The sequence below is a fragment of the Atractosteus spatula genome, chromosome 14, assembly GCF_055471065.1.
Source record: "Atractosteus spatula isolate fAtrSpa1 chromosome 14, fAtrSpa1.hap1, whole genome shotgun sequence".
NCBI classification, from domain to species: Eukaryota; Metazoa; Chordata; class Actinopteri; order Semionotiformes; family Lepisosteidae; genus Atractosteus; species Atractosteus spatula.
In genome coordinates this window covers 29,337,675-29,409,763 of record NC_142719.1, presented here as the reverse complement: position 1 = coordinate 29,409,763, position 72,089 = coordinate 29,337,675, and the positions used below count along the sequence as shown (strand labels likewise).

The following is a 72,089-nucleotide window of genomic DNA, read 5'->3' as shown; positions in this document are numbered from 1 at the left end:
ATTCATGCAAAAATAAGCATGTTCCAAATCATGGCCAAGGAAAAGCAGGGTTTACGCATACAGAGATAGTGCATATAGTCATGGCTGAGTCCAGAAGGGATATTGTAGATTGTTTGGAGTGTATGGTTTGGCTGTCTGCTGTCAAAAAAGCATTTCTAATGTTGAATTGATCTTTTCTAAAGACATCGATGGGATACTCCTGAAACTCAAAAGAAAATGCGGAGCCCCAGTTCAACTGACCTATGGCTATAAAGTGTTTTTTTCTGCAAGACAAATAAATGGATACAGCTAATGGACGATGTGCTTTCATGCAATGAAAGGCTAAAGCTGTAGCGTGCTGTACAGTATGTGTTGGAGATGAAGAGAGAAACATCTTTACTGTGGTTTATAATGAAAAGTGTGTAATCTAAATTCAATAATGTTATGCTCAAACTTTACAATGTACTATTAAGACTTCACTTCAAATATTGTGTTATGTTTTGACCACCATACTGTACCTCCAAGAGGACATTATAGGACTCAAAAGAGTTTTAAGAAGAGTAACAGGAGTGATCCCTGATCCTGATCCTGGAACAGACTAATAGCGCTAAATTTCTTCAAATTGGAACAAAGGAGACAAAGAAAAGATCAGATTCAAGTATCACGTAGTGTCTTCCTAAGGGGTACAGAAAGAGATAACCCTGTCAGGAGACTATTGCACAGTCAGTAGTGAATCAAGGGCACAGGGTCACAGCAGAAAATCAAAAGAGAGTCCATTTAAGACAGAAATTAGGGAAGGCTTCTTTACACAAAGAGTGGTGAGTATCTGTAAAGGGTTCTCGACCAGGTGATTGAGTCCCAAAGTCAGGGCACCTTTGAGAAATGGCGGGTTGTAATTTTAGTTTCACTTGACTCTTAAGCTACCTAACGTACACTATGAACTTCACCCGTTTGCATCCTTTCATATGCTGTTATGCTTTTCTAAGGATGCTTTTCATTGAAAGAGATTTTTCTCAAGACTAAAGGGACGGGGGGAGTAAATAAGAAGGGGTCATGCTTCATTTTTTTTTAATGTATCTGCCAAACCAAACAATATAAAAGAACATTTATTCACAATGAGAGGAAGCCAGAGAGAATTGGAGAACACTGAAGGTCCCAAAGAACACTTAACTCTCCGCACTTCCTATCCTGCACAGAGCCTCTTAGCTTAATCTAAAACACACACTGTACTGTACTCCAGAGAATGGCAGTCCAGCACAAAGACACGGCAGATTCTTTGGTTAGTTCCATTTGCAAGGCTAAGGAAGCCTCTCCAGGGGACTTCGCTTTGCTGTTGGTTGTTGTCTTTTTGGCTCTGAAACCCTCATTAAATTTCAGCGAAAGTAGCTAGACTCCAAAACCAAACAGCCGTGTGCACAGCCAGGCTAGCGTGGTGACAAGGTGAGGTTGGTGTCAAACATTGAAGTTCACTCTATGGTCTTAAACTAGCAGGATAGGACAGCAGGATAAATGTTGATAGTATTAACATGCTATGAGAATATCAATACCAACTGAACATAATAGTGCTTCTTATTAATATATGAATTATATTAATAGAATTTTAGTAAATTATGTAAAAACTTGGGAAAACCATACTGCAGAAACTGCTTTTGTCTGTTTACTTTAGTGCCAATCAATCACTTAGGTTACATCCAATCAGAAAAATAACAGCTAGGTCACCTGCTATATTTCTGGTTTCTGTTTCATTCTTTCTTTTCTGCAGTTGTATTGCCTAATTACTTGATGCTAAACGGCACGCACTGAAGGCTGTGTTACTATGTGCTGCCACGCAATCAACATCCTGTCTGAGATGTGCCGTTACTGACACTCTCCCACCCCCCATTCCTGCACATTGCACTGATGTCACCAGAGAGGGGTGGGTATCTCTCCTCCCATGTGGCTTTGAACAATCAGGAAAGGCTGCTCTGCCGGGTCCCAGCTGAATGGTAATGTCTGCTGGAAACTTCAGGCTAAGAAACAAGCCTCAAGTTATTTTTCTTCCTACCTCTGGATCACTGGAGGATGAAGACGCCATTTTGTTTCCTTTTTTGTTGTGCCCTCTATGAATCAAAGTGACCTTTTGGTCAATAATCTTCACTCCACCTTTGCTCATTTTACTCATTCAGTTTTTTTTCCTTATTATTTGTTTTATTTTGCGTGTGCATTTCCAAAAGAATCCCCCAGGGCAATGTGTAAGATGTGACAGTATCTTTGTCTCTGTTCTGCTGGAATCAAATGGTGCCTGGGCTGTGCGTCTGGGGAAGTCCTCTTCCCAGCAGCCTTTCAGTGTTAAACCTGGGAATCCACACCTGTTTGAGCTCGGAAACTGGTTGCTAGTGGCAATGTGGAATGTGCTGCTCTCATCCTTCTGCTTGCTTGTCTCCCTTTGCTCTGTTTATTGCAGGACCTTTGAGGTCAGCGTACTACTGTTATTTAATTGCTGTAGAGGACATATTGAAATACTATAATGAGGTAACAAAGCAGATGCTCTGAAGCATTATGGGATCCCAAACCCCAGGTGCAGGATGTAAATATGCACACAGTACTGCTCTACACAGAGATCTGTCCCAGTTGGTAGGGCTGTAGGTTTGTGCTGAAAGTTACATGCATTCCAATATGTACTTCTGGTTTGTGCCTAATTGCAACTCGTTGCTCCTCATAGGAGAGTGATATTCCTAGTAATGCATGGAAAGGTCTTATAACAATGGGATATTACTGGCTCCACACACCTTCCAAGTTGTTCAAAGCAAAATAACCACTGAATCATGACTGAAATCCATAACTGATACATCAATTCAGTCTCTAACTGCTTCTTCCAATTCAGAGTCACAGGGGAGTCACAGCCTATCCCAGCAAGCAAAGTGGCAAGGCAGGGTGCACGCTGGACAGAACGTCAGCCCATCGCAGGGTGGACACACAGACAAGCACACACTCCACTTTTCCTAGAAGCCAGTTAACCTACCAGTATATCTTTGGTCTGTGGGAGGAAACAAGAGCACCCAGATGAAACCCACATGAACACGGGGAGAACATACAAACTTCACACAGATAAAAGCCCAGGTCCAGAAGTGAACACAGGGCTCCACAGCTGAGAGGCAGCAACTGTGTGGCTAACCACTGTACCACCCTTTAACTGATAAAATTTATCATTAGGTTCTTATTACATAGTGTGTTTGTAATCCAGCAGCTATATCATTTTGCAACTCTCAGCTGGAAGCTCACTGAAGTAGGTGTGAGCCTGGCCAGTACCTGGATAAGAGACCTCCTGGGAAAGCTAAGGCTGTTGCTGGAAGAAGTGTTAGTGGGACCAGTAGGAGTCGCTCACCTTATGGTCTGTGTGGGTCCTAATGCCTCAGTATAGTGATGGGAACACTATACCATAAAAAAGTTGCCTTCCTTCAGATGATATTGAGGTTCTGATTCTCTATAGTCATTAAAGGCGTTACTCGAAAACATAGGGAAGTTACCCCAATGTTCTGGGCAAATTTCTCCCAGGCCTTTACCAATCATGGCCTCCTAATAATCCCCATATATGAACTGACTTCATCACTCTGTTCTCCTCCCCACTAGTAGCTGGTGTGTGGTGAGCGTACTGGAGCACTATGGCTGCCATCATATCATCCAGGTGGAGCTGCACACTAGTGGTGGTGGAGGGGAGTCCCCATTACCTGTAAAGCACTTTGAGTGGAGTGTCCAGAAAAGCGCTATAAGAGTGTGAGGAATATATTGATTTAGGTTGTTGTCATTAGCAAAAACTTTTTTTCCCCAGGTGACAGGGACTGAGACTGAATCTTTGTAGATGTTTTAGACAGGAGTCTTCAGGTGGCCCATTGGGTGAGGTGATACAAGTGCCTCTAAACAAGTGTTAAAAGACACAGAACAGTCATGTAAAGCATGAAGAGGTGTGGGCAAAGGAGTATAAAAGCTCTGGCAAACTGTGCCGAAACATATAGGCGCATGCTTTCTAAGCACGGCAAAACTGAAAGACAAAATAATCTAAGTTGGTTCTCTTATAGCTGATAAACCCTGTGATTGCTCTCTACTGCCTGTGCTTCACTTCAGCCCAGGGCTGCCTTTGCTGATCCAGCAGTGGAAGGATATTAAACAGCTTCTCCTTTCACTTTTCTGACATATTAGTCTGCCAGCTTGAAACATAAATAAATAATATCAGAGAGGCTGCTGCATCTTCGCACGACTTCAGGTGGAAAACTCTTATAGAAAAGACATATAGGATCAGCAGATAAAGAGCACAATAAATGCCAGATGACAAATTTCATATGCTTTAGCACATTAATAAAATATAACCAAGCAAAACAAAATCACATGAATATATACATGTACATAAATATATATCTTACAATGTGAATTGTAGATTAGCCGCATTTTCAAGTGTACAACTCAATATGCAGTATTATCCATGCATATAGAATTATTTATAAGTCTTGAATCTGGATTTGAATGGAATTGAGGTGGTTATATTACTTAGGTTTATACATCACTCTTGGGGTTATAATAAGTTATTTTTGCTGTACTGTGAGCTATTAAGCTAAGAAGAAAACAACAAAACATCCAACATCCCTTTTTCATGCAGTTTTCCAGGCACCTATGGCATCAGATGAAGGGGTAGTTTGAATTTTGTATGGCTCTGTTCAACACTGCAGTGCAATTAGAACCCAGTTTGATTTGTTATTATTTTGGTTGTTTTTAGAAGAGCAACAAAAGCTCTTATGTTCTCATTTTGTGCCCTATAGAAAGCATTATATTTAACAAATTAATTTTCACTAAAAGCAGGCACTGAGAGTTTTTTTCCAATTTCCCTGTATACATCCACTATAGTTCTGGAGTGTGTTAGCCCTGTGCTGTTCCTCAAGACAACTCCACAGCTGTCTTTAAAACTCATAACCAGGCTGTGCGTTGCCTGGCAGCCAAGTATTGGATTCAATGCCCATTAGGCCCCAATTATGCAAATCATGCCAGGGATAAAATTATCTATATTCATCTGCTGAAAACTTACACTCACATCTGCTAATCATGTTTGCAAATGTATGCTGATTCAATTAAACATTATAGTCATCATTCAGTATTAGAAGGAAAATCTGCCTGTTAAAACAGTACAGCACAGGAACACGGCACATAAGTGTGATTTGCCAATCCTTGAAAGAAATGTTGCATTTTTATTTTGAATGATTTTACTCTATGTTCTGCACATATGAGCTAGACTTGCAGTCGGCTTTTTTAAAATGAAAGGAGAGCCCTAACAAATGAGAGGAATGGGTAATGTATTTAAAAAGCACAGCCAAACAGGCTGCTTTTTTTAAAGCAAATCATTACCTCACATTATATGCCTACTTGCAGCCTCTTTCTGTATTTTAAATGCAAAAAGTACCTCTGTGAAATGTTTCCCAGTGGTAAAAAGATCTCTCCACTAGAGGGCTTCATCATCTCCGACCAGCCTACTGTACTTCACAAAGAGGGGAAAACTCAAATGGAAATGTATTGTATTGTGTAAAAATAAAAGTTTCTTTAATAATTTATAGTTCATCCTGGAAATAGAAACGCTCTTTTCCCTGCCTTTTTACACGTGAGTCATGATTTGTGGAACCAGTTTGACAATGGATTCAAATTTGTGCCATAAATGTGTACTCTAGTATATGTCCAACAGTATATCCACTTTCTCAATCAATAAATTATCTTATTTATTAAATAACTTTAGCCATTTAAGCAATGCAGACCTGTTAAAGTCTAGGTTGCACTTGACTTTTTCCCTTTATTAAAGAAGACACCTATTGTCAAAATGAATGTAGAAAGTCATAGCATAGTCCTAATGGCTGTCACATCCATGCTGTTAATGGGTTCTGCTGTCCGGTGGCAGCACCGCAGTCTTGTGCATAATGAGTCTATTTGCCACTATGTTAGATACAGATACAGCCTTCCAATGCAGAACGTTCATAGATGTGTTTTGGTAGACCCTTGAGACATTTTGTATTAATGCCTAAAACAATCAATGTTTTTTTTTTATCTTTGTCCCCCAGCACGTGGGAAACTGTACTTTAGGTAAGAATGTGGAAAGGAATGCCATATTTAAACAGAGAAGCCTTTCTCGGCGTTACTGCATTAATCCCAGGGGCTCCTGATTGTATGTGTTCCAGTCCAAATTGCAAAAACACTGCAGGATCGAGTACCCCCTCTTTGGTTCATAGTGCATGTTGGCTTGCATTTTAAAATGACAGGCAGATTGGAATTACACTCTTCTTTCAGAGGCCTGAAGTCAGACTTAAATAGGGTTTTAAAAGATATAGACATCCTTTCCCTGTTCTGCATTCCGAATCACTGTGGAAGGACACTCCCAGGAATCTATGCACACACTACTCTATCCAGACTGACAAACTTAAGCATTGCTTATGGAAACCTGCTGTTGTATGCCATTGTGCGTAAGGAGAGTATCTCAGCTGTGTCTTTAAAGCTCAGCTGTGTCTAAGCTTTCCTTGGTAGTTGTCATAGCTGGTTCACTGTTGCATGAAACAGAATAGTACTGTAGCTTCAAAATGTGCAAAGTTTAAAAAAAACAAAACACGTAGCTCAGTTCCAAAAGCCGTATTGCTGCAGAAACTGTGACGTTCAGAGCTTTACGGATCTCATGATTCTTTAACGAGGCTGATTATCTTAACAAGCAGGAGAAAGCACTTCAGTGTGACGCGGGTCTTCATTCTTATCCCCTCTCACGCAAAGAAGAGTGGGAGCAAAGCTGCACAACCTCAGCAATTATACTTCCTTTTCAGCTGACAGATTTCTGTCCTGATGAGGTATTCCCCAAATCCAGACGCCTCCCTTCGCTGCTGTGCCTCGGCGTGCTTATTTTTATCGGAATAATTATTCGCTTCCAGGCATCTACGACGGAGGCATCTGCCTCTCCTTCTGTTGACCTACCCCCCCCCCCCAGCCGACTAAGTCTGTCATTCATTCCTGTAGGATTTCGCTGCAGCAGAGCTGCTCAAGAGACGAGCACACTGCTCTACCAGAGCTGCTCTGGATATGCTGAATTACACATCTATTTCATATAATCTAGAAGAAGCATTGTTTTTCACCCTAGTGGCCAAACATGATAGAAGCTCGCCTTTAGATTTACTATTAAAACTGAGCTAAGGAAAATGCTGAAGTGTACAATGGGTCAGTCCCAATATACCAGGAGTTTGTTAGCGTTTTCAAAAGGGTGGAAAGAAAATGGATTGGACCACAGTTGCTGGGGCTCAATCCAGTGGTGCTCAGGCTGTGCTAGGGACAGGCAGTGGCCGAGGAGGATTCACCAAAGAAACAGAAGGAAAGCTGGTTGGGCATGTGCAGCATCTGTGCTGTCCTGTCGGAGAGCGAACCCGACTCATTTCTGGCTTAAACATGTCTCTACGATCCCAGCGTTGGGCTTGTCCATTGCCACATCCTCTGAAATAAGGAGAGGTGTCTGATGATTGCAAGATCCACCCACCCCACATCATAGCAGTTCCTCCACCCCATATATCTCATGAGTGTCTCCCATGCTGCGGGCTTGCTGATAACACTAAGCTGCAACAGTGGTATGATGACATTGTAATCTTCTCCCCACATCACATGCCTCAGCATTCCAGGCCCATGTCAGGCACCATGTGACTTGATAAAACCAGTATGACTCTGAGCCCATTTTTCCTGGGATACTTTGAGAATCTAAATCGAATAGCATTAATGTTTAAATGAAGCTTTATGATTACTGCTACTTTTAATGTTTATTGTTGCTTTACTATTGAATCTACCATTACTAAATTTAGTTTGCTTTATTACCTTGCTGAGACATAGTACCGCTGAAAAGCTGTATTTCATTGTTTATTTACTTCGTCACTGTTTATTTTTACAGTTAAAGAAAAATCACATATAAAACCTCATGTGCAAAGGCTCTCTTGGGCAGATAAATCACATTGATCAGCTGTTCACTCAATTTGATCAATGACAGGAATAGAGCACACCAGATCAGCCCTGCATGTTCACCATGTATTCTCATTAAACACCAATATCCATCTCAGCAAAGGAGCAGTGCTTAATTTGCCCATTAATTTCTTGTCACTTCAAGGTCAGTTTTAAAATCCCTTCCTGTGTCATAGCCACCTGGCAAATGCAAAGTGTTAGGGTCACCCTAGTGTGCCACCTCCAATACTTCAGCGATGTAATTTCAGGTTGAATGATGACCTGCTCCTGAACATGACAGGCATGATTCACAGAGACAGACACACCTGTACCAAGAGGTCTCTCACTATCCACAGAAACCTCTGAGAAACAAAGAAAATTGTCCATTCATGTTTGACACTGAAATAATATTCCCAGAAAAAAATGGTTGGTAAATTAGGACAGCCTGTGTACAGAATGAGATATCTGTAAAATATGTTTGATCTTTGAAAATAAAATCATTACCTTATACTTTTCTTTCTTCCTTATCAACGTACTCTGGTGACACTTTTATACAAAGTGACTTGCAGAGTGTCCAGTTTGCCCATTTACATACCTAGAATATGTATGATAGCTAGATAAATTTGGGTACAGTACCAGGCTCAGGGGTATAGTACTAAATTTGCAGCCCTTCTGCTAGGATAATGGATCCTTCACCACTGATACTCTTTCTTCCCTTTTCTTAAATTAAAAAGCAATGAGGAAATCATGTTTTAAACTGGTAATTGTCCCCCAAAACCTGTTTCAGCACGGATGGAGAAGGCAGGTCTTGATTTTCTCGGTCCCTGGCCCTTTGAGATATTGGCCTCTAGGTTTGTAGAAGCCAAGTACGCCGTGTTTGGAGGCAGGGGTGGCAGGAGCTGGAGGGCGGACATGAAGGTGATGGACATCTATAATTGGATCACATGCAGAGACAAGATTGTGGAGTGTGGAAGATTGTCCCTGTCTAAACTTTCCCTCTGGGTTATGTTGACTGAGTCAGTGGAGGTGTGAATGAATGCTCCCTTTGTATCATGATGCTGGCATGGGGCACAATATTGAGGTATGAGGAAAGCCCTCCCACTGAGTCTGGTTGAGGAAGCAGGGGCAGGTAGGCGCAGGTCGTGGTTCGTCAAGGGCAAAAAGTCCAGGGCCGCAGGTCTTGCACTGCACAAACACTCTGAAGGACAGGACTACCAAAGCAACTTTCCCACTTCTCCCATGATACTATTGACATAAAGGAAAATAATAATAGTTAAAGATGTATGTAAATGTGATTGAAGATACATTGTAAACAATGGGAACATTAGTCCTCCTGAATCTCCGACATGCTAATCTCCTAACGTATTTCTAACTCTTCATACATTTGAAATGTTCTTCTCATCTTTTCATCGATTTGTGATTACTGCATGTTCGGGGATGCAACGTTTATTTCAGGCTGCATACCAGGAAAAAAGCGGAGAAAAACACATAAGGAGGGCATAGGCATAAATTGATAGTCACAATGAAAATAATCCTAATTGCTCATTTCTGAGTGGAACAGAAAAAATAAGTCAATAAACCGGATATGATATTTCAGTCCAAACACATGAGTCAGAGTGTCGGATGAATCAATACTGCCTGTGAATGATTTCCCTAATGGGAGACTTTTCGAAATTGGAGGGAAGCAGTGGCAGAGCGAAGCACTCAAGTGAAGGACAGAGAGATCAAACATTAGAGAGATGGGCCTTCTTCTCTCAGATACTGCAGTATATGATTACAGTAATTCAATAGAGCTGTGCTGGTGCGATCTAGTGCTGGGGATTGGGGGGGTTGGGTGTAGACTAAGCTGGGATGCACTTTCAGGTACAGAAACTTGAGTTTCCCCTGCACTGTATGTATCAATAAATAAATGATCGAGCAGCGCAGATAAATTATTAAGTCAGGAAGGAGAGATAGCATTTCTGTATTTCTCTGAGCCCTAGTATCTCGTCAGCACTACTATTTCCTTTAATGCAATTTTAAAATAAAAAAAATAAGCAATGCCTTGATTATGTGCACACAAAACGAACGATTTCAGCAGTGTATTAGCATTAGGTCTATTTAAAAGCAAACTGACGTTTCTGTATTCACAGCCGTGAATATGTGACATGTTGGTCCAGGTTTGTAGTAAGCCAAGATGAATTAGAACACAAAACCAAATGTCTGGCTCCCAAGAGAAATATATTAAATTCCAGACTGAATAATGTTCATTTAACCGGGAGTGGTGGGCACTGCCAACTGTATGCAGATTGTCAGGCCTTGCATTTATTCTCTTGCCATGTGACACTGTAATCAGAGTGCTCCAACGTGTGGAAGACAGAGCTGAATTCTGGCACACATTTTTTCAGGCGTCCTGTTCCATTTTTGTTGGTGCTGGAAAATGGTGCTGGAATGGTACACCACTAGGACAATTACAAGGATGACGGTTAGAAAAAGTAATTGCTTACCAGTTCAAGCCATTTCAGGCTACATGCTCTTTCCTGCAAGCCAACAGCTTTTATCCTAGTTACCTAATTCTGTGTAATTTGCTCATGCCAAGTACTGTATGTCATTACTTAAAAAGTTGTAAAAAATTACTCTTCTGCCTTTTGAGCGTAACTTAAGAAAGAGTCTGTGCCTTTTGCAAAGCTGAAAACAGATCAAGCAGCCATTCAGTGAGGATCTGACTACTATACACAGGCAGCATGATGATGTCAGATTACCTGTGAGAAACCTGACTGACATCCCTGTAAATGAGGGCCACATACCCCCCTCATAATATTTACCTACATGTATGGAGAGAATAGTGTCAGATTTAAACTCTGTCTGAAAATCAAAAAATGGTTTTGCACTTGCACGACAGCAGTAAAAGGTGCTATTTCATTCCAGGTTTTAATTTGATGGGCTCTGCCAACCCATAAAACATTTGCACATCTTTTCTAGAATGGTAGGCGGCAATTACAGTCTCACTTGAACTAGAACATGGTTAAAAGGATTAATAATACTAACCCGAACAGTAGAAAAGAAGTCCAAGAAAGGTAGTGCACAGCAATTGTGTCAAGAGTGCTTTTCTTTTCTAGAAACATTTTCGCATGAGACACTATCATTTTCAATGGGCTTAGTATGGTTCAGGACAGCTGGTTCGATGCTCTCATGATGGTTCAGGACAGCTAGTTCGATGCTCTCATGATGGTTCAGGACAGCAGGTTCTATGCTCAGAATAGTTCCGGACAGTGGATTTGAAGGACTCTAATGGTTCAGGAAATCAGGATCAAGGCACCCAAATGGTACAGGGCAGCAGGCTGATGCTCTCAGAATGGTTCAGAAGGCAGGTTCCATGTTATCTGAAGAGTTCGGGATAGCAGAAGTGCCACTGACGATTGCTTCTTGTTCTCATTTTAGTTTTGCTCCAGGTAAACCAAAAAGTTCTTCTATGTCACAGATAAAGCAAGAAATGAGCTTCCCTGCTAAGATCTGCGTAAGCAGGAAATTAGTGATATAATTGTCTTTTCATTAAAAGGATGCCATTGTTTGTTCTAATCCTCAGCCCTGCTGACTGTATCTTTCAGGACCTTATTTCCTCTTTTCCTTGTGAGAGAGCCTCCTGTTTTTCTTACTCTCATTAAATATTAAAAGGCAAGAGAGGATATTTCACTGGATTTCCATGTGCCTTTCCAAGAGTGGCACTGCTCTAGGGCGGCAGTCTAGAAGCAGGTCCATACATCATCTACTTGGCCAATCTATTTATATACCTCTTGTCACATTGCTGGTGAGTAACGAGTGACTCTCTGTACGTTATAAAGAGTCCCCATGTCTAAAGGCTAAAAGACTTCTCAGATCTCTCAGCCACATGATATCCTCACATGTCCTCTCTCCTTGTCGTATCTATATTTTTCCTATTTTGGTGTTTTCTGCATGTGTAATACTTTAACTTTTTGACACTAGTAACAAATACGTTTTGAAGCATTTGGATAAGTGCTCCTAGCCTGATACCATGATCCTGGATGGGCAGATGCTCACATAATTGGAGGCATTTGAGACATCAGGCTCTTTTAATTGAGCAAAACAGACAAGAAATAGCCCCTCCTATAACAAGGGTGTTGGTGACATTTAGAGAACAGAGGGTCATATGCAGAAGATAATAGACTCTTCCTTTTCCCTGGCCTGGAGGAGGGAGGGAGTCATCAGGTTGTGAGGATCTAAGCAATTGTCACAGCAATCGGTTACATTTTTTGAATAGTATCATATATTATCTTCTCCAGCTAGTATACTATGTACAGGTCTTTTTGCATTAGAAATACTGTCAATTTGAAGTAGAAGCATTGTTATTTATTTGCAGCTTCACTCCTTGAACTTATTTCTCATTTCTTTTTCATATTGGAAACCATCGTCCTGCCAGTGCTTAAAAGTTGTGTGTCTTTACCTACATCTTGATCTACAGTACTGGATCAGTCTATTTATGATGAAGCTGTTAAAATAAAACATCAAATCTTGGCCAAATATTTTAGGACCTAATTTAGATTACCATGCAAGATACCTTTTTATTTAGAAATACGAGGAGATCTAGTGTTTCTGACACTGCTTTCCAGAGAAACAAACCGCTGCTGTTTACATTGACATTGCCGGGAGAGTGTAATGTGTTTTAGGGAGGAGAGCGGGCTGCGATTGGTTAAAAGTCAGCCTGCACGGCAAGGAGATCGCAATCCTGTCTGCACTTCAGATAGGAGCAGAGCCCCGGTAAAACACCATCTGGATAACTGAGCGATGGAATTTTATTTGTGGATGCGCAGCCATTCCATCTGGCTTCGTGATGTACGAATTATGGCTTCCGACTAAGCAAAAAGACAAGCAAAAAAAGAGAGAAAAAAGCAAGACTAACTTCTCTGAATCCATGTAAGCTTTTCCCAGGGGTATTGCTGGCTCAGTGTCTGAGTGATAGGGCCTAAGGCACTGATGGGGTCAATATTGCAGAGCCAGGCTGCTGGTGTTTCCTACTGCAGAGGAACAGCCAAAGACTGTGAGCCTAATCTGCTCTGACAGCTCTTCACTGGGAGACTCCTCGCAGGTGTAATCTATGGCCCTGTAGAGAAATCTGCAGCTCTTCGGCTTAATTCATGGCATGCACTTCCATCCTGCTGATAAATGAGGAGTAACCCTATCTGTTACGCACTGCAGACTTTCTCGGATGTATTTTTTTCAGCAGTTTGTCATGTATTTTATCTTTTTTTGTTTTTTCCAGATAAGGTATTACAGTCGTACACTGCCCATGGTCATTTTCTACTTCTTTTACCCTTTGAAAAAAAACTGCTGTGTAGAGTTTTCTTTTTTTCCGTACAGAGCAACGAAACACTGAGCTTTGTGCATTCTCTACCTTTTTTTTCCTCCATTTTCTGTGTGTTCCGGATGTCACAATTGCTTAACTAATCTGAGAGAGAAAAGTGCCAACAACAGTTATTCCGATGGCAGGCTTAAGATGTAATGCACTGACGACACCTTAAAAGGAGAAAGAAAGTATATACACACACAGAAGCAGCAGAGGAACAGGATGTGAGGTAGGGATTGTGTTTATGTGCAGTGTGTTTTCCAGCTGCTGGTGCCGTCTTGGTGAGGAATGCAGTCAGCACTTCCAGTGTGTGAAAGCAGATCTGTACACCCCCCCCCGCCCCCCCTCCCCACTGTTTCTTAACCAGGTCCAATCACAGGGCAGCATAGTCCAGACTCGGCCTCCTCTGCCAGGTCATCCATCTACTGCCAGATTGAAGAGTGAAGGGCTTAATCAGCTGAATTACTGGACTGTTTCCAGCAATTAGGCCCTGCAGAAGGAGAATGTGCCCCCCCTCCACCCTCTCTCCCCTGCGGCCCAATGGGAGAGCTTGAAGGGAGGGTGGCGTTTGCGTTTTAATCAGAGGAAACCTGTTTCTGTTGCACTCTGCTGAAAAGGAGCGAGCAACAAACAAGCAAAAAAAGGTTGCGATTGTGCCACTGCCTGAGGTTTCTTCTTTATATGTTTCTCTCTTTGGGTGCTGATGCTCCTTAACTCCACGAAGGAGCTGTGACAGTGCGAATGGAGAATGGAAAAAATGATCCTGCAGAAATGAAGCACAGCCTATAATATTTTTGTGTCTGTTAGAAGAGGGAAAAAAATCAGGCATCAAAAACAAGGGTTTGCCACTGTCTTTTCTCTGAGTGTTTTTATCTTGTGGACTCTGCTGGCTGAGCCCTAGTTGACAGCGTGGGGCTCTCTGACAGAGTAGTGCTGGTGTCACACACACACACAGAAGGAACAGCATGTGCAACGTTAATTATGCAAAGCCATTGCGGGTAATTCAGTAACTGCAGTAACACACTTAACTTGTTTGGGATTAACAATTCACCTCTCAAGTGAGTAAAGGGGAGGCATTCAGCTCTGATCCTGTGTGCTGCTGCATTAAACTTTGACCATAATAATGCTTGTATTGAGTGGTGAGGGGCTGGGGGTTGTGAAGGGTTAGTAATTGCTTAACAGACGAGGTCACAGAGGTTCACAATTCTCACAAACTTGTAAACACATCTATGCACTGGCTCATGCTTAGATGACAATATGCCTGGTGTCAGCCACACCGATTCCAAGTCAAAGTGTGCCTCATGTCAATGTGTTTGGCAGGGCTGGTGTTTTTTAACAACAAACCTCTGTATTTTTATTTATGCCACTTACAACCAGTAAACATACTAATCGGTTTTAAAACTCTTCAGCTGCTCTCAACTCCTCAGCTCCAGAGTGTACGGAGCTAAATGAAACACATGATTCCCCCATGGTTTTTGGCTTTCATCTTCTTCTGAGGACACGGGTGCTTAGCTGTTACTCTTCTGCTTTCAGCACTTGAACTTCTGGCTGAAGCCCTTTCCAACCAGTCTGCGTAGCCTGCATTGGACGGGCAATGTTTTACTGCAGAAGTTTAATCTGTGACAAATTGATTGGTGGAAAGCAAAGAAATCAAAACCCCAACCCCAAAACAGCTATTGCACACAGGAACTTGAGAAAAGACTTTTCTGTTCAGGGACGATTTTGCACACCTCAGTGTTAGATGAGATTCTCTTGACCTTTAAGTACAGGGACATGTGGGCAAAGTAATTAGTACTCCACAGCCTCACAGGCTCTGCCTAATGGCTGAGTCTGCTAGCCTGACAGACAGCTCTCTCTCTCCCCTGCTTTTTAAGTCCTCATTGCCAAGCTTTGTAAGCAGTTTTCTGGTCTCACTGGCAAGTAAGTGGGTAAGAGGCTGCCGGTGGATGTGTGTTACAGATGCCCACAGTACTGTATAGTGTTGTGGCTGTGGGTGACGAAGTGTCCATGTGCTGCGTTGTGTTGCTGTGAGTGGGTGTGTCTCTGCATCTGCATGGTGGAGCCCAGCATAGGCAAACCACTAAGGTGGAGAAGCAGAAAACCACACCCACAAAAAGAATTTGCTCGAGATTAGCGGAAAATCCACAATATAGCACTCCTCTGTCTGCTTAGTCTTTCTCCTAAGCTGCTTCGTTTAAAGTTGGGCCTTAGCTGTAAACAAGTCTGTGAGTACCACCCTGAATGTCCACATCCAACAGTGATACAGTGCATGATAGGCTGATAGGCATATGAACAGTGAGAGGGAAGAGGGGACTTTGAATGAAATATCAATGACCTATGGTAGACTTACCAAGTGAGGGCACTTTGGGAGGAAACAAAAATGTCATTGTGCTCTTCTATTGCTTTGGAATGATACTGATAAAAGAAAATAACTCAGCAGAGCTGTCCTTTCCCCTCTCCCCACCAACACACTCCTTTATCTGTGTGGATTTCCCAGTGCTGGCCCTTGTTGCACTGTAGGTGCACCAAAGAACCTCTCACATGTCCAGCGCTGAGAGTCACATGGTACGCGCATGTGCTGCCTACTCCCCGTTCGAGGGCTGGGGCAGTGACTGCACGGCGGAGCCTCTGCTCACCGACCCGTGCGGCGGAGGGCGTCAGTGCAGGAATCCTGGGTATGCAATGTGTCAGCAGAGAGAGATATGCAGAACTGGTCAGATGGTCCTACGCTATTCCCAGTGGCACATGTAAACCCATAAAAACTGAAAGTGCAGGGTGCTTAGTCCTGCTTGAATAAGCGGTACAGGAATGGTAGCACGAATGCGGCGCGTTCCCAATCATGCGCACAACAGATTGCACCTGAAGGGAGTAGAGCAGGCGGCAAAAATGGTGAAAAGTGGTAGGGTCTCATTTGCTCCTTCCTCAGTGTATCTAAGGATCCTCTGCTGATGTGTCCCTTTAGCAAGTGCTACAGGGTCAGACTGCTGCTTGTAATCCCTGCAGCTTTATCTCGGACACTGTGGGGGGGCGGTTTATGTCTCCTGATGGGTGTCAGCTGTGCTGTGACACGGATTAGGAGGCGAAATGTAGATGACACAGATCATGGCAGAAAGCAGCTTTGAAATCACTGCAGCATTTTATGCATTGCAAAGCAACATTTCTAAAGAGAATGAAATACAGCAGAAAGAAAACTATTAAAAGGAACACTTTAGCAAGCAATTAAAACAGACCCTTAATCGCAAGATCTGTATCACCAGCAGACTGCCAAGTGTGAAATATTAACCAGTATGTTTGTTAATTATATTACAAAGCAGTACTGAGTAGAAAATGGAGCCTGACATGTAGGCTGGATTTCCTTTACATATTTTAGTTTTTATTTTTAGCTTTACAAGGGATAGGAATGTTTCCTAGACAGTTTTGTTTTGCTGTTTTGATTAAAACAATTAAAGTTTGGGTGGGAGCAAGCAAATAAATAAAATGTATGAAATTAATCATTTGGACATCTGCTTTTTCACCTGTATCTCCACTTTACTTTCATAAGACAGTACATTGTGGTGTATCAGTACAGCAGCTTTGATGTGTTTGTCTCTGTTTTTCCTGACCTCCTCTGGTATTCATAATTAATAGCTATGTTTTGCTGTGGGAATTAAACAAATCCTTACAAAACACCAGTGCCAATGTGTATAGATGGATATCATGGTAAATGGAGTAAAGTGGAGTAAAGTGGATTAAATATGAACTAAGTCTTGAGCTGCTTTTATTGTATACATGCTTTTCATGGAACAGAATCTTGGGACAGTAGGTGTCAGGTGTGATTTGATTACTAAAGAACAAGAAAGCATTATGGAAACTTTGGGAAACATTTACAAGGCAAAATGAAATGTAGCAAAGAACAGTGGTGTAATCACAGTAAGAGTGAAAATAAAATAGCAAGCAGTTTCATTACATTGAATTATAAGTGTTGGTTTCTAAACTCCAGTAAAAGCTCCAAACATGAAGTATTAGTGAAACAGCACAGAGGAAGCTCTGGACAGGATAACAAGCAGTCCGGGTCTCTGGGAAATGAGGAGTATGATAACCTTTCACTTGAGGCTGAGGATGAAGGAGCTGGAATGCACAGTGGGCTGTGTGGATGTCTTGTATAGATCTCATTGTTTCTCTCCCTGTCTAATCCAGTCATGGGAACAAGGAGATCACATGCAAAACCCTCACAGCATGCTCAGTGTAACCTTCTGCGAACTGCAGTGCTCATAATCTTTGAGACACATAAACACAGAACACTGGTTAATTAATAATCATAGGATTTATAGAGAACGCACAGCAGGATCACTACTCCGCTGTCTCTGAAATCTTATTAAAGCCGACTTCTGTTGGCCTCTGCTAAGATGGCAGTGCAGCATAGATGAGTTCATGCTCAGGATCCATGGGATTTCTAAAATTACATTTCAGTTCAGGGCACTTCTCACACTTGCGTCCTAGATGACCACCAAGTTAGTTTGGTGACACAAGTGTTGCGGCTGGTGAGCTACAGCTTGACCAGTGATGGGGACTCATTGTTGACCAGCTCTATTTTACTTTTGGCTCCCCTGAATGGCCTGTTTTTAAGCAAAAAGGACAAACGGGTTAGTCTAATTTTTAGACACAGTCACGGTAGGTTAATGTCTTTAAGAGGAAAACGTTTTACATGGTGATTTGAACAAATGGGAACAAGGGAAACTCCAGGGAAGTGTATTTAAAACTGAGAACAGGATGTGCCTCTTTACTCAAGGAATAGTAGACTGATAACATGGTTTCCTTCAAGAAACAGCTGGATGAGATCACTGGATCAATTAAAAACCAGCTACCGATGGACCAAATGGCCTCTGGTTTACAACTCTTCTTTCAGCTATCCATTTTCTAACCTGTTTATCTAGCACAGGATCCCAGGGAGCCAGAGCCTATCCTGATAAGCAATGGGTGTACACGGGGTACACCTGAGATGGGCCACCATACACAAACACAGACACACTCACACAGGGGCCCAGAGGAAACCCATATGAACACAGGGAGAACATACAAACCGCATCAGGATACTGCCCCATGAACTGAACCCAGGGCCCCTGCACAGTGAGGCAGCCATGCTCACAGTCCAATTGAGCCAGTGGAACCAATGAACAAAATTTCGTTGGCCCTACAAAACAGCTTGTTTGGATACAATGCAGGTTCAGTGGTCACTCGTTATCTGGGAACCCCGTTATGCAAACCCTTGAGATGTGCAGCATGTCAGCAATTGAGCCTGGTACTGCCTCCCCCAAACCCAACCCAGGAAGCGCTTCTTATCTTGTAGGCTACGCCTGCAGATGTTGCTGCATTGCCCTGTGATTACCCAACAGGAGTGGGGGGGGGCATGGTTCTCCACTGAACCACTTGCTGAGTGGTGTTATTGTGGATTTCCTCAGGGAGGTTCTGAAAACTGATCACCTTGCTGGTGATAAAGCTATTTCTGAGATACCATCCAATGTCGGCTTCAAAAGTTCGAGTAGAGGATAGTAGCTGCTCTGCCATTTGGCAGCAAAGAAAGTATGCAGGTGGATATTCTACAGGCCAGAACCACAAAAGCAACAGAGAGTGGAAGAAGGAGATAACCCTGCTTTGGCTGAATGGCCAAATAGAGGGACAGAAGTCATAGATTGAACGTACAGATCTTTTGTCTGCCAGAGGATGCCAAGGGAAATCATCATGTTAACTTCAGACCATAAAAAATTTGATGCACCTTCTGAGTGTGACAGAGCCTCCCTGCTCCTCCTCTTGGATTATGCTGCTCTCATGGCACAGAACAGAAAATGTTTCGCCCTAGTGCAGAAATTCCTCAGCCAGTTTTTTCAGTGTGGAGCTCCCTTTTTTATCCATCCAGGCTAAAAATCATCCACAACAGCCAATCCATTCTGTTCAACAAGGCACATGATTTGAAATGATTTGTCTCGGAGCTGCAGAGAAGCTACATCTAGCTTACTTACTACACTTATGGGTTTATTACAAAACACTATAATTTGGAGGGCTTTTTGCATTTGTTGATAATCCTGCTGTTACTGCCTGTACTTGAATTTCTTCACAAAGCAGGTGATCCGAATCAGCGAAACATTCAGTTTTAACAGAATTTGTAGATTAACACTATTGTGTTGTGGATCTTAACACCTGTGGTGCAGGTCTGCCCAGGTAGAGTGCATTGTGGGTGTGTGTTTTACAACTTAGTTAAAAAAAACACAGAAGCTGACAGTTTTTTTTGTTTCAAATCTATCATTGTCACATCAGAGTTGCAGGCTGCCCTTTCTCTAAAGTGGTCAGTATGGTTCTGCATTTGTCTATGTTTGTTAAGTTGAATTTGTATTATTTAGTGATGAAAATATGGGAACTTCTTTTTATATTATTGTGGTGCAATCAAATCTATTTTTATTTCTTTTTCCATATGATCATACTACCTTGGTTAACGTTCACTGCAGAGCAAGCTCACTTTCTCTTCTCTCTTCTGCCTGCTACTGATTCATTTTATGTTTCAGACTGTATGTTCATCTCCCAGGGAGCAGGGCCATTCTTCACCGCTTGTTTTTAAATTTCTTAAAACGATGACTCATAGTGTTATATATCCTGAAATGTGCGTGGCTTGAATTCACCCATCTGAAGAGCTAAATGTTTAGATTTTTTATACTTTAGGAACGTTCAAATTGCTTTACGTCAGGGGATCCATCTCAAGCTACTTGTTCACAGATAAGTAAACACTATAAAGTCATTGTTCATTTTTCTATGTTGCTTAGAACAAAGAGAGCCCTTGTCACTGCTGATTATAGGATAAATATTACTGTATTGCTGTCCATGGATTTTACAATGAAAGTAATTTCTGTCAAGTGATGGTAACACTTAACAATATTAAGTTGTGCTTCTCATCAGTTGATGCACCCACTGTCTTTGATCCACAGTTTCTGAATTCTGAGAGTTAAAGGGGAACTGCAACCCTGTTTTTATATTTCAGGGAAAGAAATATAGAAAGAATCAGCACTGATGGATGCATTTCAATCTACAATAAAAGTGAAATGCACATCGTAACTTGTAAAAACCTCCAATTTAGACAAAATAGACCAATTTTCCAGGTATGCGCAGTGCCATGTTCTGCGATTCAGAACAAATGCAACAAAATGTCTAGTGACGTGAAGTGGCCCTATGACATTGTAAAGAAGCAGGCTTATGAATACGTCTCTTTTAATCCAACAGAAATATTGCTCTTGATTTCGAGATAGTTTTCTCGACCAATACTACTTACTTTTTAACTCTGCATGCAGATCACGGAACATTTCTGTGGTGAAATGTCTGCTGCACAACCTATACTTATTCTCTTGTACATTGCATTACATCAGTCATTACAGTGACTAGTGAGCAGGAAGGGCACAATTTTCGCAAACTCTCATTTTCGCCAGTGGGGAGACCAGGGGTTTGTGACAACATGGTGACTTTACAATAGTACAATTTTTCAGTGAGTTTATTTTATTACCAAGATTTAATGACTGGTCTGAGAAACTGGGGCTGCAGTTCCCCTTAAAACACTTTGAAATTTCTGGAGCCTGCGCACGTCAAAGAAGCACACTTTAATTTCATTTCCAGTGCAGCCCTCAACATCTTTTCTTCCTCTTTTCACATATTCACATATTGAGATGTTTGGTGATTGAGAAAAAAATAGTGAGAAGGCTTTTACTGTGCTCCATGTACACTCAAAATGTACTTTCACATTGCCTGGAAAAATTGTCTTCATCTTTGCTGCAGCACTTTACCCCTGCAGACATGCAGCATTTCCAATCCCTATTTCTGAACATGCCCCAGTTCTGCACTTATTTGATTTAGTTCCAGGAGTTGCTCGCTCTAAATCCTGTTTAAAACTGTTTAATTCTTCGAAAAGTGGCAAAAATGTAACCCTAAATCCAACCATGTGACTTTTCAACTTTCTGCTCCAAACTGCCAATCACAGCACTGGGATCAGGCACAGCAAAGATCAGTCATAAATCAGGGCTCTTCTCCCTCTCTTCAGATGCAAGGAAAATGCAGCCCAGCTGTCATTGCAATGGAGTTTGAAAGGGGAGAGGACAACAGCTGACACAAACCTATAAAATATACTGTATACCGTTTCCAAAATGCTTCATTTTCGAATATTGCTTGCCTAACCCCGTAAAGCTGATCTCTTAAAAAAGCAAAAACAACCACTGCACATTCATTTGCATGGCATCACAAGGAGCTATAGTACATTAGACTCCCAACAAATAAAGTCACATAGGGTGGCCCTTTTCACAAGCTTATCTCAGATCTTGACATTTTCTACCACATATATCATGATGTTTCCTTGCTTTGTTATAGTTTCCCATTGTTTGTATTAAACCTAAGCCTATGTTTTAATGATTAGTCAGGCTTTTGTTTTGATTTCAGTGTGCTTAACCATACATGTTCTCATACTATATGCTCGGCAGCATTCCACAGCTAGGTACTGAAAGGTGGAGACATTCAAGAGGTATTTCTGTGAGGGCTCACTAAGAGTGTGGAGGACTGAGACACAGACATTCAGATTCTCACAGTCACAGAGCCCTCGGTGATAATACACTGTTTAGAGCTCTGTAACAAAGTCCAGGATCTTTGCCTTGGTAAAGCTGTGAGTCAGTCTCTTTTTTTTCTCAAACATCTAACTACTTCAGCGTGTAACCTTGTGATAAGAAGGCTTTGTAAAGCAAAATGTTAGCAGAACTTACTGATTTCATTCCTGCTTCATACCTGCAAGAACAGTCTCATCAAAGTCCCACTGCTGACTAATGCTTGTTGGCAGGGGAATTGTGTCAGGTGATGCAGTGTGTTTCACAACATGGAGCATAGCAGTGTGGAGAATATTAATTACATTGTGTATATATACACATAATTATACACACATATTATTCTATATACTGTAAGACACACACTTGTATAAAGCATGTGTCTTATATAGAACTATTAATTTCTAATGTTGTTAAACCGAAAGGCTTTTTTTTTAGCACAGAACAGATGGACCCTTGGGGATCAGCAGCTCTCAGCTTTTGTCAGACTTTTCCACCTTTCAAAGGTGCGATGACTGAGAGGAAATCCGAGGCTGGTGGCCTCTCTCTCTTCTACTGGCTCATCAGTGATAATGCAGACAACAGGGTTAAGTCTGGAGGTTGAATTATCAGCCTGATACATTAGAAGCTCCAGTATAAACTGATAACTGAAACAGAGCATCGATGTGAGAGAAATACAGTGAGATGAGTGCATTTTTAAAACTGCTTCCTAAATTTTCTAAAATGGGCCAGAGACAGATCAATGAAAGAACTAACCTGACAAAGTAGCTAGGCAAGTGTGGGACTGCTACTCTGAAGACACAAGCTGAGAAGAACAATACACCTCAGATGTACACAGATGATGTAGAACATACCTTATTGTATAATACACTGTAGGCTTCTTTGGATACTGCTTGTTGTGTGAACCTGTCGGCTCAGGTGTGGTCTAATCTCTGAAGTGAACAATCAGATAAACAAGTCCTTCTTTTTAATCTTTTTCATCATTGTCAGTACAAAAAAAAATTAAAAAAACCATAATACTTAATTTGTATCAGAAATTTTATATATATATTTACAAATTTTATATCACTCTGCATTCACACCGCATTACTTTTGGTAACTGCTTATACAATTCAGGGTCGCTGGGGCCCGGAGCAACCTCTGTGTCGTTTTTTTTAAAAATACAACTTAATGCCCTTTCTGCTGGACAGACTGGGAATTCTGCAGGCACTGCATGAAGGTGTTCAGAGTTAAAAGCGATAACTTGGGATTGCGTTGAGCAACCTAGGGAAAATGTCTATAAAACAGCCTCACTGCCTCTTCAGTTGGCAGGGGCCAGACACTAAATCCAAGCTGGCATCATAATTACACAGCCGAACAAGTTCTGAAAATCCTGCTGGGCGTGCGTGCAAAAAAACTGTTTGGAAGATCACGTCGTGCTTGTTTAATGCATGCAAGGCTGACTAGCTCTGTTATGCAAACACAGTGTAAAGACCTGTCACCCCTGCACTGGCCTAACCTTTGTGTACCTAAACCCTCTGGCAGATGGGTGCTGGAATACAGTGTGGGAGGGGGGGGGGACTGTGGGGTGGCAGGGCTGGTTTTTGACTGCACGTGAGGGAAAACAGCCCTTCTGATGACAGGAGTATCGGAGTGTATGTGATCCCTTCACATGGGACTTTACACTCTGCTGCAGTGTAACGTCAGGAAACATCAAAGGCCTGGCAGCACTTTTTGGAAAAGGAGCAAGGCTTTCATTTCTTACATCCTGGATCCTTCCCAAGGCAGCAAAGCGTTCCGTCTTGCCCATCCAGGCACTCCTCCCCCTCTCTCCGCTTGCCACCTTCACTGTCCACATTGGCTCTTCAGTCCCCTGTGTCCCAAAAGCTGGAGCAAAACAGTCTGGAGAAATGGATGCCGCCTCAAAGTTTCTCTCTCCTGTTTTAATTTGTCGGAAACTGTGCCGCATAGTTGTTTAGCTTCAAAATCTGATTTCTTTAGTTAACACAGACATCTCTCCCTCCTAATTCACACCCCAGCGCTGAATTGCTTAATAAGGATGCAGTCACTAGAGGTGTGTGATATTTAATGAGTGGTCAATGTGTCTAATACATTTAAATTTAAGTACAAAAAAATGTGCCATTCTTTTTTATTGTGTTTGTTTTTGGAAATTGCTCTTGGCAAATTGCCTGTCTCATGCCTTGGTTGGTGCTCTCCTTCACACTAACTGGCTTTCTGCATCTTTTCGATCTGCTGCTCTGGCAAAATGCCTCAGTCCTCTGTCATCTGACCAGCTGAACTAATTACAGTAACTTTGGTGAGGAATTTGATTACTCTGCCTTGGCTGTCTGTCCTGTCACCTGATTAGGGTTCACAGATCAGGTAGCCACTCGCATGGTAGAAGGAAATTGTTTTAGAAGAAAATCTTTCCTTTCTTCCTGTCTGCCTGTGTTAGACTCATAAGCTATTCTTGAATGTCTGAAACTGTGGATTGACACTTTGCTGCTATACCTTAAGTATATCTGGAATGAAACATTAAGACAATATCCAAGTACAGTCACTATTCAGAGCATAAATCACTGCATCACTGAACTGAGAGAGGAAAAGAATAAGCAAGACCGGTTTTGCATTGTTTATCATAAGCCTCAACTATTGTGAAAAATAAAATAAACATGCTTTAATTTACTGCATTTATATAGTTAATCCCAGCAGGGATTGTAATGGTTTGCAATTGCTAAACCACTGCCACCAGACCAGGATTTAAAGTACACCAATAAAGTGGGCAAGTGACAATGTTTGGGTCTTGTATCGGAAAAAAAAGGAATCCTTGCAGGTGGTTGCACACAGACTCAAGCAGTGCACATGGGGGTCGATACAGGTAGTAAACCTTGTCTCTTAAGTTAAGGCAAGGTCTGAGATTGTCTTTCTTCCTGTGCACTGAGAAGACAATGGAAATAAATCAAGCTGGAAAAAAAATCAAGCGAGGAAAGCAACGAAAAAAAGCCAAAGTACTCTTGTTAACCAGCGTCCGCTGCCCTATTAAACAAAAAAACAGCCGCAGCTGATACGCTGCAAGGAGGGATTTAACAACAATATAGATGTCATTTAATCTGAAGTGTGCGTCCGCAGATATTTCAGTCTGCTCTGTCGGTGCGTTAACACCACAGCACCCTGTAGTGTACTCCCACACTGTGCTCAGACAGGATTAAATGAGTCTGTGGGTAAGAGGAGGGTAGAACGCTGTAATCAAAAGTCTTACTCAGCTCTGGTGCGGGAAGCCTCCAGCTAAACTGTGTATTTACTTTTATTTACTTCTTAGTTCAAGCTAAGAATAGTTCTTAAACTAATTTCAAACTGGCTCTGAATGCTAGATGATCTGAGTCCTTTTCCAAATCCTGGACAACCCCCCAAGCTAACCAGAGTCCAAACTCTAAGTTTATCCCTACCCCTTTTCTTTCCTAATTTACCCTTTGCCGCTACCTCTTTTCAATTCTAAATACCGTAGGAACCTAGCAGCCAGCAGTGCCGCTTCACAGTAAATCAGTGCAGAAGTGAGAATCTGCTTCACTCTTTGAATTAAGTGGGAAATTTAGGGAAGCAGGTTTGTGCAAGAGGGGAATTTAGCCCGCAGCAACTTTTCCTCTGAGGTCTCCCATCTCAGTACTGGCCAGACCAAACATTGCTTAATTTCTGATGTGTCACAAGATCAGGCTACACAGTGGTAACACTGCTCAGTTTGCATGAGCATGTCATCTAGCAATGTTTAATTCACCCTGATCAGAATCTTCAAACCGCTAATCACAACAGCTTGAAGTAAAGTATAGATGAGCAGTCCATGTGAAGTGTTATAGCAGTTAAATTATTAAATTTTTCTTTCCTCTCCTACACACCCATAAAGCTAAATGGCAATTTTTGCACAGCAAAATCCAGATCTGTCAGGATTAATTTATCTTTAAACAAAAAGGCTACAATTTAAGTAAACAATCTCCACTGAATTGTATTTGTGAAGTGTATTGCTGAATCAAGAAGCACAAATTGTGGTGAAGAAATAGCAATAACTTCCCTGGAAGTGAATAATACTACCATCCCTGCAAATTAAAACACAATATGGCTACTTGCAATATTAATGTCACAGAGGAAAAAGATGAAAAATTCTTAAATATTTTGGACTGTTGCTGATCGACTAGTATAGTATGCAATATCCACAATGTACGCAACTGAAAAAAACATCACAATAAATCCACAATGAAGCTAAAGCTGCAAAACTCCATAAGCCTTCTTTTTAAATGAACTATTCGTACCACCTTAAACAAAATCTTACAATTACTTACAATCTTCATCATGTAATAAGCACAAAAGCATAGCTGGAGATACAGTATAACTCAAACCACTAGACAGAAAAAGTAAATTAAAAGAAACTAACTACCTAACACCATGGTATACGAATCTACACCATTGGAAGTAGGGACATAGTGTGTGATTTGCTGATCCCAAGTCTAGAGACACGCAGACCTGCCAAGGGAACCCCAGTAGTGAGGAAGAAATCTTTTTATCCTGGGCACAGAAGGAGCTGAAACACATGCAGCTTCATCTGACACCTGTAACTGCACCAGCTTTGTCAAATAATCGTTGCCTCCAGGGAATGTCAAGTAAAGAAATGTCTTTGATGGGTCTGACGTATATACCACATCATTCTCAGACGAAGCAAAGCTTTCCTGTTCACTGCCTCACCCCGGGATTTCAATGCGTTTTTGAACTCGTTGGAAAATGGCGTCTTCTTACAGACTGATGCAACAGGATTCATTCACACCCTTTTGCCCAAAAGAGTTTTGGCATTAACATTTTGCTTTGACATGGAAAGCAAAGCTTTGCATTTTATTCATTTAAGGCCTGTGTTTTGGATCAGACCTGACTTCCTCACTATCTAACATACTGCACCCTAACACTGATATAGCACAGTGCCACTTGGTGGCCTACAGCCTTCAAACTTCTGCTATGAAAGTTTCAGCATTTTTATAAAATAGAAAAATGGAAAAGGTAGGGGAGCAAAGCAATAGAATGGGGGACAACATAAAAATGAAGATTCTACATATAGTTGGGACTATTAAATAATGCTAAGAGAAATTTTAAACTAAACAATTCATTAATAGAACAATATTTTTATAACTTCAATTAAAAATCTTTTAATTTGACTGGCCAAGTAAGAAGTGAACACCATGTGCTGCAGAAATTCACTCCTACATCTCATCCTGTTGCTGAGGGTAAGTACTCTGCCCACTCACTCTGAAGCAGGCATTAGGCATTGTGTGGTAAATGAGGCATTTTTACACACTGCCTTAATCTCCCGCTTTGCAGCACCGAGGCCCTGTGGTGTGTCACCAAAGACATGATTCTGGGGATAACTCTTGGGACAGGGATATCCCTCATTGTTGTGGGCCCAGTTAGATGTTAGATGCGACTCTCCTGTGTGGTGACAGTGACCAGGAGGAGCACAGGGGACAGGGCTAGTTGGAAGAGGCAAGAAATCATAAATATAATCAAATGTGGTTTTTGCAACAAGAACTGGGTGTTCTGCACATCATAATTTACCCTTCTTCAGGTGTGACGCCTGAAGAACGCTCCACAGCTGAAATGTTTTGTCTCTTTTCTTTTCCTTTCAGCATGGAATAAACCTTTACTTTTGCAGCCTACACACGCTGACACAGCTCCCTACTTGAACTTCTTCGTAATTTACCCTTGTCTTACTGAACGACGTAACCCTCTCGGAATCAGACTAACCTTTGCAAGATCTCAGAGTCGCAGCTGCCAGGATGTCACCCTCAATTTCACATAAAAAGGAATTTTCAATCACTGAAGCACTAGTCCTGTACCTCTGGGAAGGCCAGGTGTAGTTTTCTCAGAAGCCCCTCCTGCAGTGCAATGCCTATTTGGGCTCAACTGTGAGCCTTCATATCCTGCAAATGGCTTCAGGCTCGTTGAACTCTTCCAGAGGCAGCCTCTAGTTTTTCAGCGAAGGAAAAGAAACTCTGACTTTAAATCACCTGCCTGCAGCTTCACAAAACTGCAATGCACCATCTGGCCCCCTTCTCCAGCCCAGGAGCCCTGGGATACAGGCAAAGAACACCCTGGGTTGAAACATGACCCTTTTTGGCTTGTTATCTTTCTGTCTTATAAAACCTGTTGTTAGTGATACCTGGAATGACGGAGTTTTACCTACTCTGAGAATGAACAATTTTACCAATGGGCTTTTTTATCCATCATCTATTTTCTAACTTCTTCATCCAAATCAGGGTTGCGGGGGAGATCCCGCAAGCAAAAGGTAGAAGGTGGGTTACACCCTGGATGGGACGCCAGTCCATCGCAGGGCACACCCAGACACAGACGTGCATTTCAGCCCCTGTTGTAGTTTCTGTTATCACCATGGGTCACCATGGGACCACAGCTTGAGACTCCTACTCTACACTTCAGGTTTATTTCTTTTAACCCATCTGTATAAGACATCGCCCTGGGGTCAGGAAGCATTCCAGTTGTTCTTCTTTCAACTCTTTCTAAGACTAGGCCATTATTGTTATTTGGTGTCTAAAATGGAAAACAATATTCTGAATGATGTCATAGTATTGCATTGAAAACTCTTGAGCATGACGTTCCTTCATTTAAATATTACACTTTTTGCTCTATACCCCAGGTCTCCATTCTATTCACCTTTTTATTTGCCTCATTATCATGATGAGATTGGGTAGAAATCCACATAAATCATCCAGATCCTCCCTCCTGCAATGACCACGTTGTGCTTGTAAATATTACATTTCATTTGACCATGTATTTCAATGGGCACCCATCGGGATGGGACAGCTCGAAAGAAAGAGGAAAGATATGCCCTGTGTTTCCAGGCAGGTGGAGTTTGTCCTTAAGCAGGGAGGTGATGCTGTTAATGTTTGATGGGGGAGAAGCACAGTGCAGATTGCTTCTCTGATGTAGCGTATAGAGCCATCTGGCCCATGCCTCTGCCTGAGAGATTAGAGGCGAAAAAAAAGCTTTTTGTGGGGTATGATGTCGGTGATGAAAATCGAATCTGTGCATATTTTAAGACTAAAAAAACTGCTAATTAATGAGGCTTTGAATGCAAGGATATGCAAAACGTGTGGTTGTTCCTCTGGAGTTTTACCTGGGTATGCCAGAACCCTCTCATCTCTAGATCAGCTGTTTCTTCTGTAATTACTGGGACTAAGAATGGTTTGCTTATTTATTCTTAAACAGACAGATATGTATTAAGCATCTGTCAGATAAATAGACTAGATAGATCTATCTATCAACCAGTGAACTCTTAACACAAAGGTCAATATGCATGATAGTATCTCTAGGGGACAGATTGGAAATCAATTTTTGCACAACCCAAGCCTTAGTCAGATTCTAATTAAGAATGTTACTCAAAACCTTCAATATTTTTTAGATAATGTCATGTGACATTATGGTCATACACAGAACATGATGCATCCAGAATTAAAAGGGTAAAGATCCGTTATCTTGACATTTAATAGTAGACAGTATCTCTCAACAGGGGCCGCAAGAAAGCATACAGAATGGGCTGTAATACACAGGCCTGAGATACAGTAGTATTATCAGTAAATATAATGTATATAAATCAATATTGTAGCCCATTCATCCATCCATTTTCTAATGACTTTATCCAATATAGAGTTGTGAGGGGGGCTCTGGACTATTCTGGCAAGCCACAGGCACAAGACAGAATACACCCTTGACAGGTCACCAGCCAATTGCAGGGCACAGACTCACAGACACGCACACGCTCACATCAGGCCAATTTTCCCAGTAGCCAATTAACCTACCTAGATGTCACTGAACTGTGGGATGGCCGTGCACCAGAGAGGTCGTCTACAGACACGCGCTGACCAGGAACCCGCATTGCCCCCGGGACCCGTGTTTCATTGAGGGGTCACAGGAGCACGTGTTCTGGAGCTGTCCCTTCGCAAAGCGGCATGAGGCAGAATGGACAATATGCAGCTCCTGGGAGCAGGAGCGGTGCTCAGTTCCCAGTGCATCCTGCAGGGGCTGGTACTGACCAGGCCGGACAGAGGGACACAGTACTTGCTTTGGCTGCTGGTGTCCCTAACAAAACAAGGGCTGTGGAACGCGAGGAACACTCTCATCCAGCACAACACAGAGTGGGGAGCGAGGGAGCTGGAGGAGAGGGAACCTCAGAGGGAGGATGAAGCACGACGTTGCCAAATGGGTCTTCTCAATGGCAAGGGAGCACTGGGAGGGAGTGTACAGGGACTAAGGAGGAAAAACCTGTCCCTTTGCGCTCCTGCGGAGGACTGGACAACCGTGGTTTTAGAGCCGGCACAGGGGAAGCAGTAGGGCTGCTTAGAGGGCCTCTTTCATTGTGCAAATCCAGCCCCAGCCTCCACTTGCTCTGACTGATAAAGGAAAATCACCCTTTTTAAGAACTTTTGTAATATGGTAGAGATTGCATGACTTTGCATGAGTGTGTATTTATGGTCAGATGTTTATTGTAAAACAAAGTATATTTTGTGAGAAACAGAAAATGTCATTAGACTGTGAGCAGAAACCAGAGCACCCCAAGGAAACCCACACAAACACAGGAAGAACATACAGACTCCACACAGACAGCACCCCAGGATTTGAACCCAGGGCTCCAGTGCTGTGAGGTAGCAATGCAAACCACTGTGACACCCATGTCATAATCCACAACATTAAAAAGAAAAGGATTGAAGGTTGAAGATAACCTGCCCAAGGAATCAATTCTTATTTAAGCTATGCATTCCCATTGCAGACAATTTCAATTTGGAGAGTAGCAAATCCACTGAAGGGAACATGTGTTACAATAATTAAGCCACAAACAGAAAGTGAAGTTTGCAAAAGCCAGAGCCAAACCAAATACAAACAGAGCTGAGCCGTTTCTAGCAACACTGCATATTCAAACATTTTTCAGAAGGTTTGTAAAGAGTGAATTACTGCCCCCCCCCCCCCAACATACTGTGATCTTTCTCGTTCCAAACACAGCCAAAAGGTTCTCAAAAAACAAGGGCGACAGGAAGATTCTTTCACGTGTGTGTTTAATCAGACAGTAAAAAAAGAAACAAGCAAATAAAAAAAACTGCTCAGCACCATTCTAATTGGAACTGTGGCCTGTCAGACAGATCACCTCTGTAATACCATCCTTCACATAAGGAGAAATTGAAGCTTTCGTCTCTATGGATACTGTTCCATGGAGGAATTTAAATTATTGATGGAACTGCTTCATACATCACTAGGTGGAAGCTCAGCTGGCCTCTTACTCAGCATTTCTCTGCCAAACCGCTGCATCCCTGTCAGCAATATATGAACAGAGTTGGGTCAATCTCCATGCAACAATGACACGAAAAAGGGAAGAAGCAGCAGTGCAGTGCCTTGAAGCCTGTTCTCTGCTGCAAATCCTTGTGCTCAGTTAAGCATGCAGCCCAGTGATTTAGAAAACAAGAACACAAGACAGGTCACAGACACAAAGAGGCCCGACAACCTCATCGGGTTTTCCAAATGCTCATAGATCTGAGTTTAGTGACGTTTTCCAGTTGTTTCTTAAAAGTTGCTTGGCTAGCCTTTGACTACATGGCTGGATATCTTATTCCAGACCCCCACAACCCTTTGGGTAGAGAAGAGCCTCTTATTATCAGCTTTAAACGCACTTCTCCTTACCTTCCACTTGTGTCCTCTGTTTTATGTTTCACTGTTCATATTTCAAAAGGCAGGGAGGGTATTAGTACTATTGACATGGCAGAATAGGCCGCTTGTTCCATAGTTCTGGAACCTGAATGTCCCAGTTCTGGCCCTGGACTTTCAGAGGGGAGAGCTGGGCTGCACAGAAAGCTTAGAGCACCCTGGCTTTTCACTGTTGGGTCTGCACAGTGTGATTTTCCTGCCGAACTCATTCGAGTAAGTATAAGAAATACAGAAACAGCTAATGCTTCACTGACTGTCTCAGGGAATATTTTATCCTGGAAGTGCATTTTCTTATACTCTTCATTTTTGACTAGAGGAGACTTAACAGCAATAAAGCCCACACTGAACCCAGGGCAAATGCATACCCTAGAGAATATCCCAATCTTTCATCTTCCCTTTAAAACCACAGGTACTGGAGATCTTCCATGACACGAAGCCTGCCATTTAGACCAAAAACAAACGAAAGCAGGATTTGCGTAAATGTGGGCCAGGTGTTTTGCTTTCAGAAGCATTCCTTTGGCGTTATGAAGGCTGTGCGGAGACAGCACTGTTTTATATCGTTTATAATGTTTGTACTGTACATAATGTCTGGAAATAACCAGGGTCAGGAATGTACTTGCAGAAGACAGGCAGGAGAGGATCTGGAAGGCATGAATAACTAAACTATAAACTCCTCAAGAAAGTGACAACCATATATATCTCAGTAAGAACAAAAAAGGAATTAGAAGGCTCATACACAGGAGAAGAACAGCATCCCACTAGCGTGTCCAATTTAAACCTCTTTGTGTGTATTTATTAAATATTTTATGTCCTGCTTTACCATGGTTTTGCACAGGACAATGTGGCTGTGTCACAAAATATATTCTTCTCTCAGCTGTACCACAATTACGCCTCAAAAGGGCTAATGAATTTTTTAATGTATTAAATGTTTTATTCATCTCTTTTGCCCACACAGTTGTTATGTAAAATAATATTAAAACATGTTCTGGATATGTAAAGGAGTGTTCACAAACTATGTGCTTTTTTAAAAAAAAGAAATGTACACATCTTCTAACATTCTTATTTTGGATTATTTAAAAGTGGGAATCCTGAGAGGTAGTGTACAATAAAAAGATGATCAATGTTTTCAATTGTAATTGTAACCGAAATTGCATGAACTGGACAGATATAATTCACGTCCTCTCTTTAGACGATTTCATAAAAGACAAGCAGGTAAAACTAGATATCATTTTTCCTAAATGTTGTTGAAGGGGATATTTATTATGAACTGTTCTTGCTTTGCTCTTGCTTTGTTTTGCTCTCATACACTTTGACACGGTTTTGCGTGTCATCCCAGAGAAAATGATCAAATCGTCCTTCAATCCCATACTGTCACCATACGTGATTAAATATCCTCTTGCTTGTGGAGCTTTTAAAGTTGGAAAAAAACCAATAAACCAAGCACTGTGGGCCTGATCAATAAGGTGTTACCCTATCACTCTATCCTTGTTTTCATTCACGGTTTGTAAGAGTGGGTGAGATAGGGATGAATGAAACCCAGTTCAGGAGGATCAAAACCTGTATTAAGACTGTTGTAGAAATAAATTTATTCAACCTATGTAAGGTCTACAAAATGCCAGCCCCACCTGGATAAATAGCTCACATGTGTGTCTGCAATACTTATTCATAACTAGTTGAGTCAAAAGCCATGCCTAGTCTCACTCCTCCATTTTGTGCTGGTAGGAGACACACAGAGCAGCACAGTGATGCAGCAGTTTTTACACATGGGTCCAGGAGGCAGACAGAATGGTTTTCAGTGAATAAATACATCGGATGAAATCTAATTCCAGTCTCAGAAATATTTTCTGGATGTCACCATCCAAAAATACAGCACGATGTTTGAAGAAAGCTCTGGACTGCAATTTGCTTTTTAATCTTCAACCTCCCCTCCACCCCCATTGCTCTTCCCTTTACACTCTCTGTTTTCCTCCTGGTTTATGACTGATTAAATTAATGTTCAAAGCCTCACACTGTAGTTTATATAATCAAGCGAGACTTTGAAGGATCAAAGGTTGGAGATATTGAAAGAGAAGCCCTGATAACACTCTGAAACAGAATTCCTCCAAATTAGTCCTTAACTGTCCCCTCACATTGCACTGGAATAGAAAATGTAATCATTAAGGTTTGATGACTTACTCAGCTGAGAGAGGGGCTGTTTAAAAATGTATTCGCGATGCGCTACTTTTCCTGCATGCTTAACATTTTGGACATCAAGCAAAATGCAATGATGTACGTGTGCTGTGATTATTTTTAATGAAACAGTAAACTCATGAAAATGATCAAGAGGAGTCACAAGAATCTCCTTCTATGGAAGATAAAGATTCAATTTTAAAATAGGAATATTATTCCAGCAATGCAAAACAGTCCAACACAATAAGGTAAATTACACAGAGAGGAAATGTATAGCAGGAGCAGTCAGAGGAAGTGAAATTGAATTGAATGCAATATACTGGGAACATGATGGAAGAAATGTGATTTCATGATGAAAGAACGTTTAAATAGGGATCATTCACTGATACTACATCTTGATTCCTCGTTAGGTACACACACTTAAAATAAATCAAAAGATGCATTGTTCTGCACCTCGGCCTGAAGATAATCACTTCATTGGAATCGAATACAATCAAAATACACCCACTTGCCAGCGAGTGCAGGAGGCACATTGTGTCTTATTGCGCAGGGTTACAAAACAAAAACAAAGAAGGAAAAGACTTTCGGAGAACATTACAGCAAGAGAAGGCGATGGGTCTCATCCCCGCTAGTTTCGTTAAACAAGGTTTAGCTGGCGAATTCCCTCTTTTGTCTCTATACTGACTTCTGCTGCATACACAAATGGAAGACTGAGGCTGTGTGCGGAGGAAAATGTGCGTTTGTAATGACCTGGCCTCAGTGAAAATAATCAAGCCGTGAAGCTCTATTACAGGCTGAAAATAGAAGCAGCTTACTTTAATGAGGTTTGTGGCTATGGCCCCAGCTGTTCTGCGCAAGACACTCTCTGTGCTCTCTGACCCATCAATTTGCAGCCCTACTGGTAATGAGATTGATCCCGTTTTCCTAAAATGGGAAGAAAAAAGAAAGCAGGTGCTCTCTCCATACACGGGACAACCCCCCCAACACACACAGGCACACACATTTTACAACCACACAGGGACAGGCAGAATAGTAGGAGCTGCAGTACATTTGCATCTCAAATTCCTTGTAGAACCTACCATACTGCCTTTTACTTACGCTGCATGGCAATGTGTTAAAGATACAGGATCCCATTTTAATTTTACGTTTTGCCCATGTCTCAGTTTGTTTCATTTTTACTTTATGTAAATATAATAAGAAGCGGAAAGGGAGCAGACAAATGTTTGGTACACCGATTCTTCTCGTTATTATTGGTGCTATTGTTGGTAATATTACTACTGCTGCTGTTAATACAGTAACACTGTAATACAGAATTTACAGAACAAACTAGCACTTTACTAATGCTATACAGTGTATATCCAAGAGATTATGAATAAAAGGAAAACAATTTTTTTCTTAGTCTCAGCTGTGACTTTTTCATATTGGACCGTGATTGTAATGTCTATGGAGGAGTACTCAGCTCTTAAATGCTTGAAACGGGCACATCATAAGTTAGGCGTGAAACAGAATTAATTAAGTACTAACTGACTAGGCCACAAGCAAGTGCCACATCTTTAAAGGTAAAACAAAAACTTTGTAGGTTTTAAAATGTGTGCTGGAGAAAGTGAATTTGACATGTTTACTTGAAATCCAAAGGCTTCCTGTCCGAGTCTCTTTTCATTGCTTATGCTAAGCAGTGTATAATTACAATGAACTCTAGCCTTGCTTCCATTACAGTTCGTCCTCTAGCAAGAACAAAACAAGGGTACAACAAAAACCAGGCCTTTTTCTTTCTTTGGCCTTTTCAGGAAGATCAAGTCAATAACTTCTTTTTTAGGTGGAGCTTTCCTGTTCAACTCGCCGACCAGCAAAGGGAATTCTGCCGTCTTACATTGAATGCCATTCGCCTATCCATTGCAGGGGGAGACCTCATTGGGAGGAGCCTCAAAGAGGAAGAGAGGCGTATTTTAATAACCGGTGACCTTAATAGGCGGGGACACACCAAAGGTATAGAATGTTGGGTGAAGAAGGCGCAGTTTTCAGTGCGACAGCCAATGGGATAGCGAATACGGTCCTGAAATGGGCGTGGTTGAGGAATTGTGGCCCACAATGTAGGTGTGGCTTTCTGGGAGGGGAAGGGCTCTAGCCGGAAGTGTCTCGCGACTGGTCTGGCTGTCATTTAGCTTCGGTCGTTTCTGAGGAGAGAAGGACAGCGGCAAAGAAACGCAGTAAAGACAAATAAAATAATTAAATAATTACGAGAACAAGGTGACAAAAACATGAGGCCGACGAAGAAACATATTTGATTGAAATCTGATTGGAACTCGCTGCAGTTAATGAACCCAAGGAACGACCGATGACGTAAATTTTGTTTGTTAAATAGTTTTTTTTGAAAAAAATAAGAATAGGATTTTGTGTCATTGAAGAAAAGAACAAGACGCTGGGAAATACAGCTCTGTAGGATTAATTTTCTATGAAACAGATTTATAAGGAAACATATCCTCGCCGGCCATTTAGCTTTCTCAGCCGCAGCTTATTTTGCTGTGGTCAAGCGAACGGATCTCGTTGGAGACGTCGCATCTGAGAACACAAGGGTACTAAAAGGTGAAAAAAAGTCAATTTATTCTTCTCGAAAGCTGAGCTGGGCTTCGGAAATAGCCTATTTGGAGATGTTCTAGTAAGCTTTTGGCGTGAATTGCTCAGCAGGAGAGGGAAAAGTGGCCTGAATCTTGATCAAACGTTAGACGTCATCAAAATTTTCCTGTATTTAAATGGTCGAGCAAGGTTAAGGCTGTTTGCTGACAAGAAGCAAGAAAAAACGACGAAAAGGTAAGATCTTTACGTTTTCTTAAACTAGCGCGACCATATACAGATGATTGCAAGGGCAGTGGCGCAATTATGTACGTATGTGATGTGCTAAAAATATTTGTGGAATCGCTAGCGTATTTTTATAGAAACGTCACAAGGCTATAATTAGGATACTAAAAAGCTCCTCTTGGACAGCAATAGTAATTTGTCTTCAAAGAATACGGTGACTCGAGAGTTAAGATCAAACATACATTACTGAATTGTTATTAACAGACTTGCTCCGACTCAAGGCCAGAAATTTCGTCATTTAATTCCCATTAACTTGGCTAGAACGCCCCATCAGCTAACTTTCTCTCGCCCTTTTGTGTGTTGTGTCTGTGTTTGTTTTAGGGAATACAGGAAAGGAGCAAAATACTGAGTGTTTTGGGGGAAAATTATACTGGATCACCTAAATGGGGGATTACGGGTTTGGAGTCTTAGTGCAAAACAACACTGGTAGTAAGTCAGCTTTCCCAGTAAGAATTCACCCACATCTGCAGCCTCCGCATCATCATCAGAATGCAACCCCAAGTCCTGCTGCTTTTATAAATAACAACACAGCTGCCAATGGCAGCAGTGCTGGATCGGCTTGGCTTTTTCCTGCACCGGCAGCCCACAGTAACATGCAAGATGAGATTCTGGGGTCAGAAAAACCCAAAGTCCAGCAGCAGCAACAGGAGATACAAGAAACGCAAGAAAAACAGCAGCTGTCGCCAAGCCACCAGGAAGCAGGTATTATATCGGAGCTGGAGAAGGCAAGACCAGAGGAGAGTAAAGGGGAGAATGGTACGACGGAGAGCAGCAACGGGAAGGACAAGCTCCGGATCGAGTCCCCGGTGCTGACCGGCTTTGACTACCAGGAGACGACGGGCCTGGGCACTGCCGCCCAGTCCAGCACCTCCTCCTCGTCCTCCCTGACCGGCTTCAACAACTGGTCGGCTGCTATCCCGCCCACCCCTTCCACGATCATCAACGAAGACGTCAGCTTCTTCAACCCGGCCGCCTCGGCCAGCAACGGGCCCCTGCTGTTCCAGAATTTCTCCCACCACGTCAGCCCGGGCTTCGGGGGCAATTTCTCCCCTCAGATCGGACCCCTGTCCCAGCACCACCCCCCGCACCCCCACTTCCAGCACCCCCACAACCAGCATCAGCCGCACCGGAGGTCGCCGGCGAGCCCCCACCCCCCGCCTTTCCCCCACAGGAATGCGGCATTCAGCCAGCTGCCCCATTTGGCTAATAATTTGAATAAGCCGCCTTCGCCATGGGCCAGTTACCAAAGCCCCTCACCCACCCCTTCCTCCACATCGTGGAGCCCTGGGGGCGGTTATGGCGGCTGGGGGGGATCCCAGGGCCGGGATTACCGCAGGGGGCTCAATGGCGGAATGACACCTCTCAACTCCATCTCCCCACTGAAGAAGACATTCCCGAACAACCACATGCCCTCGCAGAAGTATTCGCGAACAAGCCCGGGCTTCAACCCCAAATCCTGGATGGAAGACAGCATGAGCAGGAGTGAGAACATCTTTCCGTTTCAGGTGAGGGGAAGAGCAAGGCGGCCTGTAATATTCTGTATTTGCACGCTTATGCATGCATGTATGTTTTGTAAACCTCCTAGCCACTCAGAAAGGCCTAATCTGATTAACACGAGGCCTTCGCGTAGCTCCATTTGATAGATGCACTGCAGCAACAGACCAGAGCCGTGTGCTGTAAATGCCACAGGCCTGGATGACTAATGTGGCCCTGCCATTCGAGTTCTGTAAGCCATGTCTTGCAGATATAAAAAGACAAGGACAAGTGAGTCAAAAGCAGCAGCTTTTCTTTGCCATTTGGTGAGCTGATGTCAATGTGAGGAAATTTTAATAAAAAATAAAAGAAAAGAAATCCGGCACCTCCTAGCAGCTGAATGATGGCCTGCAAAATCATTTAAGCACTTAAACTGTGGCATGCATGCTGGAGATCTTCACCCCGGGCATTTTGTGAATTAAAATAATGCTACTAATAATGTGCATTTTTGTTTTAACACTATAAAGCATTTAGCAGTTCAAAATTAAGATGTGATGCGGATGATATTTCTTTTTTTTTACTCCTGTTATCTAAAACTGGATTTTCCAGCCGAGTCCTATCTGCCACGTTCCAGCTCAGTCTGGGCTGACGGGGAAGGTAACCTGATGAGTTCTTGTTATCGATCAGGGAAGACGGACTAATGCATAGCGCTGACATTTGAATTATTAATTCTGTCCAAAGTTGATAGGAGTAAAATGTTCGGATCCCTTCGTCATGGGCAGTAACTGTGCTGCTCAAGTTAATGAGAAGTTTAACATTTCATTTTCTTTTCGAGCTGTGCCAACTGTGCAGAATTATCATCCACATGTATAATTGGTACTTTGGAGAGCTGGTCTCAAGTATAAAAGGAGGGGATGTGGTAATCAGTATTTTAGTTTTAGAATGACTGTGTCATTCAGTACAGTGTGATAGAATGGGTTATTTTCTAAGGGGTGTTACCGTAAGTTTCTTCAACCTCATTGTTTTCAAAATCAGGGGTAAAACCTGGTGTTTGCATTTAGAAAGCAAATGGTGGAAAGAAAAGGAAATGGTAAAATATACCTTTTTTAATTATAATATTTCTGTATTAGGTTATAGTAGTTCATGCACCCTTAGGTTTGTATATAGTAATAAGAGGAGGTAGTATGCAAGGTGGAGCTCTCTGATTATCCAGGAAATGTGTAGACATCTTAGCCTGGAGAGTGCAGCATGTTAAACTACTTGTATCTCCTGACTCATTTAGACATTAATTTTGAGAGACTGTGTGCCCAAAGTAGGAGTTCTTAGCCGGAGATGCATTTCCTTCTTCTTAGAGTTTATATGCACTTAGAGAATATCCAAAAACTTATCATCAAAGAATAAACTCTTTAGCCACTTTTTTTAAAAAGTATCAATTATTCATTTAAAATGTGCAAGAACGTGGGGGGGAAAAAAGCAAAGAAATCATTTAACTGCGTCATGTGTGTACCGAAGTTGACATTAAAAGATATGCATTGGTGAGCGGTGAAATTATTGTCATTATTAAATCGTTTTTTTTTACTTACAGTACATGGTTCAGGCCTACAGCCTGGAAGTAGCCATGTTGCTGTTTTCTTCAGCGTGTTGAACTGGGAGCGATTAAGAAACAGGTCTCACAATTCAGACCATTGAAAACAAGGATTGTTACAGTCAAAACAGTTTGTTCTCATCCTGTTTAATTCTGTAAACGTCTGCATACTGTGCACAACGGGAACAATCGAGGAAAAGCAACATCTGACAACTAATGAGCATGATCTGTAATTGTGATGAAAGTTGTCTGAGCATCTGCCTTATCTGAGCACCACGTAAGACGAAAGCAAGCCACAATTACAGTCGGAATAAGTTGCCCAGATAGTTTAAACCAAAAAACTTATAAATGCATTATGTGGCTTCTGTTAAGCGGCTCTCGTGTAATTAATTTTCTCTGCAAATGTTGGTGATTCTTATGTACAGCATCGTTCATAATTCAGCTCAGAGGAGCTGGACATTTCCTGGGGCTTAATCCTTTTTTAAGGCACCAACGTTTGCAGTATGAAAAATAAGTGATAAAATAATACATAGCCTCCTTCTGTGGAAGAAATGAATTCTGCCTAAGCTGTCACAGATGAGGCATTTATGATTAACCAGCAGAATGGAAAACAAGAAAATAAAACATGTGATTTTGGTGATGGATGCTATGCTTTGATGATAGGGTTGTCAGGTTTTGAAAGTGTTGGTTCGCTTTGATAAAATCTGTTACCTTTTAGGATAATACTTCTGACTGCCCAGGGCAGCATCCCTGAAGTGCTGCGAACAGTGCCCTTCGTAATACAGGTTTGGCCGCTTTCAGTTTGTGTCTGGCCAGTTGAAGCACTATTGTGATTGAACAGGATACAGATACTGGTATCTAAGGCCAACAATCTGCTGTTGCTTAGGTCCAGAGGCTATAAACTAAAAAAACAGAGGAGTAAAGGTTTGTAAAGGTCAGATTTTTAAAAAAATAACTACCTGTCAGCCTGTGAAGCTGTATTCAATGGTTAATCTGTTTTAGACGTGGAAATGTACACGCCGTGTGCAGATGAGACAAGTTGCGATATCTTGTTTGCTTGTGCCCTGCACAAGATAAGGAGTATACAGTAAAGATCAGACTGGGTGATGGAGTCCCTTTCAAAGTTCTGTTTAGGAAAGTCATTGTTAAGGTTTTTGTATAACATCAAGATCCCGTGGAGGTGCCTTACTGCATCCCCCTTTGATGATCAGCCATGACAGGCTGTGGACCGGATGCCAAAATACTAGATATGGCCTGTCTTTCTGCAGCAGCACAGAGACTGCAGTGACACTGGCGCTCCTGCACGGAGCTGTGTGTTGGCCTGCTGTACAGGCCCATCTTGAAGTTAGGAAGCAATAGCCTTGGGAATCTTTTACACTTGTGGCTTCAAGGCATCCCAATGTCTAGGTTCTTGATGATCGAAGGCTGTGGATGGAGGTCACTAACTGTCTTCAGTGTTTCCTTACTAGCTGTGCTAGTTAATTGCTGTAAGCAAGGTTTTGTCAACTGGTGCTAGTGGCAAACTATCGGTGCTAGTAATATCAGAAACTGAAGATCAAATTAAAACTGTGTGCAATTAAATTGAGGAAAAAGTATGGCTACATGAGCCAATAAAAAACAGTATTACAAATCGACGCTTGATGTTATTGCCTTGATAACTATTAAAAGCTTTGGCACCATTAAAGAGGATATAAATCATCACATTTCTGTTGTCTTTAATTTTTGTTTTCTGTGAAATATGGGTAGAGTTAGTATTAGAACACACCCTAGTTTAAATTTTTCCACCCCTTATTTCATAACTTGTGGTTTCTAGTTTTTCAGGTCACAGTCAGATCTATTCTTCTCCTTTTACGTAGCAATTTGCATTCATAAAAAGTATCCCAGGAATGTTATGATTTGGATTCAAGTTAAAATACATTTAAGAAATGATTATTAGCTCATCTAGTATATATCCTGTCAGGTACCCATTCTGCTGGGTTAGGTCCTGGCCCCATATTGGATGAATCAGTTATTGAAAATGGATGTTTTTATGTTTAATTTTGAAGATAATAGCGTGTGTCCTATGGTTTGATGATTTTAATTCTTTGTCTGGATTTCCAGTATGAATTCTGTGCTAAAGTCTGTGGTCAGGTTTGTTTTCAGTAGTACTGTACTTTAACAATGGAATAGTTCCAGGAACTTATTTTTGGACTGTGGAAAAAGTTTGTCCTTTAATCGGACCAAAGCAAATATTGTCATGGATCTGCGTAATTCAGAGTACACACTGTACTAATGGGTTCTGTAGTAAGTGATAGATGACTTTCATAATTACGAAAACAAGTGATTTACTTGGCAATATTGTAAAATATATACAAGTCAGATATTGTAATTCTTCTGATTTGAAATTCTGGTTGAATGTATGGGTCATTTTGTTTTGGCCTCTGTAAGATAAGATTACAGTGAAGCATAATGTTTTGTAAGCTAAGCTTTGAACTCTTTTTTTTTTTTTCTTCCTTCAATTCTGTCATCAGTTTCAATTGTCTCTGTTTTAGGGGGATTTAAAATCGTGCGTGTGGGCGTGTGTACGTGATTGTGTGTGATGTAAATGAATTGTTAGGAGAAACAGAGTCATGAAAAGTAAAGCTTAACTGGGGCATTAAAAAAACTGGAGCATCTGTTTACAGTGTCTGTATTACTGTGGCATCTATTTAAACCTCTCTTCTCCCTGTGAGAAATAAGAAACACTGCTTTACATTTGTAGCACAGCACATATTTCACTTTGGTCTACAATATCTTGGGGGGAAAACTAATTACGTCGGCTACAATTTAAATTGCTAGATAGAATTATGTATTTAAAGAGAACTTAATTACAAGCTCTAGAGTTGATACAATGAGATTAATATATGCAGATTTTAAGTTTTTATTCTATAGAAATAATATTCAAATTATATCTGTGCTCGTTGTGGGCTTTATCCATCGGTTTCTGCTTCTTAATGCAATGAAGTGGGAAGCTTCTAGCTTATGTGTCACAGATGTTCTACTGCAATATTTTGATCAAGTGCTGCTGCTACACTTTAATTACTTTATTATCAGAGAAAATCACAGGCCCTGTGGAAAAATTTCACACCCCATGCTTCAGAATCTCTGGATTGAAAATTAATATACTTTTAGTGGCAAAGGCATTGAAACTCTTTGAACAGCAACACAAAAATCATCTATGGTGTGGTTTGACTTCCAGATTAATGGTGTTTACAAAACTGCTGTTTCAAAGAAAATCTGTTAGTTTTCTTAATGTCATCTTTGAACATAATAGGTAACACAGTTATTTCTGTTCATAGCTGCTACTTTTATTACCAGAGATTTTGGAGTTTTAAGAAAATTTGAAAGAGCATACAGTAAGAACAAAATACTGTCTGTACAGTTTTTAATTACAGCTTTTTTCTAAAAAAGAGTAACAAAAGGACATTTCTAAGGTGCAGAATTTGCTGTTTTCAGTATTTAACATGGTGGAATTTACTGTTGGAGGAATAAGTTTTGCAACAATCTTCAGATGCCAATGCCTTATTTTGTTTACTGTACTGCATTTAACCCACAGTAAGAAATGAAATTGCTCTGTCCCTCTCTTTTATATCAAAACTCTCCTACTTTCAGGGCTTCCAAGTATATAAATAGTTTTACAGCCCAGAATAAATGCCTCACACTGTGTTTTCTGTAGCCACAATGCAGTGGAATTACATGATCCTGGTTTAAAGAGGAGAACCTATTTAAACTGGTGACAGCATTGCCCTTTGTGACCACAGAGTCAGCTGAGCTGCTCTTTTCCACTGCTGGCTGTGCCCCAGACGAGTCCCAGGCCCTGCTGTAAAGCCTTTAGGCTTACACGCTCAAAGGAAAAGCTAACAAGTGCACTAACTCAGTGTAAAAAATTACAGCAATGATTCATTTTACAGAAATATACAACATTTTTTTTTCTTTTCCGAGTCCCATTCTGAAAAAAATAATGTTTTAGAATGTCTTAGAAGATACTGGTATGTAAAGGGGTTTGAATACTCAAAGGACTTCTTTATTTTCTGTTTTTTCTTTCCATTTAATTTCCATTTTATGGTAATTAAAAGGACAGTAATGTCAGTGCTAGTGCAGGGGTTTGAGAGAGGACTACAAATATTCATCACCTTTTCTAAAAACTAATTGTTTAGTTTACTGGGTTGAGTTTTGGGAAAGCAGTCTGGACCCTCTTAAGGGATATTTTTAAGAGGCAGGATCGATGATGGCAGGCAAGCCTTTTTTGTCAAATAATTCTAAATCGAAACACTCTTTTGTGCTGTTCTAATCAGATTCTTAATAACTGTAACTAAGTTTGTGTGAAAGATCAATTGGTGGGCACATTCTTACCTCTTTGGAGTGCTAAATTTCACGAGGCTCATCTAAATTAAAAAGGGCTTGGGCTGGCGTAGATTTTGTTATGCAGATAATAGATCATAGTCTTCCTCCTACTTTAGTGCCAGCTGACATTTCCTTGTAGCTTTGAGTTAGTATGAAAATGTAAATATAGCTAACATCTTCACCCTAAACAATTCAAGTTTTTACTGAAACATTGTTTGTCCTTGTCACTGGTCATATACTGAAATGCTCTGTATCTGATTTGTTAGATAAGAGGGACCTATAATGTGAGAAAAGGTTTAGTTATACTGTTTTTTCTGCTGTATGATTTTTTGGAATCACTAGGCATAATATAGAGCAGTTTTTATGTTATAGTTTGTTATTCGTAATTTATATCCAATCTGGACAGATTTGAATAGGGAACCTGTGAGAATGGTAAAGAATGTTAGAGAGAATCTTCTGCTGTTTTTATTATAGTGAATAATAACTGTCCAAAATGGTAATAGTTGAACATGAGGCACCCTGCACTCTCTCCCTCCTGCAGCTCTCAGTGCACACATTGTTGCACACATACTGTACGTTGCTGTATTATATGAAGAGTGGGTGTAAAAGGGACAAAACACACAAAGGAAAGTTTTTATACACATCCCCCCTTTCATTTTTTAATAATTGTGTGGCCTCTGATGCAGCACACATGTATTATAGACAAGCTTCATCTCGAACTTTTCCCAGCAGAGTCCCATTGCATAAGGTGCATCAAAGATAGCCTTAGGTAAAGTCCTCAGGTGATCCTTGACCCCACGTTCATTTCTTCTTTACTGGTTAACCGTTCTTAAGAGTTTCCTCACTGGTCTAATTGGGCAACTCCAAAAGTTCCAGTTAAGCTTGAAAGGCAAAGGCCCGAGGAAGCAAAAAGAGTATGTGGTTCTCTATTGGTACTGGTGTATTTATTACACAGTTAAATAGTGAAAAGTTATTTAAGTACTATTTATCTAAACTCTAATTATCTTGATTATACTAGATTTGCAGTACGTATAAAACCATGGATCCCTTATTACATAAAAAATACTTTATTCAAAATCTTTCTCATTGAAATTCAGGTACTGATCACCAGTGTAATATTGCTGTATGTCCTTGAGTTACCCCTTGAACTTCTTCCAACATTATTTCTATGGTTGGGTTCTGTCAAGTTAGCAATGCGTATACTTACAGATGTGTTGTATGTACAGTATAGCATTGTTGGTACATTTGCAGACTTGCTGTTTCGCTTTACAGAAACAAAGCCAGCTATTGCCAGCAGAACTAGGAAAGGCATGGCATTGCTGGGTTGAATGCAGGCTCTGAAGACAAATCAGCACTGTGGGCATGTCTTTGAAAATCCTGTGGTCTGCGACGCATGGTTGCATGCATAATGGACATCTTCAGTTTTTTTTTTGTGGTTCTGCGGTGTGTATCGAGACAGCACGTGATTTTTCTTTTCAGTCCTACATCATATTTTGGGAGGATCCAGACATTACGTTAAAATTACTGGTTGGGCTGGTTTGTAATGGTCCTGCTTGGTTTACATGAACAACAGTGTTGGCAGTTTTTTGTGGGTCCTGCTACTGTGGATAGAAAAGTTATGATGATTCCTTCTCTTAATGTTCCTTCGGTGTTCTGTGATTCCACTTGATTGATTTTGTACTATTCACTGCAGTTGTGTAAGAAAAAGCACATTTTTGTTTCCAAAAAGCTCTTTATAACAACAACAATAATATGAATATATGTTTTCAGACCCTGCTACACTCATTGTGCGTGTTTGGGAACACTTTCATGAATTAAAACAAAATAGACTAAGCCTATAAAGAGAGAACATGAATATAGGTATTCTAATTTAGTTGTTTCTTGGCTTTTCTTACAAAGGGTGGATTTATTATGGTTTAGTAGAAACAATCAACAACAAAAAAGATCTTATAATTTAACAAACTTTTTTGATATCCAGCAGGAGCGCACAAGATCATTTGATGGCTTCAACATGCACTCATTGGAGAACTCCTTGATTGACATTATGAGGGCTGAGCAAGACTCGCTGAAAGGTAGGTCTTTGTCAAATCGATTAGCATTCGGTAGTAATTGATCCAAGAACATCAGCATAGTTTTAATCATTTGGCTTAGGTCTGCTTCAGAGCGAGAAATTTCACACCTCTTCACCAGTGGAAAGTAACTTTACTTCTTTTCTTTGCACATGGTTGTGCACGTTCCCCTCTTTTTCAATTGTTTTTTTTTGTGGAATTTAACCACATAGAGACATTTTTTTGTGATGTGAATATTTAATGGTATTACTGTACGCTGTGCTTTTTGTCAGCACAAGCTTTTTAATGTTTTCGAACACCAGTATGAAATGTTACCTTCCTAGATACATTTTTTTAATTCTAAGAAACAAACTTTATCACAGACGAGTATTGAGCTCTCAAAATATATATTAAACAGCCCAGTTAACCTCTTTAATGATAAAGCAAGCAGTATAGAGAACGTTTGCTTATTGTGAGTATGATTCGTTTCTAGAAGTGTTTCTTTAACATGCTTTTGTATTGATGTGGTACTCAATATAGGTTCCAAAATGTGTCATTTGCACTTTTTATGCTTGTGTTGATATTGTGCTGAGATTCAAGAGTCAGATTGTGAATTTGAAAGACCGGACAAGTCTTTAGTAAGATCTTGAACTGTGGTTTTCTCTTTTAACCACATGCAAGTGAGATGCATTTTGTTATTAAATAAAATTTGAATGTAAAATGTATTCATTTATGCTGCTTGTTAGATTGCATTTTTAGGCTAAAGAATATAAAAGGATACACCAGGACATGCTATGCTAGATGAACAATAATGATTATCCTTCATTGATGCTAAAGTCAACCCATCACTGTGTTTTTTTGATAGTTTTATTCTGTACATGATGAATATTTGACATATCTACAGTATCTCTAGGTAATGTTTGTTGCAGATAACCAGTTCTCAGTTAAATCTTAGCAATTTAGCATTGAATGTGGGTATAGTAAGCATTTATGGCATTTCAGACAGCTTTGTACACAGCAAAGTATTTAGACTCTAAATTGCAGTGTGGTCTTACATTCAGATATACTGCAGTACCACTGAATATGAACCTCCAGTGCTTGTTGAGCAGTATCCTGATTCTTTATGAAATGCCATCAAAAGTAGTTGCATTTAATTAATAATTCCATCTCTTCAGTTGTTGTTTTTTGCAAACACCAATCTGTTATTTCCTTGCTTGTGTTCTTCAATTAATTTTTCATTGTAACTTTTTTAAATGGAATAGTAGGAGCTTTAGGTGACAGTCGTAATTGCTGGTAATGGATAATACAGTAATTGCGTGAAATTAGAAATATTTTGCATTTGTATAGATGAATATGGGACCTTAATGTCGTAAGAATGTATTTTTGTTTGCATGCTAAAGTGGAATCTTAATTTTTCCGTATTTTTTCTCCTGAATGTGTCAGAAATTTTGGGGTGAAATCATAAAAACAATTCTGATGGCTGCAAGTCTGTTGTTAACTGTATAGTCGTACATCGTTACGGCTGGACAGATGTGTGAATTAACCTTCCTGGGAAATGTATGAAGTATTTGTCTTCTTTGGAGCTTCATGTATTCAATGGAAACCGAGACAGTGTGGCCTTTATGCTTTTTGAAACAGCTGTTATGAAATCTTGCTGTGATACCGTATTTCACTGGCAGGAAAAGGTTTTTTTTTGCCTATTTGCCCAAGGTTGAGACAAACCTAATGTGTGACCATTCTTTATAATGAAACAATAAAAGAAACTCAGGTATCAGATTTTTTTTATATTGTTTTTTGACAGAGTGCTAAAAGTGGTCTAACAAGATAATAAAATAAACCTCTGTACTGTCTCATGCATTTTTACATACTTTTTGAGACAACAATATAATTAACATTTTCTCAATACCATTCAAGGATTGTTTTAGTACATTAATAATTCCCTTTAACTGAGTTGCTAAAGTAAACTTCCTACAGGAAGGCTTGAAATCACCATATCCTGGTTTGAACAGTGTGTTTACTTTGCTGCCCGAAAAGGCTCAAAGCCAATAGGGAGCTTCCTAAGCACAGGTGCACATTTTTTTTACCTGGGGGAGTTTGCATGAGGTTGAAAAATAATGTAGAATACGTGCTTGCACTTGTAAGGGTGCATTGTCTGTAGATGTCGATTGCCCTGCAGGTGATTGTGGTATCATCCCCCTCTGCAGTAGGATTAGTATTGCTAATCCAGGGGCGTATCGGGGAGATAGGGATACTACAGACTTTGCAGCATATAAGAAAAACAAAACTTTGGATCTCAGGATATAATAAGCCCATGTGGGAGACTCCCCTCAGTATTGCCTAATTCAGAACACTTGGAACGTAAGAACACTGTGTGAAGATTTGCTTATAGCAGTCTAGTGACATTTCAGCTGGCAAGGGTGCGGTTTGGGTTGGATTTTATCTCTGTACTGCACTGTGCAGTCTATTTACAAAGGCATATTAGCCTAATTCTTTTTTGGTTGGTGGTGGGGACTTTTAATTAGGTTTAAACTAAGAATTTGATCAATGTAAATTCTAAATGCACCTCCTCTTTCACTTGGTGTGTCTTTAATCTTTTAACAGATTTGCATGATGGTAACAGAATAGTGCTGCCACTGAATATCATTGACTTTGTTGCAGTATGATTCAGATAGTTTTGAAAGGGAACAGCACTGAATTAGCACTGTTTAGGTCTGAAATAGGTTCAGTGTTGTGTGCCGTGTAAGGGAGATCACTGGTGCTAATATAGAGGTATGATCGATCTGGCATGATCGGAATCCATTGCTGAAGGCAGGCCTGTGATGGAATATTAAAACGTCGAGTGCTTTCATGCCCCTGTGAATTAGGACCAGCACTCTTTACTTTGCTTTGTATAAGTGTAAAATCTTAATTTTTATAGTTCAGCTTTCAGTTGTTCTTTCACTCCAGCTTTATTTAATGAAATGAAATCTGCAAGATTTCCTTTATACCACACAATTTAGATATGTTTTGTGCACAATTTAATATTCTCTACGATTTTGTCATACATTTTCATAGCAAAAAATGAGTTTATGGTCCAATTTAACTGATAAATTACTTGTAGCAATTTAAAATTGATCTGTTAATTGATTGTGTTTTCTTTGCTTGGTTAAAGGTCGTTTAGGATTCTCACATCAAGGGGGAGATAGTCCTTTGCCCATAAATGGTATGACAACATGTTTAGTTGCTTTATTGTTTTTATTTTATACTAACACCACAGATCGAGTCTCTATATATTTTGACCATGCTAACTAAAGAAAATCAGAATTGTTCTGTGCTCTGTGATAGCTGATTACGGCGGCATGCAAAGATAATATGTTACACAAAAGAAAAACAGTTGGTAGAAATATTATAATAGTACTGTTATTAACCCTCAAGTGAAAATAATCAAAAACTTGCTTTTTTACTAATACTCTACTATTAAACTAAACACATTAGTATTGTAATTACTAAGAATCTTCAGATTAATCCCAGTTTGGAGCAGTCTGTCTTGTGTAACCCGAAAGATCAATGTTCAGTACACATGGATGCCATCATAGGGGTTATAACCAAGCTATGCCTTGACTGCACCTTGTGACCTACGTACTTACAGTTCTGTTGTCTTGTTTTGCATGCAGCAAGGACATATGGGAGGCGACGAGGTAAAACATATGAAATAATTTTTAAATGCATTATGTATAAATGTGATCCATTTTTTTTTGTGAAGGCCACAGCACGTCAATCATCCCTTCCATCTTTTCACTTCACTTGATAATTGAAGGCATGGCAGCCTGCTGTTTAATTAAATAAAAAGCGTGAGCTGGAAGGAGCAGGGAAACGCATATCTGTGCCTTTCCAGTGTCTCCGCTGTAATACAGGAAGCTCATCTTAATGGAATTCCCGTGTGACTGACATAAATGCAAGTGCTTTCTGTCTCCTGTGTATTTCTCTTGAGAGAGGTCACTTGCATGTTGATGAGCCCTCAAACACATTTAATCGATGGCCTCCATGAAAGGCATGCATGCAAACGTTCATGTAATCCAAACGCTCACAGAAAAGGATGCTAGAATTTAAATGTTATTAAGTCTTGTTTTGAACGAATTATAGCTTTAACCTTTAAACTCAAAAGAAAATTCATCTTGGAGCATTTATTGGAATTTCAAGCTGAAATGTTTGCCTTCAGGACTCACGATAAGCGCTTTTTGAACTGATAAGGAGGCTTCAGCTTATGATGGTGGGCAAAAAAGCCGAGATCACAAATCAGTCCTTTGTATGTAGGGTTTTACAGTTCAATCTGCTTTATTATTTGAGAGAGCACACATGTAATCTACATTTTGTCTCCAGTCTGCAGAAATAAGGAGATGCACAAAACAGCTATAGCTTTGATAACAGCATGCAACTTTGTAGTAAGAACAGCAACAAAGTAACCTAGAAATCACGTACTGTGTGTGCAGGCTATCTGCAACAATCTGAGCTGCCTCCTTTGGTCAGAAGCTGCATAGTCCTCTAGAAAACCACTTTAAAATATCTGACGAAAGATGGCATTATTCCTGTAAACTGAAAGCAGTTTGTGTCCTCATGACAATCTTTCCTCTGCTCTTCACTCATCTCTCATCAAAACACACTTTTATCTTTGAATTATCACATAAAAATTATGATTTTCCTTACCACATGCACTATTATTTTATCCTGAATTAAGAACTGCTTAATTGAACATTGACTGGAGTGCAGGCATATTTTACTAGTTTGTACTATTCATAAATCCTTTAACTATGGCTTTTTTGTTAAAAGATTATTAATAAAGTCTGATTGATCACAGTGGGCCTAGGGACAGGATTGGGCATGACAGTGTTGGAGCTGTTATTGGTTGTAATATAGTGTTGTTCTTGAACACGTGCATGTGACAGCCATTTGATTGCATGCTGGCTGAGACAGAATGACAGTAAATATGACAGGGAGCTAGATCTCTTATGTAAAGAAGCTTGATGTTTCATTGTGATCGGTGCAGTTTTTGCTTCAGCACAGAATAATCTTTAGCAATTTACCCCAAGGATGTCTTTCCCTAACATAACAATCCTCTACAGTGTCTCTGTCACATTGTTGTTTCGACTCAGTTCTTATAAAATGCAATTTCAATTGCTTGCCACGTTCGTAGAACTGGGGAACGGGGATTTTAAAAGCAGTACCGATAGTTTTGCTGTTCATAGGGTTAGTGTGTTCTTCATTTGTTTCAGTGGAAGTCCAAGAGCAGTTCAAAATGCATTGCAAGCATTAAAGATAGCTGGTGGAAATGAAACTCCAATTACACTCAGGTTTAAAGCTATATGCTGCAAAGCAAGAAACAGGGAGTCACAAGTGGCAGAATAATAAACAAATGTATATAACTGCAGTTGGGTTTGAAGTAGGGTTATGTTGTAACTGATTTTAAATGTTATGCTGTAAACTAATATGATGCAGATGCACCAGTCCTGTTCTGATCTTTCTATATTTTGTGAATACTGTTCTGTATATTAGAATACAGTTAATTCTGTGATTTTGATGCACAATTCCTTCTTCGATTTTATTAGAATACTTTTTTTTTTCTTTATTCCAGATATGTCCTAGAATCACTCAAGAGAAATTCAGCCCATGTAAAAGTAAATATTTCAGTGGCTGGCTGCCGGAGCTGCAGCCTGGCTGCTGGCGCTCACTACGTGTTTTCTGTTCCATGTCTCTTCTCAGGTCATTCCTCACTCTTCCCAATGGAGGACGGATTCCCGGATGATGACCGACCTGAGCAGAGCCTTCCTGGCCTAGGCTCCCCTCACTGCTTTCCCCATCAGAACGGGGAGCGAGTCGAGCGCTACTCTCGAAAAGTGTTTGTCGGAGGCCTTCCTCCCGACATTGATGAAGGTATGGTCATGGAATGATGGGAACACTGTCCTAAGTGTTTGTGGCCCAGTGTTTGTGGGAGATCCACTGCCAGACAATATACAGTTTTAATAAGATGATATAGAAGGAATGTCAAAAAAAGAGGCCTTCATTCAACTGTTTTCCAACTGCTTTATCCAATTCTGGGTTGCCGGGGAGCCGGAGCCTATCTCAACAAAGAAACAGGTGCAAGGCAGGATTTATCCTGGATTGGACACCAGCCCATCGCAGGGCACATACAGTCACACTCAAACCTGGGCCAATATTCCCAAAAGCCAATTAACCCACCAGTATGTCTTTGGACTGTGGCAGGAAACCGGTGCCCCTGGAGAAAAACCCATGAGAACATGGGGAGAACATTCAGTCGTTCCTGAATGGAACCTGGGGCCTCAGCGCTGCGAGGCAGCAATGCTAACCACTGAGCCACTGTGCTGAAGAGCTTTCATGTTTGGATTAGATCATATTTACTTAATTCTTTGTCATAGAAACATTCCCATAATACTGGCAAAATGTATAGGAAATATATATAAGTTTCCATAACATATTTTCTATACGTGGTGTGGGTACCCAGGAGAAAAACTGCACTTCTATTTAAATCTGTCGCACGGGAGCCATTATATTATATAACACTAACTTTTTTTTTCCTGTTATTACTAGGGGCCAATTAACATGGTAGGATACAAACATTTTGGTTCTGATAGGGGGCAATTCTTCTGTACTATTCAAGGACCTGTTTTTTTTTTTTAATATTGGTAGGAAACCTTTCAAATTACGTTGACCATCGGGATCTTTTGTTTGGGGTTTACAAGTTCAATAGCTCGAAAACTGGCTTCAAGAATCGAAAGAATAGAAGAGAAATGAATATTGATTTACCAGCCTGAAAATGCACCACTCCTGAAATAGTACTTCTGAGATCTTTATTTCTTCTTTCTGAATGAGTAGCGTTCAGAAAAAAGAGAGCGTACCGCCCCTGTTAATCTGTTCATACTGTCCCTGTTGTACTTTCTTTCTTCAAAAATGACTTGACGAAATGATTGTTTATAGAACTACAATGTACATGCAAATGTATTCCCTATGTTGCAGCATGAAATATTGCAGATTTTGTAGATTGCTTTAAACATTTACTTTTTTATCTGGTATTGAAAGCTTATTTGTATGTAGTATAAGTAACATTTATATCAAAACCTTTGCATTCTAGATGAAATAACTGCTAGTTTCAGGCGCTTTGGACACCTTTTCGTGGATTGGCCTCACAAAGCAGAGAGCAAATCTTACTTTCCTCCGAAAGGTAAGGAATACCAAGTGGGTTTAAAATGGGGAAAAATGCAGAGTGTTTGTTTGAGGTTGTACAGGAGACGCACCTGCCCACCTGACTTGTCTCCTGTCTGGTTGGCCAGGTTATGCATTCCTTCTTTTCCAAGATGAGAGCTCAGTTCAGGCCTTGATTGATGCTTGTATTGAAGAAGATGGCAAGCTGTACCTCTGTGTCTCTAGTCCCACCATTAAGGACAAACCGGTAAGAATCCCGGCAGCCATCTGATTTGCTATAATTATACCATGCCTTTTAGTTTACTGTAAGAATGCAGTACTTTTTTGTTTTTTTGGGTGTAGAAGGGAAATGTGCGCTTATATTTATTATTGCTTGCTTTAGATTCTTGACATGCAACAGTGCCCAGCAGACTAAATTGCTTCTTTTCTGGATTCATAATATGTGCTAATCCCACGTTGATAATAATAGGTTCAGATTCGCCCTTGGAATCTCAACGATAGTGATTTTGTGATGGATGGCTCCCAGCCCCTAGATCCAAGGAAGACTATTTTTGTGGGTGGCGTTCCACGTCCTCTTCGTGCAGGTAGTGTGCTCTTTAAATCAGTAAACCAAACAATATGTACACCCCCTTATATACCCCATAGAAAAATAGTTATAGTTTTTTTTTAATTCAAAAACCGTGGCAGTGGCAGTTTTCATTTTGGGGGTTAATTTGATGTATTCAAGCTGGCTGCACAGTTTAGTGTCAGGATAGCTGTCTTTATTGCTGAGGAGTTTGTGTGATCCCAGTTATGTTTATCAAATGCGTTGGTCATTATATGCTGTGAGACGTAATATTAATGAGACATCGGGCAAACATAATGAATACAACACAACAAGGATCATGCCTTTAATTCAGCTGCTGCCAGTTTATGCAGTTTGTATGTGATACGTATGGGCATTTACAGCAGGAAGCTGATAGTGTATTTAAACATGTGACTTGTACCCTGTAATGTGCTGCCTTCTCATGCTCCTGCTGTGTACCGTAGTGGAGCTTGCCATGATCATGGACCGGCTGTATGGAGGAGTTTGCTATGCAGGCATTGACACAGACCCAGAGCTGAAGTACCCCAAAGGAGCTGGGCGGGTCGCCTTCTCTAATCAACAGAGCTACATTGCTGCTATCAGCGCACGCTTTGTGCAGCTGCAGCACGGAGAAATTGATAAACGGGTGAGTACACAGCCACAGTGCAGGGTCTCCTTCACAGGCAGTCCCAAAACCAAGAGCAACAACAGGGCCTGATGGCAGAAAGCCTGTGATGAATGAAGGAATTGTTTAGTCAGTCTAGCCATTAGTTTGATAAGCTATGTAGTGGCTTTTTTGGTGATGTGTCATGAAGCAACAAATTGCCCAGTTCTTTTATCAGTCATTTGGTTACAGCTGAGCACTGACAGGCAGAGCAATCTTCCCTTGTTTGTAAATATTGTGTTAAAGTTGGGGTGTTGGGTCTAACGGCGGCTCAGTACTGTTTTAGGAAAAGTCATGCCGCTGTTCAGTTTGCTTTGTACGCCATGATGAAAAGTGTAGATGGTATTCACGTTTTTGTAAATGTACACAACTGTGAATACACATTATTTGAAATATTGTTTAAAGCCCAGTGAAATTAGATTATGTTCCTTAAAGAACAAAAATGAAAAAGAAAAACGTATTTCATTAATATTGTATTAAACCTACACTGTCCTCAAGGACTGATATCAATAGGCTTGTGCTCTTACAGCTTTCTTGATTTAAAAAAAAAAGCTGCGATTACCTTCATCAAGTTGAAATGGTAGTTTGTGTACATTTTATTATAATGACAATATCATAATAATCAAAGTGTTGTAGAACATGTGCACAGCTTGCTTTCCGATATATTATAATCACATAGGTACAAAAATCTTCTCTTTTTAACAGCAGAATACATTTTGCATTGGTTACAGATTCTCTAGGCAAAAACCAGTAGAAATTACCAGACCAGGTATTTACTATGTCAAATGACCACATTTGTTTTCTGCTGTTTTATGGATTGTTTTGTACACTGCCTCTGAGTACTGCATTGAAGTTGTGAATTGCCTAGATTTCCACTTGAGCTCTGATTTCAGTCGGAAGTGATAAAAGGTTATCATCTGTAGTTGTTTATAGATGTCTTATGATTTAATACACAAGCTTAAGAAGTATCCAGAATAGGGCCCATTGGTGAAATAAGTCAAACCCTTGTTAATCTCCTTATTGACATCTCCCTCAAGCATTTGAATTATACTTATGTATGTTTAAATCATTTTAATGCCTCAGGCTTTATAGATTAGAGTGATAAAACAAGTAGATTTGCAGTTACAAAACACACTTGCTTCTTTCAGCATGTTCACCTGGGTTTTTAAGACCGTTTAAACCCTAGTTTCTCATTCGGAGAAGAAGGGACTGTTGGTCACTGAGAATGCGAGATGAATCTATTTGTAATGGCAGGGATGTTGTTTCTTGCCTACTGCTCTTTAGTCTACAATCCAAGGAACCTGTCTCTTGAGCGGTAACTGACGGTGTGTTTTTTTTCTTTGTTTTGTTTTGTGTGCTCGGACCTTTCCCACACTGAAGGTGGAAGTCAAGCCATATGTCCTCGATGATCAGCTGTGCGATGAATGTCAGGGGACCCGCTGCGGTGGGAAGTTCGCCCCATTCTTCTGTGCCAATGTAACCTGTCTACAGTATTACTGTGAATATTGCTGGGCTGCTATTCACTCTCGGGCTGGCAGGGAGTTCCACAAGCCACTGGTAAAAGAGGGAGGAGATCGCCCTCGGCACATTTCATTCCGCTGGAACTGAACCAGCACGGTCGTCTCGAGCTGCAAACGTCATACAAAATAAATGCACTTTTCTGTTGCTGGTTCCTTTTTTTTATTTTTAATCTGGTTTTTACTTTTTTTATTTTTATTTAATCTTATTTTGAAACTGGAATTTCTTTTTAAAAGAACACGTAGAAAAAGAAAAGTGAAATCCATTTTTACTTTGACTCCATTTGTTTTTTTTTTACTAGTGCACATGGGACTTGAATGCATTTAGAGCTATTTATGATATATGTATATATATACATGTATTTATAAACAGCTTCCAGTTAAAAAATGTAGTTGTAATGAACCAAATCTGGTGTCCTTTACCTTTGAAATGTATGAAAGTAGTACAATTTTAAATATTTTACAGTGCAGATGTTTGCGTTAATTCTTCATAAACATTAACTTTTTATCCACTGAGGGGTGTAGGTTTCACCTCATATGAAGTATGCTAGAAACCTTTGTGCTTCTTTCGTATGTTTCAGAGTAAAGATATGACTTTATATATTTTTCTGAGCTTCATTGGCTAAACCTGGACTAATTTTTGGAAATCATTAAATAAAAGCAGTCGCTTGAGGAAGAAAAGAGAAAAGAAGAACGCTGAGAGATCTTGAATTGGCTTTTGATTACAAAAGGTTTCTTGCTAAAGAAGGGTGCACTTATTTCTTTATTTTAGGATGCAGATTTGAAATAAAATCTCCCAGTAGTTAACCAAAGCTTGATCTAAATTGGTGTGAACATAATAGCTGCAGACTGGTGTTTCCTTTCCTAGAGTCTAGTTAGTGCATTTCTTTAGACCATCCCAATGTTTAAAGTTATTAATTTCATTATAAAACTGTTAGCATTTGTTCTCCATTTTGACATGCAAAACCTAATACCTCAAGCTTTGCTGCTAATGTATTGAGTATGGTGTAGAAAACAAGCTTTCCCCCTCCTTAAACATTGTCCAACATGAGAATCAAAGGGATAAGGCATCTTCCGAAGGTACAGATTTTTAAAAAGGCTTCTCCTGTTAGTTTTTTTTTCCTCTCTCTTTGCTGGCAGGATTAGAAACTGAGACTGTGCTCATCACAAATAAAATAAGAAATATAGTTACTGTGCCTACAGTTAACCAACCAGGCCAAGCCTCAGTTAAGACATTTAAACCACCTTGTATCTGCAACCCTTTAGCAAACATGAAAGCACAGTAATATTCAGGACTGCTGATACCGAGCCCTTGTTTGTGCACGTCAGTGCAACTCTCCCAGACTCACAGATGACCTATTTTATTTAATGCAAGAAACAATGGTGAAAGGAAATAGAAGTTAGTGTAATTGACAAATTTATAAACCTAAGTCCCTTTCTGTATCACTAGTGCCAACTTGACAAATGCATGTGATAGTGTAACCAACATATAGCATGTGATGCACAATAAATAGTCTAGTTGTTGCATGCTCTGCAGGTTGGCATTTAATATGTCTGGCCACCTGCAAGTTATCCACTCAAATGACGACTGCAATAAAGAGGTGAAACCTAGGTACTTTGGGATCTACAGCCAAAGATGGTTGTGCAACAGTGAGGAATGAACATTTTTTTTTCTTTATCATGATGTTCAGATGGGCTCCAGCAAACCAAAGATTGGCCTCAAATTGTTAAAGAGAAGTTAAGAGACCTGCACGATACAAGTTAATCTAGTTCTTTTTAAAGGTAGAGGCATCATCAGAAAAATCCAAGTTCCAAAGGTCAAAATGGAGACATTTGTTGCTAGACAGTTGAACATCTTAGAGAAAACTGCATTAGCTTACTTACGAACAGGTTATGGAAAACAAAAGCTTACGCTAGTGTAGGTAATTCCAGTAGTATCTGAATTTGCTTACATATAACTTGTCAGGGATTTTAGTGCTGAAATATAACTTATTAATATAGTAGTGAGAAATTATCCTTGTTTTGGCTTGATGGGTGTATTGTTGCACCAACTCTACCATGACTTAAGTTAGGGGGTGTGGTGGGTTAACATTTTAGTAGTATAACACTTTTTGAAGAATTTGCTGTTAATGAGAAAAAATTCTTTTGTACATGGCCTGCTGATTTTTTGGTACAGTGTTTTCTAGCTAAATTATTTTGTCATGCACATATAAACATTTATTATGCACTACTTTTCTATATCTTTTTTTCCAACAGTCATTTTAGGCACATTTTTCACAAATGGGAAAACTCCTTTTTGCAATACCTCAATTTTTCACATTGTGAAAGGTAGCTTTTGTACTTTTGTTACTGAGAGATCTGCATATATGGTAAACTTCATTTAAAAGAAAAAAATTGAATGATTTTAATATATATTATTTTCAATTCTGCTTTTTATACATTTCAGTGCTGAGGAAACTTTTTAACTATATAAGCGTGCACTGGTGTTGTGAATTTGAGTCTGCAGAGGAGATCGAAAGTGTATTGCTAAAGATCTTATATCTTTTCCACAAGTTTGTTTCTGTATGAACTGAAAACAAATGATCTTAAAGCATGATGAGAATAGGTTGTCATTAAACTAATGTTAATATTTCTAAACATGCATTCAGCACCTGGCTATATTAGAAAAAAAATTCTGACTCCCTCACTAATGGTAGCAGAAATATAAATATATTACGAATACAAAATTTGGTATATGTTAGGCTGTTATCTTGTACCACAAGAATGGATGTTAGGTGTTTAAATATTTTAAATTTAAAATATATATTCTTGAACTGCCAACTAGCTCATATTGTAATCCTTAGCATGCATGAGGAAAAAATGAATACAGGAATTAGCTTTTGAAATTTAATTGTCGTGGTTGTGATACAGACGTGTTTATAAAGTTTTAATTTCTTAAGGACCCCCATGTGTTAATCTGTATGCCTTCTCCATACACAGACCTCTGCGGAATGCACAAATAAAACTCTAAAATAGACTTTGCAGTGCAGGATTTGAGCATTCTATAGGACACTGTTGGAAAGACTTGAGAATTCACCCTGCTCCCCTGCCCTTTGTGTTGAAGAGCCTAAACCTTTCGTGAAAGGGGATTTAAGACTTGAATGTGGTAAATGTCGCAAGTTAACTTCGAGTTGTTATGTGCAATACTTTTTTTGAAATTTTTTCAGAAAAGAATCTTTGCAATGTAATTCTTTAATGCCATTTTTAATTGCAGACATTTAAAGAAGATGTTAATATGTTTTTCACAGTCATTTTCTACTGTTATTGTAATCCTTTTCATGCTGGTGTTTGTAAAAAAAAAAGAAATCAAACTATTTGTACTAATATAAATAATTGAAGTTATTTTTAAAACATTAAAAGTTTTGTGCTCATTTGCTTATTTTGTTACTTTATTTCAAGCTACTGTGATTGATAGCATTGTAATTATTAGGTCAATAATGTATTTAGCAGTTTATTGGTATATTTTTAATTGGAATGTATAATTCATTTTTATAATTTTGATCAGATTTTTGTTATATTTTTGAGGTGAAGCTTTTAATATGTTAAAGTGTCTAGTTTTTACTAATTGCTATATTGTGCTCAACAATATATGGTTCACATTTTCAGAAGGAAAAGATATTTAAATATTTGTCTGTTAATGATGTTACTTAATGGCAAAATTTCAATAGTTTTTAACTGTGTATGGGAAGGTTGTTGTATTTATTAATAGCATTTTTTACTTCAGATATCACCTTAATTTTTATTATGTCATTTCACATTTATAAGTTCCTATTTTTGTATTTTTCTTTCTAATTAAGTTATGTAATACAAATGTCCATATTTCTAGAGTTGGTCTGTAGAAGTGCTAGTGAAAAAAGGAATCTAATGTTATTTAATTGTTTGCAGCCAACTATTTATAACAGTATGCATAATTTTTAAATATTTGTAATGTGAAATGTTGAATGAATAAAAACTTAACTGTGAAAAAAAGTGAATGGCATTTTCATTTGTAATACAGGCTCAAGATGATAGTAGGTATTTAGAAATTGTTTGTCTTAGTTCTTGTTCTAAGTAATGTATTATTGTATAAGAGAATTAAACACACAAGTTCTTTATACTGGTTGCCACAGGGGGAAGTCTTTAAACTTCAAAAACATCCAGGTTCTGTCACTTTTAAATGTAGCCTTTTTTTAATCTTTGCATTGAAAACGTAATAAAGTTGAGATATACTTACTGTAATTATCATGGTACATTTTCCTTGCCATTTGCAAATTTGTATCAAATTTAGAGTGGTTTCTCCTTCATTCTATGCACCAATCAAGATATAACTGAAGGGGTTTGTGGGTAATGACTGTAGGCCTATGAATCTACTGTGCACTTTTTATTCAATATAAATGTCTAAACAGATCTATTAAGTCTGTTGTTAAATTAGACACTTTTCTAGTGTTGCTTTCATGCCTTCAGAGTGAAGCATAAATCAATTACTGATCCAAAATTATAATTGAAAACCTTGCTTTTGAAATCTGCAGATACAAAGCAGAATTTGTGTATTTGTATGATGTACTCTTGGACAATTGTAGCTTCTAGCAGTCAAATCTCAGTATTAATTTATAAACATCTGTGACGTTCACACTTAAATCAGGTCATGTGTATTTTTAGAGTTTAACGGAGTTCTATTTTTGCCGTCTTCATACAGGCATATGATTATAAAGCAACTTAACAATACACTGTGGAATAAATGTGCACAACATTTATTTCGAAAACCTAAAACTGTAATCCTAACAAATATATATCTGGCATCGAGAAAGCAATTTGGTTTTAAAAAGAAAAATGATTTAAAAAGAATAAATGCTCAGAAGTGGGGAAAAAAAAGTCAATTATAAGAAAAGGTGAAAATGCAATGTTTCATGTATTTTGAAATGAATACATGTTTATTGTTTCATATGTTTATTGTTTCTTAAAGTGCCGTTGAAGCGTTGAAGACCTGCCTGGTTGACAGTGATGCTTTGGTCTTCTGCTTGCATGGAGGGATGGAATGTCAGTGTTGACATTGAAATGACAAAGATATCTGCAGCAGGACGTTGCACTCCCATTTTTCAAAGCCTAATCATCTTCAGCTCAATGCCTCCACCTAGTGTTTCTATTATTAATGGCTGTGTGTTACAAACCTAGAACTGCACAAGGTTTATTTTACCTGACCTCTTGAATACTTCTCATTCAGAGAGTTGGTTTAATAATAATTATAATAATTGCTTACACTTATATAGGGCTTTTCTGGACACTCCACTCAAAGTGCTTTACAGGTAACTCCCCTCAACCACCACCAATGTGCAGCATCCACCTGGATGATGCAACGGCAGCCATAGTGCGCCAGAACACTCACCACACATCAGCTATCAGTGGGGAGGAGAGCAGTGTAACCTGCTTAGCTTCAGTGGGCTGCCAGCTGTGAGTTGCAGGGTGACATGGCTGCTGGCTTTAATTATTGCCATGCATTTTAATCGTGGACACTGGCATCCGAAAGGCTAAGTAGATACAATACTAAAGCTTAAACTCTACATTAGCATAGGAGTGGTGGGTAATATGTCATCACATACCACTGGTGGATCTTGGGTTACATTTGAACACAATCCCACATAAAAGCAAACAGAACTATGCGTTATACATCTAATAACTCATATAAGGGACAGCCCAGGTTCAGAGGCTGTGAAAACATTTTATCTTTAGGCTGTACATTTTGCTCTGATTTACATGAAGGCCTTCACGGAGGTTTGTCAATTTTGTGGTACAGGTTTTCAAAGGGGAGAGTTGTTTTTCCCTTACTGCAGTGCCAGGTGAGAATGTGCACAGTTTCAGCACAGTCAGGCTGATGGCAAAGCTCTCCATGCCTAAAACAAGGGAGCGAGCTTGATGGTTACAGACCTGAAGGGCAAAGCCTTTTTGCTTGCTGTAGTGGGGGGGAAAAGTCAGGGAAGACGCATGGCTCTGTGTGAATGAAGGGTTTGGAAATAAAAGGGATGATCTGTGTCTTTTTGATTTCAGACGTTTTCTCGGTGCTCGGTCTAAAACATTTATTTGGAGTTCCAGAAAGCTTTGTTTTACGTCTGTCCAAACTGTAGGAATCCAAGGTTGTATATGCAACTGGATTGGAAACTAGTAAGCAAATAGGAAACATGGAGTCATCTTAACTTCTCTACCTTAATCCATGTACACTAAGCTGTAGTTTAATATAATTTATAGAAAAAGTTTTGTACATCCTGGATGTGCAGACAGGCAATAAGAATGCAACAAATACTATTGGTTTCAATACTAGTTTTGTATAGTTAATACTTTCTGATATATAACTATGATAGTTTAAAAAAATCATCAATTGAGGGGTACAAGATGCTAACCAGATAATTCCATTGCATCCTGAGTACAGTTGAGGCCTGTTCCTGGTGGATTGTGTAGCACTTGAGGTCCTTCAGAGTAGATCAAAGTGCTTCCTGTTTTCTGCACTGGCCACCACTGAATTAGGTGCACTGTTTGTTTGCAGAAAGTACATCAATTCCTGTTGGTAATAAAAGATTCTCCAGTTTTTTAAGTATTTTAAGTAATTGTCCAGTAAAAAACAAATAAATGGGGTGGCACAGTGGCAAGCTCTGGGTTCAGTTCCACACCTGGGGTTCTGTCTATGTGGAGTTTGTATGTTCTCACTATTTTCTTGTGAGCTTCCTCCAGTTGTTCTGTGTTCCACCCACAGACCAAAGGCATACTGGTAGTTTAAGTGGGTTCTGGGAAAATTGGCCCTGGTGTGAGAGTGTGCATGTCTGTGTCTGTGTGTGTGCCATGCTGCGGACTGGTAGCGCATCGAAGATGTGCTTGGCCTGTGCCGTTGTTTGTCAGATTAGGCACCGGCACCTCAGTGGCCCTTTACTGGATAAAGTGCTTAGAAAGTGGATGGATGCATGAAAAAATTAAACAAAAATAATAAAGGTGCAATCAAAAGAATTTCTCTGAGCCTCACGATGAACCTAAGCTAGTGCTGAATTTCTTTCATTTTCTGGGCATAACTCCTGACTTCTTTGCCTGTTCTCATCTTGAGATCTTCAGTAGGGATTCCAAACCCTGCTGTGTCCCTCTTTTGATATGACTCTTTCTCTGCAACTTACTATTACAAGTGGCAGAACTGAGAGTGGCCTGCCTGTTCCTCCACAGGCAGGAAATTAACATGGAATAATAGCCTCCATAGGGCAGAGATGAAAAAATGACATCATCTTCCTTTCTCTGTCAAGGAAAACAAAGATTCTGCTGAGCAAATCGAGTCTGACAGACTGTGTAGGCCTCTGGGAGCAGGAGTGAGAGAGGGAGAAATAAAGATGGAGAGATAGAGGGAGAGAAATGCTTTTCTGATTTCTGGAGTAGAATACAGATAAAAGCAAACAGAACATTCTTTTTTAGAAGGAAGTTGGAACACAGTCGGTAATCCCTGTTCTGAATCTCCTGCTGCCAGAAAACAGTAAAGGAATTCAGAATTCCTTTTAGAAATGTGTTATTTGATCAATAGGTGGCATAGCCTGCCTTTGTTGTTAATAACAGGTTAAATCTTGCTTGATAATTGTGTCTTGAGAAGGTGATTTAGGTGTTTTAATACCAGTTAACAGGGCAAGGAAAAATTAGATGCTGCTTCATGTTTGAAAGAGAAGGGAAGGAAATGTTTAATCGTTTTGAATTCTTTCCCCCAAATTTGCTGACATCATCATGACTGTTTATGTATAGATCAGTCTGTAGGATTAGCTCCCCCTTGTGGCTTTAGGCAAAGGTTTTTGCGTCAGCCCATTCTCGGCATGGGAATCTGAGTCCTCCCTTTTTTTAGTGACAAGTCAGCTCTGTGAAGGTCAGAGGTCAGATAAAATAACAGATTGTGAATGGCTGCTGTTAATAAAAACTTTAATAAAAAATAATGAGTATAGTTCATGACGATCAGCATTTTTGAGGTATGCAGTTGGAGTAAGGCATTGAGGCTGTTGTCCTGACCCAGGAGAAAGGTTTATTGCCCTAATAATTACAGCAGTACATCCTAGTCAAGGATTTGGAGAAGCCAGGGTGATAGGAGAGAGAGAGGAAGACAAGTACTGATCTTCTAGAAATCCCAGGCAGCAGGGGTCTCTCATAACATAGGGGGAAATTGTAATAGTAAAGAGGAAGTCAGATGAGAAAGGGTACAGGAGGAGTTATTTGTGGGAGAGGAGCAGATCACTACAATATCTTACTTCAGAGCTCCACGTTTTGTTAGCATACCAGCAGCTGTGTATAGGACACCCTGTCAAGACTCCCAATACTTGCTTCCCATCTGCTCTGGATGGACCTATTTATAGAGCTCCCTGGTGGAACTGCAGAAGATGTAGAAGCCTTGATCCTGCCACAAGATAAGACAGTGCCTTTATTTCCTCAAAGAAATCCCTCCCCCCGCCTTCCTGAACAGTACCATCCATTTCCTAATGGCTTTATCCAGCTCAGGGTTGTGGGGGAGCCAGACCCTATCCCAGCAGGTCTGTGTCCCAGTGGACACAGGACAGGATACACCCTAGATGGAACACCAGTCCACCACAGGGCAGACACTCAGCACACACTCAGCAGAGCTAGTTTTCCCAGAAGCCAATTATCCTACCACTATGTGTGTGTGGGCTGAGGGAAGAAACCAGAGCACCCAGGGGAAATACACGCAAACATGGGGAAAACATACAAACTCCATACAAATTCCACCCCAAAAATTGAACCCAGGGACCCAGCGCTGGGAGGTAGCACTGCTAGCCACTGTGCCACCCACAAACCATATTGATTTCCCAAATTCTTAGTCCTATATGGGTCATGAACAGAGTGTGTGGCCTCTCCAGTCTGCAATACTATTAGTTAAGTCTGTACTATTTATATCTGGCTAACCTGAAAAAAAAGGAAACACTAATTTCAAAAGCCCATCTTCTCAAAAACTCAAAAACAATTTTGCAGGTAAGAACCTCTTTTTCATCGACACCGATTAAAATAAATCTCGATACAGCCTCACCCTTGCCTACAGTTTAAGTGTGAATCAGTTATATAATTCATAATCTTAAGGGGTGGCATAAAAACATGCAAAGTACCCTCTTCCGTATCATCACTGACTGGAGATTTGCTAGACTGATTCACGCCCATTGTTCTAATGCTTCTGATCCTCTCCTTCAGATCAAGAGAACTTATTCTTTGTTACAGAATGTGTAAAGTTTTAAACACCTTACAGGCATTTTTCTTTTTGGCTTCCACCAGTGTTCGTAGTAATAATGAATACATTTTTTCTTGAAAAAAAAACACATTTTCATATATGAAGTTGATGAAATTGTCTTTTCAAATGAGGTACACCATGTGCTATTTACACATCACAAGCAGCAATCCTTAAAAAAACTCGTAGCATTGGATTATAAAAAACTAAAAATGAAGGAGTTGTTTCAATATGAAACCAATGTAACTTAAAAAGAAATGTATCTCTCTATTTCAAATAGGAAATAGTTTTATAGTGTTTAAATGTACGAGTGTAATTCAAAACCAAATAGAAGACAAAAATTGAGAAAATGGACAAGCAGATCAGGGGGAGTGAAAAATTGCTGTTGAATGAAGATGGAAGATTAGGGCAGAGAGAGTGTACATGTGAGTACACCAGGGCTAAAACCCCTAGTCTTCTGACCAAGTCGTCACAATCTGGGTTTAGCATAGGTCAGCACTTCCTGCAACCCAGTGTCGCTGACCAACATTCTGGGGCATTGGCTTGGTCCAGAGGGAAGAGCACAACCTATGGGTCACCACCATCATTTGCAGCAGCAGTCTGGTTTTCCTTGGTCTCCCATATCAGTTCCAACCACACGCAGCCTTGTTAAGCTTCTGAGATCTGCCAGGAAAAAAGCTAGGAAGGAATAACCTTTCTAGTCACAGATTCAAAGCTGGAACCCTGGATTCAAAGGATTGAGCCAGGGACCTTTATAACTTTAGTCTAATGCTCTCTCAGCTATCCTGTTTCAGCACACAGCCTTAATGTCAACCGAAAACTGAGTCATAATATTTTATCACATTATTCTTAGCTGAAAAGACAGATGGAAAAGTGAAATGGCAGCATTTATGGTAACAGCAGTTGTGTGACTCATTCTTTCAATAATATCTCACAGTCAGGATATGAAATTACTTTTCTCAATGCACTTGTTAGAAATCTACGGTCAGTTATTCCAAGGCTTGTAAGCAGAAGCTTTGATTCACAAACAGCACACCAGAACGTGTTCTGTATGCAGCCCAGATACTGTCAAAGCTCATACTCCATCTGTCCACGAGCAATCAAAAGTGATAGCTTTTCCATTCTGGCCTCTTCAGAAATGCTGATCGCATCCCTGACAGTCTGCACACACATTGACAATAATGAATTAAACTGTCAGGAGTCAAATCTAAAAGAATGGAGTGATGCCTTGTCATTCCCAGATAGGAGCACTGTGCGTTGTGTTAATGAGATAAATGGAATAGTCTGTCATAAGCTAATTGCTCACAAACTCCTACTTCAAGCGGTGCTCTGTCCACACAAAATAAAGCCATCGAACACCCTCATGCTCACATGAAATACAGAAATCAATCCAGAAACCTGTGCTCATCACTCTCACATTTTATGAAGGTCGTTATTATTTGTGGGGGCATAGAACAATCTTGAAAATAACACTCAGATTGTGCTTTCATAGACACAATGTGCACAAGCAAGCAAATATTTGATCCTGGCTAGATGTTTGATCGACAGAGAAAAATTCTATGTTGGAACAACTATTCTACTATTAGAAATGTTGTGTTCGATGGTGATCTCAATGAGCATAGTTTCAGGCTTAACTGGGGTTAGAGTCGAAAAGCCTCCAAAATTTGGTATTTCTGTGTTAATATGCATGTGTGTTCAAAGCCAACGGTAAGATAGTGAGATGTAATAACAGTTTTTTCAAACTTTTGCTTTCAGGGCAATTTTGGCAACATTTCCTTTTTGAGAAATGCAGAGTACCAATATATGGAAGAAAAATTTTTTGAAGATATCATTAAAATAACGCTTTTCCTAAAAATCATTTCTGTCCTAAAACACAGCCATGCCATCAAAAAGTACCTACCTTTTGCTGGAATCCTAACCCTAACCCTAGCTTTGGGTTTGCACTGCTTAGGGTTAGGGTTCAGATCTCCTTCAAAGAACTAATGTAATATTCCACTCACTTGAGTGCAAAATATACTTCACTGATCGAAAATATTTGTCAAAAATGGTTAAGCAAGCACACCATACTAAGGAGAACGTACCAAGAAAGGAAAAATTCTATGTTGGAACAAGTATTCTACTATCGGAAATGTTGTGTTGGATGGTGGTCTCAATGAGAATAGTTTCAGGCTTAACTGGGGTTAGAGTCGAAACCCCCCCTAAATTTGGTATTTCTGTGTAAATATGCATGTGTGTTCAACGCCAACGGGTAAGATAGTGAGATGTAATAACAGTTTTTTCAAACTTTTGCCTTCAGGGCAATTTTGTCAAATTTCCTTTTTGAGCAATGCAGAGTACCAATATATGGAAGAATTTTTTTTTGAAGATATCAGTGAAATAATGCTTTTCCTATATATCATTTCTGTCCAAAAACACAGCCATACCATCAAAAAGTACATACCTTTTGCTGGAATCCTAACCCTAACCCTAGCTTTGGGTTTGCATTGGTTAGGGTTAGGGTTCAGATCTCCTTCAAAGAATTAATGCAATATTCCACTCACTTGAGTGCAAAATATACATCACTGATAGAAAATATTTGTCAAAAATGGTTAAGCAAGCACACCATGCTAAAAAGAACATACCAACAAGGGAAAAAATTCTATGCTGGAAGAAGTATTCTAGTATCGGAAATGTTGTGTTGGATGGTGGTCTCAATGAGCATAGTTTCAGGCTTAACTGGGGTTAGAGTCGAAACCCCCTATAAATTTGGTATTTCTGTGTAAATATGCATGTGTGTTCAAAGCCAACGGTAAGATAGTGAGATGTAATAACAGTTTTTTCAAACTTTTGCCTTCAGGGCAATTTTGTCAAATTTCCTTTTTGAGCAAAGCAGAGTACCAATATATGGAAGAATTTTTTTTTGAAGACATCAGTGAAATAATGCTTTTCCTATATATCATTTCTGTCCAAAAACACAGCCATACCATCAAAAAGTACATACCTTTTGCTGGAATCCTAACCCTCACCCTAGCTTAGGGTTTGCACTGGTTAGGGTTAGGGTTCAGGTCTCCTTCAAAGAATTAATGCAATATTCCACTCACTTGAGTGCAAAATATACTTCACTGATAGAAAATATTTGTCAAAAATGGTTAAGCAAGCACACCATACTAAGGAGAACGTACCAACAAAGGAAAAATTCTATGTTGGAACAACTATTCTACTATCGGAAATGTTGTGTTGGATGGTGGTCTCAATGAGCATAGTTTCAGGCTTAACTGGGGATAAAGTCAAAACCCCCCCTAAATTTGGTATTTCTGTGTAAATATGCATGTGTGTTCAAAGCCAACGGTAAGATAGTGAGATGTAATAACAGTTTTTTCAAACTTTTGCCTTCAGGGAAATTTTGTCAAATTTCCCTTTTGAGCAATGCAGAGTACCAATATATGGAAGAATTTTATTTTGAAGATATCAGTGAAATAATGCTTTTCCTATATATCATTTCTGTCCTAAAACACAGCCATACCATGAAAAAGTACCTACGTTTTGCTGGAATCCTAACCCTAAACCTAGCTTTGGGTTTGCACTGGTTAGGGTTAGGGTTTAGATCTCCTTCAAAGAATTAATGCAATATTCCACTCACTTGAGTGCAAAATATACTTCACTGATAGAAAATATTTGTCAAAAATGGTTAAGCAAGCACACCATGCTAAAGAGAACGTACCAACAAGGGAAAAATTCTATGTTGGAACAAGTTTTCTAGTATCGGAAATGTTGTGTTGGATGGTGGTCTCAATGAGCATAGTTTCAGGCTTAACTGGGGTTAGAGTCGAAACCCCCCCTAAATTTGGTATTTCTGTGTAAATATGCATGTGTGTTCAAAGCCAACGGTAAGATAGTGAGATGTAATAACAGCTTTTTCAAATTTTTGCCTTCAGGGCAATTTTGTCAAATTTCCTTTTTGAGCAATGCAGAGTACCAATATATGGAAGAATTTTTTTTGAAGATATCAGTGAAATAATGCTTTTCCTATATATCATTTCTGTCCAAAAACACAGCCATACCATCAAAAAGTACATACCTTTTGCTGGAATCCTAACCCTAACCCTAGCTTTGGGTTTGCATTGGTTAGGGTTAGGGTTCAGATCTCCTTCAAAGAATTAATGCAATATTCCACTCACTTGAGTGCAAAATATACATCACTGATAGAAAATATTTGTCAAAAATGGTTAAGCAAGCACACCATGCTAAAGAGAACGTACCAAGAAAGGAAAAATTCTATGTTGGAACAAGTATTCTACTATCGGAAATGTTGTGTTGGATGGTGGTCTCAATGAGCATAGTTTCAGGCTTAACTGGGGTTAGAGTCGAAAAGCCCCCTAAATTTGGTCTTTCTGTGTTAATATGCATGTGTGTTCAAAGCCAACGGTAAGATAGTGAGATGTAATAACAGTTTTTTCAAACTTTTGCCTTCAGCACAATTTTGGCAACATTTCCTTTTTGAGAAATGCAGAGTACCAATACATAGAAGAATTTTGTTTTGAAGATATCAGTGAAATAATGCTTTTCCTATATATCATTTCTGTCCAAAAACACAGCCATACCATCAAAAAGTACATACCTTTTGCTGGAATCCTAACCCTAACCCTAGCTTTGGGTTTGCATTGGTTAGGGTTAGGGTTCAGATCTCCTTCAAAGAATTAATGCAATATTCCACTCACTTGAGTGCAAAATATACTTCACTGATAGAAAATATTTGTCAAAAATGGATAAGCAAGCACACCATGCTAAAGAGAATGTACTAACAAGGGAAAAATTCTATGTTGGAACAAGTATTCTACTATCGGAAATGTTGTGTTGGATGGTGGTCTCAATGAGCATAGTTTCAGGCTTAACTGGGGTTAGAGTCGAAACCCCCCCTAAATTTGGTATTTCTGTGTAAATATGCATGTGTGTTCATAGCCAACGGTAAGATAGTGAAATGTAATAACAGTTTTTTCAAACTTTTGCCTTCAGGGCAATTTTGTCAAATTTCCATTTTGAGCAATGCAGAGTACCAATATATGGAAGAATTTTTTTTTGAAGATATCATTAAAATAACGCTTTTCCTAAATATCATTTCTGTCCTAAAACATAGCCATGCCATCAAAAAGTACCTACCTTTTGCTGGAATCCTAACCCTAACCCTAGCTTTGGGTTTGCACTGGTTAGGGTTAGGGTTCAGATCTCCTTCAAAGAACTAATGTAATATTCCACTCACTTGAGTGCAAAATATACTTCACTGATAGAAAATATTTGTCAAAAATGGTTAAGCAAGCACACCATACTAAGGAGAACGTACCAACAAAGGAAAAATTCTATGTTGGAACAAGTATTCTACTATCGGAAATGTTGTGTTGGATGGTGGTCTCAATGAGCATAGTTTCAGGCTTAACTGGGGTTAGAGTCGAAACCCCCCCTAAATTTGGTATTTCTGTGTAAATATGCATGTGTGTTCAAAGCCAACAGTAAGATAGTGAGATGTAATAACAGTTTTTTCAAACTTTTGCCTTCAGGGCAATTTTGTCAAATTTCCTTTTTGAGCAATGAAGAGTACCAATATATGGAAGAAATTATTTTTGAAGATATCATTAAAATAACGCTTTTCCTAAATATCATTTCTGTCCTAAAGCACAGCCATGCTATCAAAAAGTACCTACCTTTTGCTGGAATCCTAACCCTAACCCTAGCTTTGGGTTTGCACTGGTTAGGGTTAGGGTTCAGATCTCCTTCAAAGAACTAATGTAATATTCCACTCACTTGAGTGCAAAACATACTTCACTGATAGAAAATATTTGTCAAAAATGGTTAAGCAAGCACACCATACTAAGGAGAACGTACCAAGAAAAGAAAAATTCTATGTTGGAACAAGTATTCTACTATCGGAAATGTTGTGTTGGATGGTGGTCTCAATGAGCATAGTTTCAGGCTTAAATGGGGTTAGAGTCGAAACCCCCCGTAAATTTGGTATTTCTGTGTAAATATGCATGTGTGTTCAAAGCCAACGGTAAGATAGTGAGATGTAATAACAGTTTTTTCAAACTTTTGCCTTTAGGGCAATTTTGTCAAATTTCCTTTTTGAGCAATGCAGAGTACCAATATATGGAAGAATTTTATTTTGAAGATATCAGTGAAATAATTATTTTCCTATATATCATTTCTGTCCTAAAACACAGCCATACCATGAAAAAGTACCTACGTTTTGCTGGAATCCTAACCCTAAACCTAGCTTTGGGTTTGCACTGGTTAGGGTTAGGGTTCAGATCTCCTTCAAAGAATTAATGCAATATTCCACTCACTTGAGTGCAAAATATACTTCACTGATAGAAAATATTTGTCAAAAATGGTTAAGCAAGCACACCATGCTAAAGAGAACGTACCAACAAGGGAAAAATTCTATGTTGGAACAAGTATTCTAGTATCGGAAATGTTGTGATGGATGGTGGTCTCAATGAGCATAGTTTCAGGCTTAACTGGGGTTAGAGTCGAAACCCCCCCTAAATTTGGTATTTCTGTGTAAATATGCATGTGTGTTCAAAGCCAACGGTAAGATAGTGAGATGTAATAACAGTTTTTTCAAACTTTTGCCTTCAGGGCAATTTTGTCAAATTTCCTTTTTGAGCAATGCAGAGTACCAATATATGGAAGAATTTTTTTTTGAAGATATCAGTGAAATAATGCTTTTCCTATATATCATTTCTGTCCAAAAACACAGCCATACCATCAAAAAGTACCTACCTTTTGCTGGAATCCTAACCCTAACCCTAGCTTTGGGTTTGC

At 39.9% G+C, this 72,089-nt stretch overlaps 1 protein-coding gene across 6 annotated transcripts; it reads left to right on the top strand.

The window, feature by feature from the left end:
- The first annotated feature begins 35,933 nt into the window (after nucleotides 1–35,933).
- Nucleotides 35,934–60,049, top strand: cpeb4b (cytoplasmic polyadenylation element binding protein 4b). 6 transcript variants are annotated; one of them, XM_088932060.1, is made up of 11 exons: nucleotides 35,934–36,585; nucleotides 36,955–38,138; nucleotides 46,035–46,125; nucleotides 49,253–49,303; nucleotides 49,755–49,778; nucleotides 51,838–52,008; nucleotides 53,225–53,314; nucleotides 53,424–53,542; nucleotides 53,765–53,879; nucleotides 54,325–54,506; nucleotides 55,905–60,049. In XM_088932060.1, the coding sequence occupies exons 2-11, from the start codon at nucleotides 37,017–37,019 to the stop codon at nucleotides 56,130–56,132; spliced, it is 2,193 nt and encodes a 730-aa protein (XP_088788186.1). In that variant the 5' UTR covers nucleotides 35,934–36,585; nucleotides 36,955–37,016; the 3' UTR covers nucleotides 56,133–60,049. The 6 variants fall into 6 exon arrangements, with proteins under 6 accessions (XP_088788186.1, XP_088788185.1, XP_088788188.1 ...); XM_088932059.1 differs by having other exon boundaries at nucleotides 46,032–46,125; XM_088932062.1 differs by lacking the exon at nucleotides 49,755–49,778.
- Nucleotides 60,050–72,089: the final 12,040 nt, after the last annotated feature.

Excerpts from the sequence above, each read along its gene's own strand:
- cpeb4b (XM_088932059.1), top strand. The coding sequence starts at position 37,017 with ATGGGGGATTACGGGTTTGGAGTCTTAGTGCAAAACAACACTGGTAGT. Across the intron at positions 49,304-49,754 it reads TAGTCCTTTGCCCATAAATG|CAAGGACATATGGGAGGCGA; the intron begins GTATGACAACAT and ends TTTTGCATGCAG. Across the intron at positions 53,315-53,423 it reads ATCTTACTTTCCTCCGAAAG|GTTATGCATTCCTTCTTTTC; the intron begins GTAAGGAATACC and ends CTGGTTGGCCAG.